Source organism: Abrus precatorius, unplaced genomic scaffold (genome assembly GCF_003935025.1).
Source record: "Abrus precatorius isolate BTA unplaced genomic scaffold, Abrus_2018 Scaffold5, whole genome shotgun sequence".
Taxonomy (NCBI): Eukaryota; Viridiplantae; Streptophyta; class Magnoliopsida; order Fabales; family Fabaceae; genus Abrus; species Abrus precatorius.
This window is the reverse complement of record NW_020874395.1, coordinates 13,724,552-13,796,640: the sequence shown is the minus strand read 5'-3', so window position 1 is coordinate 13,796,640 and position 72,089 is coordinate 13,724,552. Positions and strand designations below refer to the sequence as shown.

The following is a 72,089-nucleotide window of genomic DNA, read 5'->3' as shown; positions in this document are numbered from 1 at the left end:
TTAAAAAAAAAGTTGAATGGGAATATCTTATACGTTTGAGTAATGGAAATGACAAAAGGAAGCAACGAGGGGGAAGGAAGCGTTTACGGTAACTAAGGTGGAAAGCTGAGGTGGCCATAAAGCGCAGGGGAAGCTATGGTGGGGCCCACAACATCTAATCACATTCACATCTCATACCTACTTAGCCGTCTTTCCCTTGTTTTTATCGGTTCTCATATTTCTTCATTTTTAACACTTTTTTAATTTACTCATATCCCTATAATCACCCCTTTGCTATTTAATACTCACCCTTTGTTTCTCACTTACCAACAACAATATTCTTTACAAAATATTTTATATATTTTATTCAAGGTGTACACTTTTTAATATATTTAAGAGTAAATGTTAAAAATTTTAAAATATTTTTTATTAAAGTAAGAACATTTACTATTTTAAAATTATAAAAAATATTTAATACATGGTTTTATTATAATTTAAAGTATTTAATACAGTGTATTTGATATTTCTTATATAATATAAACATTTAGACACATTAAAAATTGTTTAACTAAATATATTTAATAATACTTTTATATAATAACTTATGTTATAAATTTATGCATAGAAATCATTAAAAATAAGTTATAAAATTATTTAAATATAAAATTCATAACCTATTTTTATAAATTATTTTCATAATTTATTCAAAAAAATTCAAATATACCATAAATATTTTATCATTAAAAGTAAAATATATCATTTATATATAATAATTACTTAGAAATTCGTATTTATGATATTTTTAACTAATTATTAGTATATGATTATTTATATTAATAATATATTAAAAATAAAGTATTTGTTTAATAGTGAAATAATTATGGGTAAAGATATCCATATCACGACAAGAACTTTAACTATTTGCTGCCGTGGATATCTTTCTAAATTTAAATTATAACTATATATTATATTAACTATCAATGCTAATATTTATCAAAATTTAACAATTAAAATAATATAAATAAATAATTTTTATTTTTATATAATTTAAAATTAGATATTTTGTTAATTTTAATGTATATAAATAAAATATTAAATAATTTTGTATAGATTTAAAATTTTACAATTAAAACTTGTAGTCTAATAAATTATTTAAAAATCAAATTATTTAATAAAAATATTAAATAGTATAAAAGTTGGTGTAACTTACATCAAAATTGTTTGATGTTCACAAAAATTATAATATTAACCAATCGTAAATTATTATTTTATTAAAATGTGATAATTTCAAATTTTATGATTAAAAATTTAAACATTTAAAAGAAATAATTATTTATTAAAAATACAAAAATATGATGAATACCTTTTTTAAATCACAAGTATCTTAACTAAAATATTATATAATTAATTAACAATACTAATATTATAAAAATAATTGTAGAGTGTGGGTAAATTAAGTTGAAACTCTTAAAATAATGATAAAACGGTATTTATACATTTTAAAATATATGTGATGTTGGTGGCATTGTTTGAACTTTGTGGTGAATGAGTGTTTCTATTTGGAGATTTTTCTTCCGTTGTTTCTTGAAGGGACCAGTTCATGGTGACATGATTTTGGAGCCGTTGGATAGAATGATATATAAGTAAATGGCTAAGATTTCTGCACATGATTCACATCTTCTGTTATAAAATAATAGATTAATATAATGTCAATGTGTTAATTTTATATTTACTTTTATAAACATTATATATTTTAAAATTTTAAAATAAAATATTTATACCAATGGAAACAGTCTAATATTTTTTAAGCAAGATATTAGATTTGAGTTTTTATGGATGTAATAAATTTTCAGTAGTAAATTTATATTAATATTTTATTTTTAATAAAAAAATTTAATTGATAAATTTCTTAGATAAGCATTTCAATAGAAACTAATACTTATTTAAACATTTATTTTATAAAAAAAAAATTATTTGTACGAAAAATTAATACATATCTATGGTAAGAAGTTAAAGGTGATTCAGTTTGATAATTAGGAAGTTATTATAATGGAGTTGAATAAATTTTTAATAAATATTTATAAGAGTAAAAAAATTAAATAAAAATAAATAAATTTTATTATGAATTTAAATTCATTTATATTTTTTATAAATTTTTTAATTTAACTTCTCTAAAATTTGAGGAAATAAATTATTTTTAACTTATAAAAAAACTTAATATCTTTGATTAAGGAGGTAAAATTTTATAAATATGAATTTTGAAATAATTATGAAAATTAATCAATTTTAATAATACAAAATTTTATAATTGAATAACAATATGACAAATTTTTACATTATCAATATAGTTTAATTAAATTTTACACTAATAATAATAATAAGATTTCTTTCTATGTCTGAATTAGCATGTCTGATTTTTTTTTTTAATTTCTCTTCTTTGAGAGGTGATATTTAATTCTGATTCTGGCAATTGGAGAGATTCGATCCACATCTTATAATCACTAAGATCATTATTACGACATGTAAATATGTGTTTTTAGATTTACAATTAAATAATCATAGATTTACGTACAATTTTTGTTAGAAATTGTGATGAATTATTTTAAAAATCATAGAAGAAGGAGTATTCATTATATTTTTTAAAATATTTTTTATTCTATAATAGTATTCTTAGAACACTAGTTAGTATTTATTTTACGATTATTTTAACTATTTTTTTTATTTTTTTTTAAATACACCGATTAAACAATCAAATTATATATATATATATATATATAATCACAGTTAAAGATTACTAAATTTAGGAAGAGATGTGCAACTACAGTGCAAGTCTAAACCTGAGCAGGTCTTTTATTTTCCTTGTTCTTTTCTTGCATCTCTTGCAAGTTGCACAATAACTCTATGTAAGTTAGGATTTATTAATATTATGTTTTTATGTTACTTAATAATTTTTAATATGTATTCTTTAGTTAAAAAATGTAAAATAAAAAATATTAAAATTTAAAAATAAAGTTTTATTTTTTTATATTTTAAAAAAAAATCTTTTTTTTTTTCCTTTTACCGGTCCAAGCCTAAAAAATTAAACATTCGTATCAATTCAATTAGCAAGTTTCAAATGTTAATGTTTAAGAAGGCACTTCGATTTTAACTTATAGGTTTAAATATATTTAGTTTAATATTTTTAGAAATTTTTATTTTGTCTTTTAATTTATTTAAATTTAATATTTTAATATTAAATAATTATTAAAAAAAATGATATGATTAATCAAAATATTATTATATATTATAAATTTTTTATAACTATATTAATGAAAAGAAAAACTTAACTAAAAATTATTCTGAGTAATAAGCGGCTCAATATCACTTAAATAAAATAATCGTTTAAGTCTTTATATATGTAAAAAAAAATTAAAATAATATATTTATCTACCACATTAAATACACATTTTGAATCAAATTCAAATTAAATTAAATAAAAAAACAAAAATTAAAAAATATAAAAAATATTAGTTATTCAACTACTATGAGACAATAATAATAAACATTTATCTCCCATAAAAAGAAAATTCAGTATTTTGACAAGTTTTTAGACTCACTTTAGATTTTGCAGTCTAACCTAAAGGGTATTAGATTAGTGACTGGAAGATAATATATTGTATTACGTTATTTAAATACATATATTATTAGTCTTTGATTTGAACCAATAGAAAGATAACTATAATTAATTTCAAGTAAGACAAGCATGAATAGACTGATGATTCTCATATACAGTTGATCTATTAAATATTAAGTGATGTGATTAAATATATTATCTTTGCCAATAATAAAAGTTATTGTGTGATATATTTATTATTAATTATTTATTTTTAATAAATAGTTTTACGAGAATAATAAAACTTATTTTTTTAGTCAAGAGTAGTGATTAAGGAGAGTAATTTTTATAACACCAATTTTAATATTTAAATCTCTAATATAATATATACAAAATTTTATATTCAATAAATAAATTTTCTCTAAAATATTAATTAAATTTTTATTTTATTTCTCACAATCTATCATTCGAACATTGTATACATCAATAGAGGAATAATATTAAGTTTTTATTTCTATTAAAATTATCACATGATTTATACCTTTTTAATCTAATTCTCTTAAATTATTTGTTTAAGATAATTAAATCTGCTTTAAATAAAAAAATAGATAACAAAATATTTTTAAAAGATGAAAAATATTTTAAGTAATTTTTAATAATGTATAAATTATTTATTTAGTTTCATAAATATTAAAAATTATTACATTATAAATATAAATTTGTGATAAGTAGTTTTTAATTATTTTAGATCAAGTTAATGTTAATATTTTTTTGTTTTATTATGATTAAATTATTAATATTATTTTATTGAAAATTATACAATAATTTATATAATTTTTTTATGCGTTCTATTTTATCATTTTTCTTTGTATATATATAATGTCTCTCATGTTTGTGTACATATTAAAACAGTTCACGTGCAAGAGTCGCGCGTGAAGAAAAATAAACAAAAATGATAATAAGTCAAAAAAGGGACACTAAAAAACAAGCAAAAAAAAATCATATTTTAATAAAAATCTTCTCAATTATCTTCTTAGCATTCATGTCTTCCACAATAAAATCTGAAGCACCACAATTTTCACCAAATATTATTTTTTTGACATCAAAATTAATCGCTAGACATCACAAGCACGCGCCACGTGTCTTGGGTCCCAGACCATTCTCAGCCACAAGTCTCTAATGCCTTCTGGAATCCTCTATGGAAATTTCTTTTTCTTTTAATTTTTCTTCCAAAATATTTCTTCAAGCTGACGTGTCACTCTCTCCTTTTTTTCTTTTTTGTTAATTTTTTTTAATTTTATTTTTTTTAATTTATAATGTTTCTCCCTTTGTGTTCTTCCCCTCCCCTTCTCTGCTCACACCTTCTTCGTTGCTTCATTCTCTCTTTCTCTTCTAATTCTCCATCTGGGTTGCTCTGATTTTCTCGGAAAATTGAGTTTTTCCGAGAAAGTTCACATTTTTACTGCTAAATCGCGAGTTTCCCAATTGGTTGCCTCCATCAAAATTCCAAGGTATCAATTGTTCTCAATTTGTGAGTTTGTGACAAGAACCTTGTTTGGATTCAGTTCCTCGCACGGTTTTGTCTTATTGATCTGATTTGTGCAAGGACACTAAGAGTTTTATTTTTATAAAAAAATAAATAAATAAAAGCAGTGTATTTTGCAGTATCTGTGGGAGAATATAGAAACTGTAGAGAGATTATGAACAATGCTTCGTGATCTTTCTTTTCTCTGTTAAAAAAATTCATTTTTTTTTTTTTTTGGTTTGGCTTGATTGGTGGATGCTTTTATTGTTGTAGGGTGCTGGGGTTGGTGTGTCTGTGAAGCTTTGGGTGTTTGCAGGACTGAGTCTGATTTTTCTTCAATGGAGATGCAGGTATAACAGGAACAGTTCATGTTGAGATTTTTTTGGAATACCCTCTTGATTTTTGTTCCTATTTTTGCATTGACTGGATACTGGAGAGTTGAATGATTTAAAATATGGAATTAAGTTGATTCTTTTTTTTTTTCATTTGGTCTTTTGTTTGTTTGGTCTTAATCTTGTATTTATGAGTAGAGACTATGGTTATATGTGTCAAGAATATTTCAGCTTCAGATGGAAGTTGTATGGAAATTGGATTTGAAAGATTCTTCATTCTTAAATTTATTCAGCAGTTTGCCTCATAAAATAACAATTTGAAACAGTGTTTGAGTGGCAACTTGATCAGCATCTTAGTTGTTCTGCCATTATGGTTGTGTAAAGTGCTTTCCAAGTTTTTGTGCTTCTAGGTTTTAAGAGTATTGCTATGAGATGTTATTCTTTTGTGGGAAAAGGTACCTATCTATATTTCATTGACGCCATCTAAAGATGTAGAGAATGGTACACGTTGGGTAGGCCTTATCATAATGAATTTTCTTTTACAAAAATGGATATGCAACTTGGATATGACTCCAATTGAAGTAGTTGTGGTTTGGGGTATAACTAGGTTTGCTCAATATAGTAACTAGATCATTTTTTCCTTTCAAAGAAATTGATAGTTTTCTATATGTAATTTGAGATTTTTTCCCCTTTCTTTGTTTCACTACTTGATCAATTCACTCTTAGTAGTGAGACGTGATATGTGAATTTTTTAATTTTTTTAATGAAAAATGTTTTAAAAATTGAGAAATATTTTGTTCAACAATTTACAACCTTCTTCACCTTGAAGTTTTGGATGGGAATTACTGAGAGAGAGCTTTGTCAGCATGACAGATGATTTCTTTTTCATGTATGCCATTATTGACATGGTGTTCTTACTAGAATATAAATGTATATTTGCTATGGTTTGGGTATAGCTGCATTGGTTAGTGTTTGAAAGAGATAAGAACTATGCCCTTATAGGCTCTATATAATATGCTGATACTTGGTTGGAAGCAGGTTTCAATTGTCTTACGTTCAGTCTTCTGGAGACTTTTCTCCTCATTTGATAGGAAAAAGAGAATTTGAACTGACTTTATTTCTTAAAAGGAACTGAAATATATTCTAGTGAGCATCATTTTCTTTCATTATGAAATTATCCATTTCTTTTTCTTTTATTTCCATTTCTTTATTGGTGGGAAATTATCAATTCATCTCCTACGATTGAATGTAGGACCAAATAGAAGGCACACGATCAACCATATTTGGCACGGCTAGTAACTGCCTCTCAAATGGGGGCAAACAATCTGAAAATGTTGCCCGTATACCTTCTGTTGGAAACAGCCATACTCCCAAGGTTGCTTTACTTTCCTTTTTGAGATATTCTTTCTGTTTTCATCAAGCAAGATGGCTGGACTACCTTTTGGTTCTACTTTAAGTTTTGGTTTCCGGAACTTATTTCAATTTTCATTAGGTGAGGAAACCATACACCATTACTAAACAAAGGGAAAAGTGGACAGAGGAAGAGCATCAAAAGTTCCTTGAAGCTTTGAAATTATATGGTCGCGGCTGGCGTCAAATTGAAGGTATAAACTCTGCCCTGATTTATTAATCTGAAGAAAATGATTTTTCATTTGTCTTCAAGTCAGATGAGGCCATTTTCTCTTCCTGCAGAGCATATAGGTACCAAAACTGCAGTTCAGATTCGAAGTCATGCTCAAAAGTTTTTCTCTAAGGTTATTATTATTATTATTTTAAAATTTCAGTAGATAATTCCTGCTAGTAACATGGAAGCTATAAACATAGAATCGGATTTTGATTGGTCTATAGACCTATTTCTACTATAACCAAAACATTTTGATCATTTTCAAATTTATAGCATTAAAGTTAGAGATGTATTGGCTCATGTGTTCTTAAGCTTCACTCTACTTGTTTTCAGGTTGTGAGAGAATCTGAGGGCAGTGCTGAGAGTTCTATACAGCCAATTAACATACCTCCTCCTCGGCCTAAGAGGAAACCCCTCCATCCATATCCCCGTAAATCAGTTGACTCTTTCAAAGGTCACACTGTACCAAATGAAACAGAAATATTTCCATCGACAAACATGTTAGTTGCAGAGAAAGACACCCGGTCTCCAACCTCTGTGCTATCTACAGTTGGTTCAGAAGCATTTGGGTCTGCATTTTCAGAGCAGACTACCAGATGTCTTTCACCAAACTCTTGCACCACTGATATTCACTCAGTCAGCTTATCACCTGTTGAAAAGGAAAATGATTGCATGACATCTGAACCATCTGAGGAGGAAGAGAAAGGGCCGCTGGCTTCAGTTCCTTTATCCACCATTTCTAACCCAAACATATGCATGGTATGATAACCTTCATGATATTCTATGATTTAGCTTCTGAAACAAATTGATGGTTCATAGAACTCTCGTGGTTAATGTTTTGCTGATTTTCTATTTCTCTGGTGTTACTGCAGAAGTCCGAGTTTAGTTCCAAGGAGTCTGAATGTTGCAAAGATGCTACTGCCAATATGCCACACATCACTAGTATTAAGCTTTTTGGAAGAACAGTCTCTATGGTAGGTAATCAGAAGCCACTGAACATAGATGATGAGAATGGTGAGCCAATAAAGTCTGATGAAGTAGATGATGTTGAGAATGAAAAGCTTGGCCAATCAGCTGAATCCGAGCAAGTAGAAACAAAATTATCACTAGGTTCGTGTGGTGGTGACTGGCACATAACAGCTGATGCTGATGGAGCTAATTTGACCAACATAGAGCCCCCAAAGGAGAATCTATGCCTGAGTGAATGTGCACTTGATGCGTCTTTTCCAAGGTGGAGTTTGTACCAAGGCCTTCCAGCTTTCTACCTCGGACCATGCAATCAGGTCCTAAATCCCATGTCTCTTCAGCCTTCTTTGAAAGCAAGAACAAGAGAGGAGAGTTCTTGCACTGGTTCTAATACTGAATCAGTTTGTGACATGGAAAATCAAGGCAAGAACTCAGATGCTGTTGATTTCGAGTGTCATAAATATCATGAGGGGGGAGGGGCACCCCAGAAGTGTGCGAGGGGTTTTGTACCATACAAAAGATGTTTAGCTAAAAGAGATGGAAATTCTTTAATTGTTGCCATGGAAGAAAGGGAGGGGCAAAGAGCTCGTGTATGCTCATAGCCTTCCTTCCATTTTTAGATGATTCATGCTGTTAATCTGAAAAAGGAAAAACTGTGGTAAATAAGGAACTGATTTAGGTAGCTGTGATCTAATTGTCTAATTGGCAAGCATCTGATTTCTATTCTTTTTTCCAATACCTCCACCTGATTTTCTTCCTTCTTTCATGTGAAAACACTTCCATGTCCAATAATTCAAGCAGGGGCTAGTGGCACTGTTCTGGCTTGTATCATTTAATAGTTACTACAACCAAATAGAGACATATACCATCAGTATATTGTTACTGTTTTATTTCTACTTTTGGCATGTCTTTTTAATTGCATGATTGCATCAGTGATAGGGGTGTACCAAGGAAGTGTGGACAAGCGCAGTATGTTCATCAAAGATTTGTTGTTGTCATAACAATTGTCTTTGAAATGAAACTGACATGACAATTTATTAATTTCAATGTCGTGTGCTGTAATCACACTAGCATTTTGTACATCTGGATTTTCTTTCTGTATTAATTTTTTTTTTTGAGTATAAACATTGTTTCTTCATTATCAGATTTACTGTATTTGTGTTCCTTTCCCGTGTTGTGTTCTTAGCTGACTGCTGGAGTGAAATTAGGCGCACTTTGCCCAATGGTTGGTCTCAAAACAACGGTATATACATTGTTACCTAATAATAATTTAATAGAGAAAAGTGACAATATCTGAGTTATTTTAGTACACCGAACGCATGTGGCAAGATTAATAGATAAAGTAGTTGTGACAGCTAAAATATTACCTAAAAGATTAAAAGCTGGAAGTTATAAGTTGACAGTCAACGAATTGATTGATTTAGTTTAATTTTTTTTATGAAATTGGTTATTAAATTAACTTACAACTATAAATCAATATAACAGAGATATAAAGAAGGAATTATGATTAATAAAAATGAAAAAAAGTACCAAACTAAAAACATCTAAATTCAACAGTTTTATGGAATATTATTTTGTAAAGAAGTTATAAATAATCAAAATAGGTTTCTTTACTAAATAAGATGTTTATAAGCTTATAAAAATAATTTATAACTTATTAGAAGTTTGTTTTTTCAATTTACTCATCAAGAACTTTATCAAATAACAAAGTGTTGGAAACAAAGAGTTTATATGAAAGTATTTTGTATAACTCCCATATAAAATTTTATCAGTTTATTTCAATAAATTTCTTAATATAGTTTATTAGAATAAGTTATTTTTAATCTATTCCTTAAAATTTTTCAATCAAATTTATTATATAAAATTTCATGTAAAAAGTGCTTATTGAATAATTAATCAATTAACTTTTATTTTCCAAACACACACTAATTTGATCTTCAAGCTAATCAAATAAGAGACAAGATAACTTGCAAAACCTTATAAAACGCACTCTTATCTGAAGTGTAAGCCAAACAAATGCAACTTCCTATAACTTCATTATACCCTATACAACGATGATTCAAATTAATTAAAATCAAGTGATGGAAAGTCAGCAACCGAAATTTTGATTCCTGTTAACAATTACTTCAGTACACGCCATTGGCATTTATATAACATTGTCAATAAGTACATTAGACACGTATGGCACAAGCATGACAAATGCATGCAGAATAATGCAATGGCAGTCATGTTACAGTGCTTGAATGAGTTCCATTGCCGAATGTTGAGGGTGGAACGGGGTGAATGAAAAGAAAGGACCCAAAAGAAAGTTTCATCAAGTAGGGAACCTTGCATATAGTGTCAAACACAATAACTGTAGATGTTTAATCCAATACTAAAATGTGATTATAGCACACCACAATGAACACATGGCTAATGTGTCCTTTGGGCTTTCATTACAATCTAGTGTCTTGCTTAAATCTTTGCCGTAGCTCTGATCTTGGTTTAGCAACTTCCACAAATATGACCCTACCATCCAAGAACTGAAAAAGTGGTTCCTTTCTTGTTAGTATTCAACATAGCTTAAAATTATTTTAACTTAATTAAAAATAGCAAATAGGGGGAAAAAGGAATAGAAATTTAAATTTGAAGCCAAATAATTATTAGTCAATTAGAATTAGAACATCAAGATATAATAGCAAATCTAAAGTCTAAACTGAGTCAGAGGAGGCATAACATTTGAAGATCAAGTTTAAGGAATTGAAAATAAACTGTTTTATAGAAATCCTTTGACAGTGTCACAGTGAATGATATGTTAAGTATTTGACTTAGAGATGTCAAAATGAGCTCCTCAGCCAGATTTCGTGCTTGGAAGTACATCAGGCAAAAAAGATCTGTATTGTATATTTAAATACACCGCCCCACACTAACATGATCAAAGAAAAAGCTCAGATGGATCAGGCAAAAAGATCCAGAATTAGTTTGGACCTAAAATCTAAAGCTCGGACACTATGTTTAACCAGGGAATAATCAAGCCAGTCTATTTTACTAGCTTTAATTTGACTGCCTCAAATTTTAAGAAGTTACAATCCTCCACAATTGAAAATATAGAGAGGCTTCAAAAATAGTGGATTTCATTCAGCTTCATGAATAACACTGTAGTATTTTTTTGACTCACTGCCCGCTTAGAAAGTTGCATCTAGTTTCTTCCGTAGTTAGAAATATAAGTGTAATCATGTATATGCTTATTCCTTCACTTTTCAAAAATCCACTCTTGTTACCAAGATAAGTCTTGAGATTAAGATGGCCATATAAATTTAGTCGAGGAATCAATGCAAAGAACCCAAGTACAATTCTAACAGTGTCAACCAACCTATTGGCAAGCTAAGGATATAAATCCATGCAATGATTTAGCATAAGCTCAACGTCTTCCCTTTTACATCATCGCCCTGTCCCCCCTTCCCCTTTCTTGCTTTCTACAAGATACACAAGTTAATCTTTATGTCTATTGTTCCTGATAAAGTCCACATTATCTGCAAAAGTAGTCTTTTTATTTTCTTCTTTATTATCCCTATGTTTTTGTGCATACAGTAATCAGTTTATTAGAATTTAGAATACTACCCATAGGTGATTATGTTCACTTTGAGTACTGTATATAAGCAAGTTGACTTGTAATTACAAATAGGGAAATTAACCAAAGGATGTCTTTTTAGCACTTGGCAAACACAACAAATTACTCCCCAAATTACTTATAGTTCGCAATCCAGAGGACTCTCTCTCCAAATTACTCTCCTGAACGAGAAGATAAACCACCATTTCCATTTATGTATTTGAGGTTCCTAAAATAATAACACCACGATAAGAAACAACAAAATCATACCTTTCCATGCATTCCCTCAATCGCTTTCCTAGACTCTTCTTCAGCTGCATAACGAAGAAAAGCAAACCCTCTTGGTCTATTTGCAATTTTATCCATCACCAGATTGACTGTTTATAGAGTTAAGAGAATAATTTCAAAGAAAAAAGTGTTACCAACAAATTTCTCAGAACTGGCAAATGAATAATAGATAGTCAAACAGCATAATTGAATAACGGAAACACCATTATTTCCTGTCCCTACCTTCCACAAGTTGACCAAAATTCTTAAATGCATTCCGCAAGCTCTCTTCAGTTGTACGGAATGATAATCCTGAAAGAAACATGAGATACCATATGAAAAGGTATCCTAAAACGTGAATATAAACAATCAAATATAAAAGGGATTCATAACAGACTGCAGGAGTTATCCTAAAACTAAATGCATCAAACAATAATGAGTACAATCTGGGGACTGTAGCAAAGATAGCAAATAGCTATTGAATCAAGAGTAATCAGTAATCACAGCATATAACTGACTGACATCAAAGTTCATTACAGATAAAATGCCTACATCATTTGCGATGAAAGATTCCAAAATATGCTTTGTTTTATGAAGTCGTTAGCTAGACAAGAAAAAAAAATTTTGCTAGACTCTAAATGCTTTTTGGAAACTAATAAATAGACGCCTAAAGAGGTTGACGGCTGAAACCAAAAATACGATTGCAGACTCTCAGATTTCATATAAATAGTTTTTTAACATCACGGGTTAAAAAAAATGATATATGATGTTAATACCTAATAGAAGCTAGAGATACTGGTAAGCTTGTTCTAACGTTCCATTAAATTTTCTGCATAACAGAACATTTTACAGTGCAAAATTTTCTATAAACTGAATTATGCTCAAAATCAAATTCACAATAACCCTAATCAAAATACCAGCCTTTCACTTCTATTCTGTGAATCAACGCACTCCTCTTAGTCTTAGCAAGTAGTTGAACAAGGCAACAGCATTTCACATACTAAATAAAATTCTAAAGGTTTCCGATGCTAAAACTACACAGTGGAACCATGCTCTACAATCAAATTAGTCCTCATCCTAAAAGCAAATGAAAATCTTCCAAACGTCCCCCCACCCCCCACCCACACCAATTCTCATTTACAACAAGAAATAAAATTGTTGATATTTATCAATACAACCACCCAATAGGGGCAAGACCCATAAAAGGAACAAAGAAAAAGTTGAAAACTTTTTGAGTTGTTACCAAATATAGATCAATTTGGATAAGAAAAATGAAAAGGGTAGTAATAAGAAAAGAGACAAAGTTGCTTACCACTAACATAGAGCTTAGTTGAAGAAGAGGGTGTAGTAGAAGAAGATAAGTTTGAGGATTCAGAAGGAGAAGGAAGACACGCCACAACAAAGCAACTACTACCTTTGTTTTTAAGGGGCGAAGATGAGAAGGAACAAGAGGAGGAGGTTGTTGTGTAATTGGTTTGAGAAAAATTCAGATGAAGTCTACGTTTTTGGCTCTTAATCTTATGGCGGAAAGTGAAAGCATTGTGTTTTATGGATAATGAAGGAAGAGGAAGAGTTGCTACCTTAACAACAGCAACAACGTTGTTAGCCATAGCTGATAGCACCTATTTCCTCAGCACTGCATAGATTACAAAACATTGCAGTTTATGTGTGGGCTGGACCGGGTTGGTCGGGTTAAGTTTCATTTGAGAAAAAAAAAACGCAAAGTATCGAAGGTTGGATTATATTTTGATTATGACGAAAAAATTGAATTCGACAAAAAAAAATATTGAATTCTGATAGGATCTATAAATGACTTAAAGTGAGATTTGAAATTTTGATATATAAATAAATTTTAATATAAAATAAACATTTTAAAATTTGGATATTTAAAATATATGAAAATAAACATTGATAATAACAAAGCTATGTGTCAAAAAAAGAAAAAATAATAAATTAATATCAAATTATGTGTCATCGAATAATCAATTAACATTAAAATAATTCTAAAAATAATAAATCTCAACTCACCAAGAATTAACTTAGTATAACTCACAAGTTAAATGACCTGAGTTATGATAACATTAAATTTTTATGAGTTCGATCTTTTGCAAATCAATCCATTGCTGAGCAAAGTTGAGTTGGGTTAATTTATATATTTTGCATTGGATATTTGTATCATCAATAACTTTGCTAGTTTTTTTCTAATTGAGTTATCTTACAATCAATAAAACTGACCCAAAAAAAATCTTACAATAAATAAAAAATTAAACATTGTTATATTAAATATAAAATATTTATTTAAATTCACACACACATGTATGGAAAGCAATTTAATTACTCTAAGAATAAATATTAAATAATTTACTTTGTTAAATAACTTTTATGAAAAAAATTCATTAATCCAACTATTAGATTAGTCATTCTCATTAAGCACGTTAGTGTTTTGTGAGTGATTTTTTTCTCCAGCCATTTTTCTTTTTCTTCAAAATTTTAAACTACCTTGGCAGATTTTAGTAAGGTTTGTAGTTTTGGGGTGTTTTGCTATGTGTATAAGAAAACAAACCCTCCTTTAATTAAGTTGAGATCCATATTTTAGAAGGTCCAAAATATATTTTTTAAATATTCCGATCCAAAATATATTTTAAACAGAGAGAATCTTGATTGATAACAAAAACGTTATCATAATCTAAGTAGTAGTTTAATTTATCAAAGCAATAAGATCTTTCTCTCTCTCTTTCCTATGTTTGGGTGCCGTCTGTTTATTTGTACCTGAATATATCTTATCACAACTCGCATTAAATAGGTACAAATCCTAAATATAGAAACCAACTGCACACAATCCTAAGCATTAAATTACCACAATAATTTTATCATAAATAAAATCACAAAAACCAAAAATATGAAACAAGAACCATAGGATAGAGAAACTGCACAAGTGCAGTTAATCTTAAACTAGTGTAAATCTTTTACTCTCTCAAACAGGTTTGTGAGGTGGCAATTCGTGACGCATGAAATCAATGATGTGACAATCCAACAGAACCTTAACCATGTTGCTGTCACAAGCCAAATTGCACAACGTCTCCAATGCTATCATCAAAATGAACCTGAAGAATAATAATAATGGCAATCATTGTTCACCTGCTATACTCTACCATTATCCTTGTCCTGATGGTGCTTTTGCTGCTCTCGCTGCACATCTTTACTTTAAGGCCACTTCCTTGTTCCCTCCTCTCTTCTTTCCCAACACCGTTTACAACCCTCTCAGGTTTTGTTCACTTTTATGGCCACCCTTTATTCTGCTCTTAATCATTGATATGCTATCGTTGCTTTGGTTCTTGTTTTTGTTGATTTTTGGTCTTTGCTTGCAATTTTCAGAGCTGAAGATCTTCCTCTGAATGAAATTAGTGATCTTTACCTACTAGATTTTGTGGGGCCCACTGGTTTTGTTCGGGAAATCTCCACCAAAGTTCCAAGGTACTTTCTTGTGTATTTTCCTAGGAAATGTTATTGGGGTGTCTTAGCCCTGAAATAGATAGGAATAAAAGAGATAAAATGGTAGATGTAATGCAAAGTGGAGAGAGATAAAGAGAGATGTGGAATATTAAGTGGTTAGTCTCAAATTTGGGTTTGGCCTAACTCAGTTCCAAAAACTAACCTAGAAGGTGAGGATTGTTTTAGAAGTTATATTTGTAGTTGATTTGAGACGACTAGTAACGTTATTGGGGTGTTTAAGAATCAAATTTGTATTTGTCTTATTTCGGATGCATTTTTTTTATTGCAAGTGTTGTGAAATTGAGTTATCTTTGTTTGTGTTGTTTTCTTCGGGTGTAGAGTGATTGTTTTGGACCATCACAAAACTGCGCTTGACAAGCTGGGAAGTGAGGCTTCACTTGGGGGGAATGTGGATAAGATTGTTGACATGGAGAGGAGTGGAGCCACTATTGCTTTTGATTATTTCAAAGAGAAGCTTGTGAGTGCTGATGTTGTGGTTAAGCACCCCTCAGTGCTTAATGAAATTGAGCGTGTAAGGCAACTTTTTCAGTACATTGAAGATGGGGACCTTTGGAGGTGGAGACTTCAGAACAGCAAAGCTTTTAGCAGTGGTTTGAAGGATTTGAACATTGAATTTGATGCCAAGAAAAACCCTTCCTTGTTTGACCAGGTGCATTGCCTTGCTCCCTTTGTGCTACATGGTTTTTCCAAAATTTCTGTTTTTTTGTTATAATTTGAGTTTGGGGTTGTCTAATTTTAGCATGTGCATTATTAAGTTGCAATTGCATGAAGATATTTTGCTCCCTTATTTTCTCCTGTGAACTTGCTCATGAGTTCATTGGGTGCTGATTCTACTTAATTCTAAGGTTGAGGAGTGTGGACACTTTAGTCTTGATTTTGCATAAGTTTTTCCATTAATTTTCGTTGCCTCAATAGGAATGATAGTTCCTTTTTTTTTTCCTTGCCCTTTAATGTTGCTGAAGTAAGTGAAATCAGAATAGAAGCCACCATGATAATATGAGCTGAAATTATTTTGTCCTTCCTTTATTTAGATATTTGAAATAACTGACATTTTTGTGAATTATGGCAGTTACTTTCATTAGACTTGGATACTGTTATTAGTAAAGGCATGCGCAGCTTATCACACAAGCAAAAATTAATTGATGATTGTCTCGGCAAGTCCTATAAAATCGCCCTAGGGAATGGTGCATATGGTCATTGCCTGGTATGGTTGATGTTTCCTTCTTTCAAAATCTCTCTGTTTCCTCCCCTCCTTCCCTTGTGCCTTGCTTTTGCAGTCAAATTTCTTGAACCCATCCATCTTCATTTTTGGTTATGCATGCATTGATGCTAATTTTCAATACGTATATTGAGAGTCTTTGTTGTGTTTTTTTGACACCTTCTTTTGATTAGAAGGAGAGAACAAATGAAAATCTTGTTCCTTTCAACTATTTCTCCTTGTAGGCTGTCAATGCAGATACTGCTCTTTCAGAGTTAAGGAGTGAATTGGGACATCAATTAGCTACTAAAAGCCAGAAAATGAAGTTGAGGTTTGTTCATTTTACTTTCTTGTCACTGTTAGTTCAATCATGTTGCTGATTCTCCATTTGAGTGCTTGGAAAATCCCTTGAGATGTCCTAGTTTTACTATTATAGAGGTTATATGGTAGAAATTGAAAGCTTTCAATCTTTCCCTTCAAAGTACTAATTTGCTTGAATTCAGGAATTATATGATTGGGTATGTATTTTGTCATTAAATTTTTTATCAACGCTGCTTCATGGAACTTAACTGTATCAGCAAAAGGATTTTCAAATTCTGAAGTTGGGTTTTTTGTAGAAGAAGGGATTTTATGGAACTTTTTCCTATATTATCTACGAGATGAGAGAATAAGAAGGGAAAGGAAAGTGAAGCTAAAAGAGGAGGTAGGAAAATGAATTAAGAAATAGTAATTAGCATATGCAGTAAAAAGCATTGTGGTAAAGTTAGAGGCTGTGTGGGATATAAGGGAAAAGGGGGGAAATGAGAGATGTCGGCAATCATTTGGGTAGTTTTGGGATGCCTGCCTGTTGCCACAGGGCAGAGAAGTTTTCCTTCTTTGATTTGTTGAATTTTCATTCTCAGTTTCTATACTTTCTGCATATTACCCTTGTAATCAGATCACTGTTCTTTGAGTATTTTCTCTATTAATCCACAGTAAATTCAGTTCCTATCACATAGCCACAGCCTAATTTGTTTTTAAGTGAATATCCATTGCTTTGTTCAAATATTTTCTGATTATAGAATGATTTAGTTAGAATTAACTTGATAAATAAACTTCAAGGATAGATATCTAGAATTTTTAAAGGGGTAGATAAATAAGGAAGAACAGAGCTGCTTGCAGGATTTGTAAGGGACTCTTGTTGATGGAACTCAAACATGAAATTTCCTGTCCATTCTACTACTAATTTGGTGGTTTGAAACCTGTTTTACATGTTTATATCTCTTGTGACCTTGCAATTGCATTGACCAAGAATCTATATAATCAGTTTGTTGAAATTGTACTGTCTTTTCATTCCGAAACCCTTAATACATGAAGCTGTTTAAACAATGTGTATGGAAAATTAAAGAAAGAACCTTTAACTATGATACAAAAGAAATAGGATAAGATGATTGGAGTCCCATAATTAGTGGAAAATCAAAACAGAATGTTTGTAATATCTCCACCAAATCATCTATTACATCTTAGGCCGACACAATTTACTGTTTTCTCATTGATATCTCACATTTGTTTTGAACTTATTTTTACTTCTAGGGGTATTGGTGCTGTTGTATATAAAGTACAAGAGCTTGAAAATGACCAAAGGCTAAAAATAAGTCTGAGGAGTGTAGAAAATGAAGATACAACGCCCATCTCTCAGGTTGTTCCTTTGTCAAATTGCTAATTTCATCTTGTATTTGACTCTTCTTAGCTGGATTTGTACGTAATGTCTTTTTCTCTCATGTTAGGAATTTGGAGGTGGTGGACATCGAAATGCCAGCTCTTTCATGTTAATAGCTGATGAATTTGAACAATGGAAAGTATGATTGAAAATTTTCACTTGACATGGAGAGATGAAAGAGTTTACACATGGTGTTCTGTATGCTGCTCACATTGCAAAGCCTTGTGAAATGTTTAGATAGCTCTATCAGTTACTGCATTATGCAATTCTCTTAACTATTTGTTGAGTATCAATGAAGAAGCTCATTTTTTTTATGTAATTTAAACTCTTGTTTGAATAGTCGCTTTAATAATCTAAAGATTCCATTGGATTAAAAGTTTTCTTAATGTTAGTCTTGTCCTTTGTAGCATTTAGAAATCAATTGTTTTCCAAATTATTTGACCAAACACTGTATGTCTAAAGTTTTGGCAAACAAGCTTAACATGGTCATTCACTTAATTGCCTTTCACTGCTATAACTCCTTCCCTCAAAGAAAATATAATGAAACTAATTAACACTTGAGTTGTGATTTATCTTTATTCCACAAATAACACCCATATCACCTCGAGATAGAGGTTAGTACAAAAATGTATAAAATCAATGCCATAATATGACCCTAATTAACAAGCCCACCAAACCAAAACAAACCAAACCATCCTCACCAATTAAGTATAATAATCAGAAAAGTAAAAGTTAAATCTCTTAATAACAGTTATGGAAAAGGTATATATATTTTATTATATGATGAAATGTATATATATTTATATTATTTTTTATATCCAGCTCTCAAGTTATTCACCACCAATCTGGCCTCCCATTTTAGGTCTTCAAAATATTAGTTTGTAAACGTAACATGTGAGACTTCTTCACCACCACCAATAGCTGCATTAGAAGAATACCATGCATCGTCTGTAATGAACTGCATCCATGAATCATCTTTGTCTTCCTCTTCCAAGCACGAAGATGATGCCCCTGGTATGTCTGGAGACATTGTTTCACACTCATTAATTATGGTATGGGAGCTCTCAATTAGTGACATACTACATTGCCCTTGCTCTTCAATATCAGAGCAGATTCCATTTTTCTTGAACACACGGCACAATGCATAAGTATCCTGCAAGTTAGTTAACCAAACTCTTTAACTAGCACGCTAAAGGAACTTCATTTGAACTTTTGTTGGTGACACTTTTTTTTCTTTTGGGTTTATATAAACTATTGCAATCTAAAGTAACACAGAATGATATTGTGTAGGATTTACCTAAACCATTTTTTTTTCTCAAATTGCTTTTGATCTTTTAGCCTACATTTGAAATGATCAATTAAAGCAGTGTAGTCAAAAATTAAGGCCTATAACAGATCTACACAATGTGTTAGTTAAAACCGTAAAGTGCAATCTCTGAACAAATCCGTGACATAAAGATGCAGAGAGTACTAAATGTTTGGTCCATGTTTCTTATTAAGAGTACTAATAATGCTACGACTAAACATCCTAATCAAGTGAACACTTTTAGGTTACTAAAAGGGTGAAACATATATTATATATGTTAATTTCATTGTTTAATTCCATGCAATAATTAAAGCATCTGGACATAGGGACATCCTGCTTATTGACTGGTACCAACCTTCTTCTTTTTTTATTTTAATTATTAAATAAAATTTATAGGGTATAGTGTAGTATATCTATTGGTCTGTTTTGGTGTTTAGGAATAAAGTAAAAAGTAACCGACACAAAATGAAAGTGACGGGAGAATTGCAGCTGCTTTATGAGCTGCACAAGCCTAGTAGCTTATAGAATCTAATAATTCTAGATCAGGAATAGGAAGGTTGAACAGATAATAATGACAATTGACAAAGACCAATAAATAAAGAATTTTAATCAATAAGGGATAGGATCATTAGGATAGTACTTTTGTCTCATTACATTACATTATAGTTTACATGCATTAATAAAAAGAAAAGACAAGGTGCAGTAGAACTTTGTCATTTTAGAGGTATCAGATAACGCAAGTAAAGAATATGTCAGCCATACGTTTATAGAGTACCTATAATAAACAAACATAAAGTAACATATGAGAGAGAGGGAGAGAGAGGGAGAATAAAACTACTAGAAAAGTTCATGCTTTCCATGCACGCCATGCAGTTTTCACGTTCTTGATCCACAAACTTACACACTCGTCAGTACTCCATTAATTTTCTACAGTTTCAAGTTCTACTCACATTGTTTCTAGTGTGTGAGTATGTGATCATATAAATAGGAATATGGAACTAAAGCTTATGTGTCTTTTTTTCTTCTTCTTGTCTTTGGTGTAAAAGAGGAAGGGAAAATAATCAATGAAAAATGCTTTTGTCACTGCCTTAAGCATGGAACTTCATGCTTTTCAGGTCAAATATGTGATGACAAGTGTGCACATTAGACACAAACAAAAGAGAGTTCTGAAAGTAAGTAAAGGGTCAGGCGGGCACCAGTGACTAGTTCTAAAGACAAACAAAACATTCACTTTTCTAAGATGTGACTTGTAAAGCTTTTGGAAGCTGAAACTTATTTGCCATGCTCATGTACCACCTTCAACTTTCATACCCTCTCCAAGGCCTAAGAATCATCTCCAATTCTTAACATACTGCACTTCATTGATTGCACCAATTAGAAGCCAGAAAATTTGAAGTGGTTAATTATTGATTTTATAATAAAAGGAGTTTTGACAGCCTTGTGAATATGCACAACAACATGGCAGATTAATTGTACAATTTGCACGTTTGGTAATGCATTTCTTTAAGCACTTTCAAGATGCTCACAAAATTAAATTCATTATTTCTTCAAAAAAAAGTTGAAGCAAATACGCGCATCTAAAGCTTGATTATGAGAACTGATAGAATGAGTTATAAAAGTAAAGGTACTAATACACCTAAAAAGCCAACAAGCAATCCTAACATGAGCCCAATGCCAATTAAGCATAACCAATTAAAAACTCAAGATAACATTATCATAAGTTCAATAAGGACTTTACTAACTTTTTCAATTATTATTTTAATGTATCTTGGAATTTTCATTGGTCTTGTACAGTACATATGTGTCGATGCAAGAATTGCCACAAGGTGACTGTATTGTTTTATCGCCTTTTTTTTTTTTTGTCATTTTTTAATCATTTTGGTTAACTTACTAACATTAACCGCTTTACTTTATAATGCTATCATATTATATATTATTCATATTGCTTCAATGTACCTGCAATCCAGTTGTGTCCTCACACTCTTTGTCATCAAGGCGATACTCATGCATTACCCAATCAGTTCTGATCCCTTGAGGGGCTCTGCCTCTATAGTACACCAAAGTCTTCTTCATACCAATAGGTCTGCTTTGGCATGAAACTCTTCTGTCTTTTCCAGTGGATTTCCAGTACCCTGCACGAGTTGCTCTATTTGTTCTGAACCCATTTGGGTATTTCCTATCCCGGGGTCCAAAAAAGTACCATTCTGGGTCTCTACTTGGTAAAAATGATTTCTCTAACCATGCAAAACAAAAATTACATGTTCCAACAAAATCAGCCAATAAGTTAAAGGACTTTGCCTAATTGAAAACGTATGATTTATATAGTGCATCAAATTAATATTCATTGCCTAAGACAAAGCTACCTTAAGAAAATTTCTATAGAAAATAAAACACTTGCAGGATCTACCAAAGATATAGCTAATTAGAACATATTTTGAGGAGGTGGAATTTTTCTTTCTCTTTTTTTAATATTGATTAAATATCCAACTTTGAAACTTAATTTGTTATGACTAGATTAATGGAAAACACAATTTCTTGCATGATATTGAAAATTGAAAGTTATTTTGTTTGAATGTGTTTCTGTGAGTTAAAAATGTGAATGTGAAAGACAAGTGGAAATTATAGGTAAATGGATAAATGAATGACAAATAGGAGAAGCAAAGCATTTGGAATAATTGAAGGGTAGTTATAGAGAATAACCTGCTAATTCCCATGGCTCACATTTGTAGAGATCAACCTCAGGAATGATATCAAGTTCAATTTCTTGGCCATTGATCTTCCTCTTAAGATAATAGTTGACGAGCTCTTCATCTGTTGGATGGAACCTAAAACCAGGTGGTAATCCAACCGGTGACATTTTTTTTCTTCTCCCCTTCTTCCTCTTCTTTTAGCTTCTGCCAAAGTGTTTTCACTCATCGCAACCATCATTGCTTATAAATAGAGTAAAAGGAACCAAAGTTCCTTATCTTTGAGTTTTTTTCTCTTTCTCTCTCTCTTTCTTTTACAGATTTTACAGATTCTGGCATAACGTTTGATACAAGCCTTTTCCCTATCACTAATAAATAATACTTCCTTGTATTTAGGTACATTCTTGTAAATCATACAAATCCTCCATAATCCTTGCTTTCCTTAAATACTTTATTTGATGACCCTTTTTCTTTCTTTTGTGAGAACATTTTGAGACAAAAGAAGATAAGCCATTGGCCTGCAGAGTGAGATCTTTGGAGTTCAAATATCTACTAATTAAATGTATCTTGATCAACCAATCAGTAAGCAGACATGCAGCACACTTTTTAGATGCAGAAGATAAGTTGATATATAATATAATTTATGTAACAATTTAATTAATCCTACTATACTAGCTACCTCACTAAGATAACCTATCCCATTAATTGTTTATTTAATTATTTAATAATGTGTCTTAACTAAGTTGTGCTTTTCTTAATCACTACTAGAAAAGCGCTTCATATAGACGGATTTTATAGACGGGGTAAAATCCGTCTGTATTACAGACGGATTTGTGAAATAATTTTTTTTTTTATTTTCTGAAAAATCTGTCTGTAATACAGACGGATTTTACCCCGTCTGTAAAATCCGTCTGTATTTAGCCTGCCTTTTGGCGCCAAACGTTATAGACAGCAATTACAGATGGATTTTTTCGTCTATAATTTGAAAATAAGACGAAATATTATAGCGAAAAATTACAGACGGATTTTTCCGTCTGTAAATATGGCGGTTTTAGCCGACCTTTCAGGTGGCACATTACAGACGGAAAAATCCGTCTGTAATGTGCCTCCTGAAACGCACCGTTTCATTAAACCCATTACAGACGGATTTTCCCGTCTGTAATGACTGAAACTCATTAAAACCGCGTCTCCTCTTCCCCTCCCCCATTATCAGAACCCTCTTTCTCGCTCCCCCCTCTCTCTCTCTCTCTAAGAGCTCAGCTCAGTGTTTTGGCCATTGCGAGTTATTGGAGCAACCATTTGAAAGTTTTTTTGCATCATTGTATTCCTGATACGATACTCTAACTTTTAATCGGTTTAGTTTTTTCATTTTTTATGTTTTTTAGAGACTTAAAATTTCTAAGATAGAGTTGTAGGATTGGAGATTGTATGACTGGGGGGAAGGGCGTAGAGGTCCTTCTCCGAACCTGATTATTGTGTGCTGTGGGATTATTTGTGTTTGTGGAGTTTGTAGAATATGCATGTTGTGGAGTTACAAGGGGATGTGCTCTAGAACGGTTTAGGATTGTGATGTGTTTGTGTTTGATGTATCGAATAATTTATTGTTATATAATTTATTAGTTGATTTTAGGTGAAATTTTCATTTTTGTAAAAAAATAGTAAACAAATGTAAGGAAATTAACATGTATTAGGGGAGATTCTGCCAAAATTTATATTAAAATTTTCTGTAATGTATTTTAGAAGGTTGATACCACATTATATATTTGTATTAGGTTTATATAGTTCTTGAGGAAGATGTTTCTCAGAAATCGTCAGTGGATGTATGATAAGTTGCACTCAAGTCGGGGGGGAATAAAACCTGAATTTTTTGAGGGTGTAGAAGAATTTATACGCGTCTGTTGTAATTCGCAGCAATTCATCACCAATCAGGTCGTTAGGTGTCCATGTTCTAAGTGCAAGTGTAGAAAGTTTTTGGATATTGATTCAATTAGATATGATTTGTATAAGTTTGGATTTAAACATGATTATTGGATATGGACTGAGCATGGGGAAGAAGTTAATTTAGAAAATCAAGTAGGTAATTCAAATATATTACAATCAGGTGGTCATGTAGGTAATGTGGAAGAAAGCAATAGTTGTTATCAAGAAAGGTTTATGATGCTGTTGGTCCTGAATTTGGAATTTTTCATGATTTTGAAGCTGAACAAGAACCTAATGGAGAGGCTGCAAAGTTTTATAATATTTTAGAAGCAGCAAACAAGCCTTTATGGGATGGGTGTGTGCATTCAGAGTTATCTTTAGCAATAAGAATGTTAAGCATAAAGTCAGAAGGCAATCAAAGTCAGAGTTCATTTGATCAATGGGCTACATTAATTAGTGAGCTTAGTCCCGAACCTGACTCCATCCCAAAGGACTTTTACCAAGCCAAAAAATTAGTTTCCAAACTTGGATTAAAAGAAGTCAAAATTGATTGTTGTTTGAAAGGCTGCATGCTGTATTACAAAGATGATGTTGTTTTGACCAATTGCAAATTCTGTGGAGAGCCTAGGTTTAAACCAAGAAGAGGTGGTAGAAGTGGTAAACATAAAGATGTACCGCAAAGTAGAATGCATTATTTGCCTTTGATTCCTATGGCATGGGGGGCCGCTTTGCAGACTCCATATCCCCTGCATCTGTCACTGGAGATGCCCCTTCTCTTGCACCTGAGGATGTGGAGGACATGGTCCGCACTCAGGTCCATGCCCTCAATGAAGAACTCCAGAAGCAGAATGAGGAGATGTGGAAGAGCAAAGAAAGTGCATGGAAGAAGAAGTGGGCAAAGAAAATGGAGAAGAAGATAGAGAAGAAGGTGGCGTCGAGAATGCAAAGGGAGGTCCAGCAGCAGATGACGCAGCAGCATATGCAAATGCAGCAGATGCATGCTTATTTTGAGCTCATGAGAGCAAGCAGCTCCACACCTCTTCCTCCTCCTCCACCAGCTCCAGCACCACCGGTTTTCACCTCCATGACTCCTCTTCTACTGATAATGATGCTCCTTCGGATTCTGACCATATAGATTATTCCTGATGAAGACTTGTATTTTATTTTTAAATGTATTTATTTAGATACTTTTTTTTTCTTCCTTTGTAACAACATTTAAATTTTATATTTTATAAATCATTTTGGAATGTTTAGATGTCGAATCTATAGTTTCTATTTTGTTTATAAATTGTGATAATCAAGAACAGTAGGAAATAACTATCTATACAAATAGAAAAATATCAATTATAGTAAAATATATCACCGACAAATTACAGACGGATTTTTTCGTCTTTAATTTACAGACGGATTTTTCCGTCTGTGATTTACAGACGGATTTTACCGTCTATAACTTATAGACAAATTCTACCGTCTGTAACTTACAGACAGATTTTTCCGTCTGTAACTTACAGACGGATTTGAAAATCCGTCTGTAATTATTTACCGACGAGGATATTACAGACGGTTTATATCCGTCTGTAATAGAAAAAACCGTCTGTAATGCTCTAAAATTCCGTCTGTAAATTCGTCTGTATAAACAGACTTTTTAGTAGTGAATTTGATGGTGCTTGAATAGTTGAATTAATTTTGAAATCCATGATGCTAAAGCTGCAAGCAGCTTATTAAATTTGTGTTATTTTCTCGGAGATGATCCATATGCTGATGATGGTATCCTTCTATTTCAAAGTTCAACACAGATCTTTGTTATATAGAATACAATTTTCTTTGAGATTAAACTTTTAGGATGCTATGCTAGATGTTAAATAATTTGCTAGTACCTCATGCATAGGCTGGCAAACTTCACATAAGACATGCACGCTTTCTCCATATACATACATATATAAGGTGGAGATCAAGTTACTTTTAGAGTAACTCTAGTCAAAGTTATTTTGCTCAATAATTCTTTATAAAATATAAATTTAATAAATCCAACTCTTAAATAATATGATAGTTATTATGTATATCAAATTTTATGTATGTCAAATATCTAGAAGTCTAGACTCTAAAACCTGTTTCCCAAGAATCTAGTAATGACTACTTTTCCATTTTTAGGTGCAAAATTAATTTGCAAGGGGTGAATGTTTTCTAGGTATTTTACACACGTAGATCAGTGATTTGTGTTTGTTCTGATGATGTTTTGAGATTATGTATACATCAATGACTAAAAAAAAAATAGTTGCAGAGTTGCATCATTGAACAAATTAGGACAATTGCCTCAACCAAAGATTTCCAATACAGCAAACTTAACTTTAATATTGTAATGTATATATAAGTTTCCACTAATTACAATCTAACCCAAAGGTATACTAATTAATAGATCTGATAAGAATACCATCTTTATGACTTTCTATCAATTGTTATAACATTTGTTAAGGATGTGAATGTATATTGTTAACTAGAATCTTTGGGCGAATATCTCAATAGCTTCTATATGAGAAGGACTGTCCTCACTGATAGAACAAAAGGATTGAATTTCACATTGGTAATTTACCACTTCATTCAAGTCTATAGCATATTATCTTTCTCATTCAAGAATATGTATTTTTTGTGGAACAAAATATTAATTATTTCACTAATAGCATGTTTAGATTCATGTATGCTTCAATACCACAAATTAAAGTTTCTGCCTTGGATTCACCTTTATAAAATTTTTAACATATTTCTGAAACACACATTAAGTTTATGCATTAAATGCATATCAACAAGTGTTATACTTAATTTTTTTTCTGTTTTAAAAATTTACTAAAAAATTTTAAAATATAAATTACAAGATTCATGTGTGTGTATTCAAATATGGTAAAACTCTATACATGAACTAATTAATTATTTTATACAAGATATACATTGCAATATATCTAAAGTACAACTCACTTTAGTCTTTATTCACGTGATATCATTTGCCAAATTTGGCAGAGATTCCAAACATTGATCCATATACAATATATCTAAAGTAGAAATTGCTGATGTAAATTTCCGGATTTAAAAAATGACGTGTTCTAAGGACCAGTGTGATTCACGATTTTTTTTTCCCTCAGTATCCAAAGAAAACTGAATTACAGAATTTCATTTTCTTATTTTGTTTCTTAGTCAACTGTTATATTATAAATTTAAGTCCTTATATTTGTATTGTTGGAGTACTTTTTATTTGAGTAAAATTTTGAAGAGTAATGATTTTTTTTTGGTTGAATTATATTTATAGTTATGTGTAGGGACACTAATATATTTTTCATGGGAGCAAATAAAAAATATATGTTTGGTGTAGGAATTAAAAGTATAATTTTTATGTAGAAGAACTAGAATAAAGTGTAAATATAGTGATCAAAACGAAAATTGAAGTCAAGTATATGAATATCGTTCTACCTTCAATAAATGACCATTGATCCTTAAATTAATTTATATATAAGAACCAAAATATAGAATTTTTTATATATAAAAACTAAAACTAAAAATTATGCATGTAAGTGTAGGAACCAAATTTATATTTAAACATTTATTTTTATCTGTAAAGTGGTGTCTTCAGTTTTCTAAGACAATTAATTATTATTATTAATCACATATTAAAAGTAAAATATAACTAAACTAATACGCTTAATGCCTATTATAGGGGTAATTTTAAATTTAAGTAATTGTAAATAACAATAAAATATTGATAAACTATAATTTATGATTCAGTAGTAGTGTTTAAAATTAATAAAAGGTTAATATAAAAATAAAATAAATATTCAATAAAAGAGAAGTCATGTAGCCCAATATATATTTAAAAAAATCTCCTCAAATATAATGCAACTCGGCAAAACAAAAATTAATGTATGTCACTGTGACTTGGCAAAACATAAGTACTAAAATATAATCTTTATTCATTTAAGTTTAAAACAAAAAATGATGTGTAGCTTATGGTAACCAAATATTTGGCCCTATTTGAAATAGTTATCAATTTTAAATTTTTTATATTTTCAAAATTAAAATTAATTTCAATTTTATAATATTTAGTTTCAATTTTTTGTAATTTTTAAATTTTAATATAAAATCTTTAATTCAAATTATATAAAAAAAATATTTTTTGAAGTTTGATAAGGCTAAGAAGAACACAACAATAATATTAATGAACTTTTGACATTTCAACATTGAAAATAATGACAATAACAGTGATAGAAACGATAATTAATTAATATTATTAATAAAAAAATGATAATTATAATTATTAATCAAATGACAACGATACATAATAATTATAAAAATACTAACAATTGACTAATAATAATACTAATAATTATAGTAATAATAGTGGTAATAATGATAATTATTGTAAATGTTTTGAAAGGAAATAGAAAAGTTAAATTATTTATTTTTATAATAAAATTAAATATTTTTTATTTTAAAGTAAACTAAAAGCATTTTAAAAATAAGTTAAAATTAATTTAACTCCATTAACTTATTTTATTTTGAAAAATAAAAAATGAAAACTTACAAGTGCATTTGAACTATAATAAAATTTAGGCACAAGAACTCCTTGAAATAAGATGGATGGTAAAAGGAAAATGTAGAAGATAAAGTCAAGCGGCAGAACTATTCATTCATTCAGTTAGTTCAGTTACTTTTCTTTTGTTTCACTCTTCTTTTCCTTTCTCTTTTTTTGGCCTTTTTTTTTTTTAATTTTCACCTTGAATGATTGAGCTTTTGCTTTATAACCTAACTTTCTACGTAATTATTACTCAGCAATAATCCCCATATATCTTATGAGAGTTTACTTTTGTCACTCCCATTGTCCCTTTTCTATTCGGATGATTCTAACCCTTCTTTTATGTTTTCTCATTGCTTTAATGTTGTCTTTGATCAAGATCTCTACCTAGCACATTATATCTTTCTTATCACATCTCAACTTTTTCAGATTTTGCATATGTTACAAAAGAAGAATGTACCCATTCTTTAGACTTGTTTAGTGTCATGTCAAACAATAACTTGCTCTAAGCTTCAAGTACAAGGTCAAAGTATAACTAGTTTAACATTTTTTTTATTTATATATCATTATTGATAGTTTGGCACCACTACATGTCTACGATTATGGCCAACTATCATACAACACATGATAGTTTCTGTCTAATAATTTTCAATATCTAAACTCTTCAAATTTCACAGGGTATAGCGTTTAGGTTTTAACTGGTAGCTTTTAGAACTCCTCTTCTTTCTTTCTTTCTTTCTTTCTTTCTTTCTTTCTTTCTTTCTTTCTTTCTTTATCTTCAATTTATTCTTAAATATTGCATGTCTTACTCTCTATATGACATGTACTAACAGATTCATTCATAAGATCATATCTAAATTATTGAGAATACTAATATCAGCAAAGCCTATGTGATTTAGTGAATAAGAATTAGATCTTCAATATCCTTTGTTTGAGAATAATAACTAAATTTAGTACAAAATAAAAATGAGACAATGCATAGTATACTCTTCAAACCTCAAACACGCATGAGGGGATATATTAAGTGTATACCTGTATCTTTGAAAATGTTGTGACTGTTTGATTTTTAGAAAGCTTTTTTTTTTTCATTTTTAATTATGAAATGATCACCTTGTTTTTATTTTATTTTATTTTCTTTTTTAAAATTTTTATATAAAAGATAGTAAAAAGTTATTTTCACTTATTTTTATTATTTTTATACAAATTTTAAAATAATAATATTACAATTAATAAAACATAAAAATAAAAAAAAAATTATAAAGCCTAATAGCTGCTTAGTTCTTGACACTTCTGGATATGCATTACTTGTCTAATTATTCTCTTTTAGCAATTTTCATGCACTGCTACAACCGATAAGGAAAACCATGCCCAACTGAAACATAGGCCAATGTCAACCTGGGTTAACGGGCTTGAACTGTGGATTGGAAAAGGCCATCTTTATAGACGACAGTGCCTCTTGGGCTTTTCGAAACATCTGGAGCAATCTTAACTTCAAAAACAATACCTTTCAAAGACTACGATCATAAAATAACAACATTTTTTAATTTATTTTATAAATACTTGAACAGGGTCAATGTTCATTTAACATCTTTTTTTATTTTTTCTTACCTTTTTGTTTCTATCACATCATATCATCTATCACATCTTTTGACACATAATTCTAATTTTTCAATAGTTCGTGATAGATGTGTCCAAGTTGATCAATCTATCTCCATGCACTATAAATCCATTGAAAAAAACACAGGAGGGTGAGGTTGGGTTGTTTTCAAAATTTGAGTTGGAAAGGTCAACTTATGATGAGTTGACGAAACCTCTAAATGATAAGAATAAGAAAATAAAAAAATAGGGAAAAATCAAAATATTTATGAAATGAGAGAGTGGGTAAAAGTAGAAATTGAGAAATAATGGGAAACAAGTTTAAGTTTGAATCTTTGAATACTTGAAGTTAAGAATTCAAAAATAGAAGGGAAAGAAAAAAAAAATTGGCCCCACTAGTCAACCTACCCTTATCTGCCCACAACTTACTAAGTAGTAAATATAAAGTGTGCCCATTCATTAAGAAGTCAAAAATAAAAGATAAAGAAACAAATGAAAATTACCAACTATAGAGTAAATGAGAAGGTGAAGTCTTAAAAGAGTTGAAAAGTTTTTCAAAAGAAAGAGAAATTATTGACTTTGCATAAAGTAAAGAATAGTTAAAATAAAATGATCAGTGGTTTTAGTTTAACTTCTTGAAAATGTCACTGTTCACATCACAATCTTTGAAACGTATTGTGGTTTTTTATTTTTTGGAACTTCTTGTAGTTTGAAATCCAAGTGGTTTATTATGTGTTTTTGCTTTCTCATCTTCATTTACTTAAATTTATAGACATAAAACAAAGAAAATTTAAATGTAATGCGCATTAGGAAAACACTTCCAATTATGGACTAATCATGTCTTTAACTCCTTCTGGAAATGCTCTGTTTGTTTCCATCAAAGTGTTTCTTTCGTGATCGACCAATTTAACACTTTTCTGTTTTCTTTGTACTTTTTTAAGGCTGTTTTCTTTGTACTTAGTTATGAACTTTCATACAGGTGTACATTACTCATCAGAAAATAAGCCTATCGTGATCAGCATAAGCTATATTTGACAGCCTAAATTTATTGTATGCACCATATTATTAGCATAGGGTTCTAGGCCTATTGACATCAACAATGATTGAATTGTTTAGTATTTTATTCTCCATATTCTAATGTGAATGTGTTTCATGCACATGTCCAAGTCAATCTTTTCTTTTTTTTCTTTGTTTCCTATTGAAATAGTAGGACTGAAACAGACCCTTTGGGGCTTTGGTTTTGAGACTTGTTTATAATCATGATTTCACAATGTTTTTATCATCTTTATACTTGTGTGTGTCAACACATGCTAAAGTAATTTTAATTTTTACTAAAAATTACAAAATTCAACACAATAATACTATTGAATATTATAATTTTTTATAAAAATTTATCATTTATTATTTTCTTATCACAGGTTATAACAGGCAATTATCCGTTAAATTCTGAATTTCTCAAAGGTAACATTCTCAAAATCAAGATTGAACCATGCTCCCATAGATACATGGGCTAAAGGTGTAATTTTCAAAAAATTTGAGAATTTATTTAAAGTATATTGTGTCTATAAGTAGGGGGCATGACCAAGAAGCAGCCAACTGACTACCCCTTATCACTCAGCCTTTTTTACATCTGTTTGATTGTGAATAAGGACAAAGACTTTTGACTTCTTTTGAGTCTTGTTGCTACCTAAAACGACAAATATTGGAGATTTGTCTGAACTGCAAATATATTCTGGATTCATCCTTCTATAGAATAAGGCTTGGTTTGGTTTATCATGAGGTATAATTTGTATGTTAGATGCAAATACAGATGAATGTGTCATATATGTTGGTGCATGTTTTGAGGAAAATGAGAAATAATCATATTTTTAGTTCTTTTTAAAGTTGATGAAAAAATAATCTTAAAATAAGTTAATCCAAAGGCTTGTTTATATCATCTCAATTGGTTTTCTTCCATCTTGGTTTGGCTGAATATGGAGCATTGCACATTATTTTGACCCATTGATTATATTTTTCATCGCCTTGACTTTGTTTTTGTTCATGATGTAATCATCATTGACATTTCCTTCCAATATTTAGATATGAAATTTTAAATCACATACGAGAGAAAGTGCAATAACTCTATCTCTTTGTGATTATCCATCGGTGCTTGATCATATTGAATATAAACTATGATAACAAACAAACCTTACTTTATAGTGTCAAGTGTTCAAATTTTGGAATCGCTATTTTAAGGATTGTTAGAGGATAATTTTTTTAAAGATAGAGAGGATAATTTTTTATCTTTAAATTAATCAAATTAATTATACTAATTCATTGTGTCTATACTAATCTATCATTTATATCTTAAATTTTAAAAAATTGTCAAATTAAAACATGTTTATTTAAAATTGAAGGTTTGTCTTTTCCTCCTCTTCTCCTAAAACTCTTGTTCCCAAACAATCCATAAAGACAAGGTTTTATCTAAACATTACGTGTTTCATAGCTTTGAAAGATCCCTGGTCAAAGACCCAAAAAAAATGCCTCTTTATGACTAATATAATGCTTTTTCTTTCCTAGGAAATATTTGTAGGGTAAAATTGTGAGAAAGTTGAAATGAAATCAATAAATCATCAACTGAAACCCCAATTTAAATATTCAAAGTAACCTAACTTTGGAATTCATGCTCAAGCAATGCACAGGTCTGAAAAATAATTCTCTGAATGAACCAATCTATGCAAGTTCTATGATTTGATCTGGAATTGTAAGCAAGTTCAGGTGCTTTTCTAAAAGATGGCTGATTAAATAATACCAAGGGCCTGTCAACCTGTCATGATGTTGATCTTTAAATTGTCAAAAAAAGCATGACATTAAAGAAAGAAATTCATAAAAAATAAAATAAATATAAGAGAGAGAGCTTCCAGCTATATATAATCTACATATCTTTATTTGGTTTCTTTGTTAGTATTTCTATTGGTGAGAAACAAAATCTCACACTGTGATCCATTGAATTACTAATGTCATAACCTTTGAATATGAATAAAGTCCCAACGACCTACGCCTGAAAAATGCATTTGATTTTGGATTTTCCATATGGCACTTCACAGACACACTTTCAGAGAAAAGAGGGACCACTATAAAGGAAATTAGTAAGCAAATCGATTATTATTATGGAAATAATTTAATAATTTGGGTTCACCATGATAAACTTTTCAAGTTTGTTCTAATTGCAAATAATTGGATGCTTGGAACATGTGGTGCATTATTACTATTATTAGGTTAGCCAGTGCAATATCACACATAATAAAATTTTATATATAACAATTTTTATTAAAAATTATATAATTTAATATATGTATTAAATATTATAATTTTCATAGAAAATACGTTATATATGTAGATAGTCTTATTATATCTAATATTACATGTATTAGACAAATTTATTATTATTATTATTACTACTATTTTCGCATACTGTTTTTCAGTCACTATCTAATAAAATATATGTGGGGCTTGATGAAATGGAATGGTAGTGAGTGTAGTGTAGTGAGTGACACTCATTTTCTTGATCAACGTTATAGTTAGTGTCACTTCCTTTGTTGCTTTGATCTTTTTTTCTCAAAGGGTGTATAGTTTTCTGGCACTTTCTGTCCAAAGGGTAAATGGACTCGCCAGAAGGCAACATTCAGGTTTCTGATTGAGACTTCTGTATGGAAGGGTTTGTGTTTGCTTTATTGTGCCATTGCTGTTACTGTTTCCTTCAACTCCTTCAGAAAGATGTGAGGGATTTGATACTTCACTTCATCATTATCCCTTCATGTGTTGTAAAATCACCAAAAACTATATTTAGACACTTACACACTTCATTCACCTGTTTCAACTTCATTTTCTGATGTTGCATTTTCATTATACTGATTAAGAAAATAAAACTTATTTTTTATTTGAAAACACACAAACAAAACATTTTTTTTAATAAAATAATACCATTTATTAACTTTTTAGCTAATTAATATCACAGTATCATAGGTAAAAAATAAAAGGGTACCTTTGGTAAGAGGGGACACTCTACTTTAAATGGTAAAGATATGCATACTATTAAATAGGTACGGATAATTGACAACGTGACATGACCCTGTTGGCTTATCAAGTGGACTTGGCCAATAAAATAGGTTGCAAACACTATACTCACCTAACCACTCACATTATACATATTAGATAACCTTGTTGTAGTATTTTACTTAAGAGTCTATGGCATTCAGTATTGACCCAACTATTTTATGCGTTATATAACGGTGAAAAATTGATTTTTTTCCTATTAAATAAAAGAACACCTTTAATGTGTTAAATAAACTTATAAATAAAAAAAGAGGAAGAAAAAATGATATGGACAAGTCCATTAAGTATGGGTAATCTTTTGCACCCCAATGGAGATGAAGCATTATATCAATTATATGGGTATATTCCATGGTCATAATCCACTAAACAGCTAATCTATTGGTAGGGCATTCACCATTTACATCTCATGAGAAGCCAACCACTGTTTAGTCCCTTCAGTGATTAATTACAAGCATTAGAGCCATAAAGTTATAAGAATGTAAATTTAGTTTCTAATTAGCAAATATAACTAAAATTTGGCAAAAACTCATGTTTTTGTGTTGGAAACATTAGCAACTATATAATTCTCTCTCTCTCTCTCTCTCTCTCTCTCTCTCTCTCTCTCTCTATATATATATATATATATATATATATATAATATATCCAAAATATATAACTAGCTTTTTGATGATATGGTACCACTCCAGCATTAAGTAGGAACAGAAAGAGTGGGTGTGGGTGCATGCCATCTTGATTTACATCCATTGGTGATTAATAAGCTAAGCTTAGAGGACCCTCATCTAAATGGGATATTTTGCTCCATTCATTCCGATTCACTGTTACTTCTTTTGAAATTAATATGCTTAAGTGGGATGACAAGGACCTTGATCACCAAGCAGAGAGAAAACGCTTCTTTTCTTTTTATGATGTGAACTCAATTCGGCTACATAAAAGGCCACAAATTAATGTTAACATGTCACCATTACCATTTATCGTAATCAAATAGTTCTACCCCCAATTAAAAAAAAATACAATTTTTTAAAATTATTTCGTCATACTATACAATTTTTTTATTAACTTGTATATGTGTGTGTGTGAAATTTTTAACATGCAAAATAAAATATATTAATATTTCAACATTCAAAAGTTAACTTTTAAAAATACTGTTCAAATATGTTTTATTAAAACTTAACAAAATTGAAGACGATAAAACATAAGAATATTGTATTGTAATAAAAGTTATGTCAACTACTTTAAAAATGCTATAATTTAATAAAAAATGCATTCAACACGAATGCATATACTTTTCATTGTTCTATTGTTTGACTTGAGATTTTTTTAAAATATTGCTAAAAACAGTGGAAAAGCCAATATATCTAATTTATGTTTTTAATAAAAATAAATATTAATATATTTTACATGGTCAATATTTACTCTTAAGTAAAAAAATATCTTATAAAAACCTTAAATTATCATTTTAATCATTTAACATTAACTTACAGCTATTTTATAAATCAATAAATACGATTATCAATAGTTGATTGTTGAAATAAAAAAATAAATTTAATTTGGGAAAAGAAATACTTATTGAAGTGCATATATTTTGCGAGAGAATAAAAATATATGAAATGAAAAATAATAATAATGATTTTGAAAACTTAAAGGACGCACGAAAATTGATACGGTAAAAAATTAAATTTTACATGACAAAATTACTAGATAATCTTATTTTATAATGCGAATTATTCTTCTAAAAAATAGGTACTTAATTGATTATAATATTAATGAACTTTAAACAATTTCAATATTTAGTGTTAAGTTAAATTATATTTCTTGTCTTTAAAATTTTAGGTAAAAATTTGATTTAGTCTTCTGACTTTTTTATTTAATTTTTTATTTTAATTTAACTTTTATTTTTTTCATTTAAATTTTTATTCAATTTCATTTTTTTAAGTTATTTAAAATAATCCAATTTTATTCATTAACTTTTTTATTTACATTTTATATGGAGTTTGCTATTAAATCATCATCCATATTTTTAAATATCACTAAAAAATTTTAATTATCCACAAATTATTTTTATTCTCACATAATCCTTCAACTGATGATTCGTTATATATGTACGTAATATCTATGCATTCATCCACTTTGCATCCATAAATGTTATTTTTTAAAATTATTTTTATAATCTTAATTTTTATTAAAAAATATAAAATATCATTAAGGGTATATCTCATTTTCGCAATGTTTATATTACATGAATTAATTATATGTTATGTGGGAAAATGATATGCCAAGTTAGCATATCACTAACCGAAAATTCAGATTAAAAATATAAAATAACTTTTTGGTGACTACATTTAAAAAATAAAAATAAAAAAATTACGATGAATTTTTAAATTTATTATATAACTAAATTAGTAAATTTATCAAATACTATTTTATTAATTGAATAAACTTTCTGTATAATAAAATATTTTTCTATTCAATTAAAAAATCTTTCCAAATACACTTTAAACTAAAAAATATTCAGCAAACATTTGGGTGCCCAAGTAGTGCTCACAGGTCTCTTGGCAATATTGATTCTTGTTCCTTCACTTGATGGGTAAATTCTCAGAATTGTTCCAAAGAAAACAAAAATCACTTATTCTATGTTCTATGAATTCAAAATAAGGTGAAAAATCTAGCTTATCAAATTTATTCTCTTATTCTATGTTCCTCTTTTATGGTTGTTGTAATTTACATATCTAATTACTCATCATTCATCAACACGGCTTAATGGGACAAAGGGTATATTCATGTGCAATTGTCAATAAGGAAAGGTGGGCCTTGAAAGGAAGATGTAGACAAGTAGTTCAGAGAAAATAATTTATTTCTTGCAGAGCATATCCAAAGAAAATGATTTGAGAGAATCCATGCCTTTTGTAATTTGTTACCAAATGACCAAACATTAAATATAAAACTTCAAATTACAATATGATAAATGAATTTCCCTAGTTGAATAACAAAATCTACCATCTTTGATTTTTATTTATTTTTTAATCATCAAACATTTAGATGGGAAACAGCAATCATGAGATTTGAGAAATCTTAAGGCATGATGACTCACTTCTCTTGGAGTTTCTTAGCAAACTTTTTTGTTGTTGTTGCTAATTTTGTGTGCTTGATTTCTCTTTGTATGGTGCTTTGTTGTAGCTGTCATCTTAAGTTTTGGCTAAGAATTTATGGGTTGGGTAAGGGACATTTTCCAGCATTTGGGAGATTGATTGGACCACCCAATCAATCAAGTTGAGGAATAACCAATGAAGAAAGAGGCAATGAAATGTTTCTTCTAGAGCTCTGACAGTGTTGATAAAGACTCATTGATAAGCTTCTCACTGACCTTGTCCCATTGGTTTAATTCAGAGTGTCATATATCCACTAATAGTTTGGAACTTATGAAGGGATTCACAAAATAATAATAATAATAATAATGAGGTAAGGGAAGATGAAGATTCACAAAAAAAAGAATTGGATAAAATATATGAAGATTTCGTTTTGGATTAATTGGATTCTGTGTTTGTCCAAAAGCATCAACCAGTGATGATAACTTGGTATTCAAGTTTTTGCTATAATTAGTAATGAAGATGAATAATATAAGTTCCTTTTGGGATTACTAAAAAAGCATTCTCTAGATTGGATTTTTATATTTATTCTGGGAAGCAATTGAGAATGACCAAGACACAAGGGAAATGTTGGATGCTGCTTTATATAAAATTAATTATAAGTTTATTTATCCTGCATATATTATTAAAATAAAATAATTTTTATACAAAAAAAATGCATTATATAAATTTTTTAATAATTTTAAAAAAATAAGTATTTTAATTATTAATACTAAATATGTTATTATATTAAATAAAGCTAAATTAACTAACTTAATTACCTTTTATGGAAGTGACTTGTAGTTTAGATTAAAAATAACTAAATTAAAATATAAATTTAAAAATAAAAAATTGTAAATAATTTAATATTTAAATTATAATTAAATTAAAAAAATGTTCAATACAAAAAAAATAATTTAAAATGCTTCATTTAAATAACTCTTATTTAAAAAATTAGAACTCACACTTTATATATAAATATAAATTGAGCCTAAGTCTGGTATGTGATCAAAATTAAATTTGAGATTTGATTGTATCAACAGCAGTGTAATTAAAACCAATTCGACCAAATAAACCAGCACAAGAAAATTTTTGGATTGCATTGAATTAAGACTTAACATGTTTGTTTTAAACATCACTGATTTATGTTATAACTATTTTTCTAGTAATACTTTTTATTATATTACATATGTTTATAACTAGTTTAGTCGGTTTCACATTAAAAAATAATAAAAACTAAGTTAATTAATGATTTATTAATTCAATCAATGATTTAACATTGCAAAAACTAAGTTGACAATTCGAATTGAACTTAATAATAACAGTTTAATATTATGTGCATTGTACATGTATTTTATTTTAAAAATAATATAATAATTAAAAAATGAAATTTTATAAATTTCTATTAAGAATTTTATATTATCATAAAACTAATCAAATATAATATAACATAATAAAAAAATTTACAAACAATTTTAACTTTTGATGCAGTGACAAGAATTTTTTTTTTCTATTTTATAATTTTAGGAATAATTTAGTATGTTACTTGATACTAAATTAGTTAAATATAATATCAGAAACAATATCATAGAGAAAAATATTGATAAGATAATTTCATTAAAGTTTACTTATACAATTATAATTATATAATATCACAATTTTATAAACTATATTATATTTGAAAATTAGATTTGACAGTTTAACAAAGCTTTCTTTTTCCTTTCCAATTTTTATTTGGGTTAAAGATTTTCAATACTCAGTCTTATCTTTCATTGTTAATGATGTAATAAAAAAAATTCATTTTAGTTTAATTTTTAGAGCTTGTATAACTTGGTATCAATTTAGCAATAAATTTAGATCATGTCAAATTGTTAATTAAAATGATATAGTTGTGTTGGAAAGAGAAAATATAATATTTATTAAATAAATATATTATAATTAGTTATAAATTTATTAATTTATCTAATTAAAATTATTTTAAATTTATTCACATAATATCTATTGTTATTTGCATCAACAAAAATCACATGTTATAATTTTTTTTAGAATTGTTAATTGTTGATAACGTGATGTAATTAATTGTAGGCTGCGTTGTCACTAAATAAAATATATAGATTATTTTTAGAGTTTTTAATATTTATGAAAATAAAAAATAACGTTTTCAAAATTTCTAAAACAAAATCCATTGATATATGATTGAATTGAAAATAGAATTAAATCAAACACATTTATATTGAATTTTGGTTTATTTAATGCACCGAGGAATGGGAGCCACATTTGGCATGCTAAAAATGAATGGAGAAAAACAAAAACAAGAAAGTAACATTTACATAAAGTAAAGAGTGGAAAAGGAAAGGGAGAGATGGTGGCCATACAAGAAGGAGAGTGAGATGAGGAGAGTGGCAATCCATGTTGGAACTTAAAAAGCAAATGGCGTGGTGAAGAGAGAGAGAGTTGAAAGAATTCAATGTATATTATAAGTTTTGAACATTTAGATTTAGTGTAAGGTTAATATAAATATTTTTGCATCATTAATTAATTACAACATATTGTGTATATAATTTTTACATTAGGTATTACAAAATTTAATCATTTTATTAAAAAGATTGGTTTGAATGACAAGCATTTCAATATCATTTAAATAAAGTCTTGAGTTTGAACTATAAAAAAAATAAAAAAAATTAATCATTTTATTTAACATAATATTTTATTTTATTTTTTAATCAAAATAATCATATTTAAATTAAATTATAGAAATTTAAATTTGAAATATATGTTAAATTATAGTGACTATTTTTAATTATTTTTATGTTGGATGATATATAATACTCTGATATTAAAAAATTAAGTAATTTTTACTTTATAATTTTAATATCTTTAAATTAAGTCTTATTTTTATTATATTTTATTATAAATAGTAGTAAGATAAACTATATGAATTGTAATAATGTTAAACAAAATTGTGATATTAAATGGTTAACGATATTTATTTCATTTGATGATTAAATTTGAATTGAAAGTAATATTTTAAAATATTTATTTAGTAATGTTAAAAAGTTATTAAAAAGTAATTTTAAAATTTAATTAAATAAAAATAGTAAATTTTATTTAAAAAAATCAAAATTAACTTTTTTAGAGAAATTTCTTCACTTAAGTTTTTTTTTAAATGTAGTTTTTAAACTTTTATTTACATTTAAAAATTAATTTCTGTACATTAATTGTTACATTGTCAAATAATGAAATTATAATATAAATAAAATTTCTTTATATAACAATTATAATCATGTGTTAATATAAAAATATTTATGTTATTAGTATAATTAAATTAAATTTATATTATTAATATAATTATAAAAACTATTTTAAATAAAAGTAAAAGTAATTACTTAAAATAAAAAGAAGGGGGGGAAAAAAGAATATAAGATGGTATGATAATAGATGAAGAATGAGGTGGGTTGAATGAAAATAAATGATGAATTGGGTGTGAAGTTCGAGGAAGATAAAAAGGACCAACTGAAAGGCTGGCAATGCCAAAACGATACATGAATATACGTTCATCCACTCACTTCCTCCCTGTGGGACCACTCCACCCTCCCTCTTTTTACCTCCCAACCATTCTTTTTTATACGGTTTTCTTTATTATCCCTATTATTCTACCACTTTTTAATTATATCATATATTCTTATTCAACATTTTCCATTTTTATTCATTTTTTACTATGTTCAAATATTAGTGATAAATTGCTCAAATTTTAAAAATTACTTTGAAAATGCAATAAATATGCATTGATCCTTGTAACAGTAAAAGTTCATCAACTTTGGATTTTTATTTTCCACGGAGGAACCAATTTTGGTCAAACGAGTCAAACGGTGGAGAGAGAGAGGGCACTCTTTGGATTTTGCAACGGTTAGTTGTCAGCGTCACCTTGATCCCCACCCACACCTCTTGGCATCACCATCTCTCTCTTTGGGTCTAACCCTTTTTTTTTCCTTTTTGTTTTCTCACAAAGTTATTGTGAAGATGAAAAAACATGATACACTTGTGAGGAGGCATAATGTTTTGTTTAATAATTTGTTATTTAAAATCTGAAATACCATAAATCAAACTATTCAATATAAACAAAAATTGGTCAAAATTATAATGCTATTTCATAATTTTGAAAAGTTCTATGCTATTACGTTAAAAAAGAAAAAAAAAAAAGTTTCACCCCTTTCCCTTTCAGTACTTACATCGCATTCCAGAATAATCAACCCATTAATGTCTATGCAGTATGCAAGTTCGCCATCAAAGAACCAGACATGCCGAAAGTAACAACATTCAAGAAATGTACGGATATAATTATTATCACCATAAATATTTAAATTATTTTATTAATCATTCTATCTTTAAATTAATTAACTTATTTTTAATGTATTTGTAATAATTAATTATTTATATACCGAATTAACTACTGCACATCGTTTTTAAATTTGTTTGTAATTTTATTCTAAAAAATAACTGTTTCATATTATCCAAACGTAAAAAAGTAAGGTGAAATAATTTCTCAAATAATATATTTAAACATGAAACTTAATTTATATAAACAATTATCATAATAATTCATTATAAACACGACTGACTATTAAAATAAACATTGCTTTTAACTAGTCTAAATACAATCTAGGTATAATTTAGCTTAACCTCAAAAACTATAAATATAATATACCTTTTAAAGTATTTATTTATGAGATTGTTACTCTTTTTATGGTATTTAAAACTTAGGGTGCATGTATTTAGAGAGAAATTTGCTTTTGACAAGATAAAATATAACGCGTGTTGATGTAATTCATGCTATTAATCGCTAATAAAAAAATTTTAAATATTACTCAAGGTTTGTTAAGTATTTATTTTTATAAATTTGTTATATATTTTTTAATGAAAATTTTAAGTAATGAAACAGTTGAAAAGTGTTTTATTACATTTACTGTGTGAATTGAAGATAGTGATTGCCATAATTAAGTATAATTTGTTTCATGGAGTGATTAAAATATTTTTTTTAATTAATTTTTGCTCTTACGGTTATATTTAAACAATTATTCTCACTTTGTTTTTTCCTAATTTATTTGTCACTTTGAAATATTAAAGTAAAATTAATTTTTTTATTCAATTTTATTTTCCTTACTTAATTAATTAACTCGTGAATTACAAAAATGTGTTTATTTTTTTAACAGTCACTCTCTCTACGTTAATGAAGCGACATTTTGATTGTATTAAATTTTCTTTATTCCATATATTTTATTAGCTAGAAAATATTATAAGTTAAATTCATTTCAATATATTCTATTGACATTTTTATACATTCATCCCCTGTAAAGAGGATTTTTCCCTCTATAATATGTTTTAAGTATAACAAAAAAAAAAGGATAAAATGGTTATTTGGTATATTAATATTAAGCAAATTAAAGAAAAATCTATTGTTTAGATACATAGTAACCCAAGAACTGTAGTTCTAGATAACGTTGTTCATTCGGGATTAGTTAATATATATAATTTAATACACATTAAACAAAATATCCAATTTAATTTCCTTTTTATAGAAACATTGAAATTAAATTAAATTTTGAATTGAATAAAATTTATATTAATGTGTTAAAATATAATAAATAAAAAGACACTTTACCAATCTTATAATAATGAAACTGTTATTATTTTACAACAAAATTAATATAAGAGTAATTTTCTGTAATTTACCGTGGGATAAACTTAGCTCTTTTGTTATGTTTTTAAATTATTGCTTTTGTGGTCAAATAATAATAGTTTACCATTCTTACGTCGTTCTACTATTAAATTATTATTTAAAACTCATAAATTACTTTTACAAATATTAAATATCCTTTTTTTAAAAATTTTATTGATTATTAAACAGTAAATATTATTTTATTTTATTTTAGTTCACACCATTTCATTATACTACTCTGTTTGTACCGATACAACGTAGATTCATCCTTTTCTATTTTGGAAATTTTTTATCACTAAAATAGGATATTTAAGTTTTTTAAAAAATAAGATGCATTCTTGGAATACACAGCAGCGCATTAAAATAATAATAATAATATATTGAAATCAAATGAATATTAAAAATAAACAAATAAAAATGCATAAAAATATGTTAATTAATAGTATAACTTTTTTTTATTTTAAATAATATCTTATGAATTTAATTTTAATAATAATGACAATTTAAGAAAATGTTTATTAATATTTTATGTAATTATTATTTATTTAAAGTAAATATATTATTGAGTTTTAAAAAAATTTAAATATTAAAATATGTTATCATATCTGAAACTAATCTCTTTGATTTTATAGGATAATAAATGCCAAATTATCAATTCCTAGCAATAATTTATTGAACAGGTATAAAATTACATTGTTTTTAAAAAATATTATAAATTAAAATTTAGTTTTATTTAGTTGAATTATACTGAAATTGTCAATAGATTGTTTAATTAATTCAATATTCAATAACATAAATTTAGATTTAATCAAATTAGGTTATTAAATTGATATATAATTATATTTTTGACACATAAAAATAAATATTTATAAAAAATTCAAATCAGCGTTAAAAAAAAAACTTAATGGCATAACTATATTAATATGAAATTTAAGGAATTTAAACACACTGATGATTAATAAAATATAAATAAAAAAAAAAATACGACATTATTAAGTTTTGATGGAGTTTATTGCATTTAAGATTTTACAGTCACATGTATTCAATCTACACTTGTCACATGTAATTATTAATTAAGTAAATATATTTTTTACATGCATGATTTCTAATAAATCTGTTTTTTATGTTTTGCTTTTATTTTGTTGAGAAATGTTGATGTTGGATTGTGTTGAGTATATGTTCATGTACAACTCATCTTCAAATATATTGCATTAGTCACCTAAATTTTTTCTGTGGTTTAAGTTTCTTAATTATCAAAGGTGTATTTAAAAATATAACCTGATCTAATAATAACTCAGTAGATACAATAATTTTATTCATTTTATTGTAATCGTAAATCAAATAAATTCCTTCAAATATAATATATTTTACTAACCTTAATTTTGACAGCATTCTATTAAATAAATATTTTAAAATAAATAAATTCAGATTACAATTCCAACATTACATAAATAAATAATAAAATATCATTTACGGGCAACAAATTAGAAAAATAAAAAAAAAACTTATATATCTTCCATGACACTTATTTAAATTATACATAAAACAATCCATATATTTTTTAAAATTATCTTAATATAATATCATAATAACAATATCTATATAATTATATTACATATTGATTATTATATTCAGCAGAGTTATAATAAAATTAAAATATCTAAATTTTAAATATTAAATAATTTGATTTCTTATTTATTTCTCACATTTATTGCTCTAATTAACGTAAATAACGGTCATCAAAAAGGTTGGATAAATCTATGCTAATTTTGATGTTGATAATATTGATAATTTTTATTACAATTTTTAATAATTTTATACTAGTAAAAATATATGAAGAGTCATAAATAAATAAAAGACCATACAAATAATAAAATCTGTTTAACAATTCTTAAATTTTCAATTTTATACATTTTACCATAATTTATACTGCGTATATAATAAAAGTTTACCACAAGTGTGCACACGTAATACCATTGTGTATATTTTAAACGTTACTACTTATTGTCTTTGAAAATATACCATTAGTAAACATGGTCTGCGTTACACCGATTTCCATTAATATATTTATATTTTTATTATTTAATTTAGTTTTAAAATAATTATAATTTAAATATAAAAAAATTAGTTTTAATATGATAGAAAGATAAAAATATTAAATGAAAATTTTAATTATTTTTAAAATAAATTATATATATAAAAATAAATATAACAGTTAAAATATTTATTTTAAATAAAATAAATATTTTAAAATAAAATAAATATTTTAAAATAAAATAAATATTTTTAAATTATATTTATGTATTACACAAATTTATTTATATTTTTTATTAAATTATATTATTTTAAAATAAATAAAAATTATAATTTAAATATAAAAATATATAATAATAAAATTTTATTATATTAAATAATATCAAATATAATTACATTAAATATATGATAAATATATTTTTATATATTTGATATATTTAAAATTTTTAATTTAAATTTAAATAAAAACTAAAAGAGAAGAATGATTTTATTGAATACAAAAATTAATTCTTATATCAATTAAAATTATAAATGTTGATATAATATAAAATATATGAGTTATATTTTTATATATATAATTCAAGTATTATAGCATTAACCTTAGCTTGAGCAGTTACTTTTTTTTTTTTCAATAGAATTTGTATGCATCCAATCACATCTATTCATAAAATAAATAAAAATTAAGAAACTAATTGATAAATTAAATATAATTTATATAACAAATTTTAGTAAATTTTTACAACAAAATATCTGTTAAGACGTTATTTTCACGACGACTTTTTAAATCGACTTTTCAAATAATCAAATTATACAAACACAAAATTATGACAAGAAATTATGTTATCGTCATAGTTTAATTCTTTAATAATAGTTGTGACAAAATTACAACATAAAATGATTGTTTTTGACTACAATAAATTTATCTTTATTCTTTATCATTAAAAATTTTGTATGAAATATATTTTTTCTTCTTTTAATATACCATTGAACCCATAAAAAAAATGCTATATCCTATTGAAGTATGTATGTAATTACTCTATAAAAAAATAAAAAAATGAAAAATAAATCAAATTAATTAGTATAAAATTACATGTAAATGATAACATAATTATAATTTATTACAGATAATAAATTTTTTATAAGAAAAATACAAATACTAATATATTTTCATTAATTAATATTATATCAGTATTAATTACCTCTTTTTTACAATATATATTTAGAGTATCGCACAATCGTGATTTTTTTTTTTTATTTTTTAATCATTTTGAAATCATAATGTTAAGGAAATTTCATTTATCTTTATTAGAAGTTGTTATTTTTTTATAAAAGTATGAAAAACATAAAAGCAAATAGTTATTTATGATGAATATAAATTGAATCTACGTATAAATATATTAATTTGCATTGGTGGAAAAAAATAGATTAGATATCTGAATTAAAATATATTATGAGTGGTATAAAAATAATTAAATATTTATAATTTTTTATTTACAAATTTTAAAATATAAAATTATATGATACATTAACTCCATAACATAATTTTAGAGAATTTAAATTTATACTATTGTAAGTTAGATTAGTTAAAAATAATAATAATAGATTTAATATAAATTAATAAGTTAAAAATAATACAGTTTTATACTAAAAAATTTAAAATAAAATATATGAACATAATTTACTGAAATTTAAAATTTTATTGTCAAATGAAATTGTAACTAATAAGCAAAGATATCTTCGCAAGAATGTAATAAAGTTTTCAACTTACCTTTTAATTAAAAATAAAATTGTATTTGTTAAATAAAATTGTATCTAATGAATGAAAATATTTTTTCAAAAATCTAATAAACTTCTCAAGTTATCTATTATTTAAAAATAAAATTATATTTTTACTTTAAGTTCTATTTAAATTTGAGTAGTATTATTTTAAATTATTTTATTAATTAGTTTAGTATATTATATATTTAAATATATACTTTTAACCCTAAAATGTACTTTAAATTGATAACAAAACTACACTTACATAGTTAAAAAATTATTAAAAAATTATTATCAAATGTTAAAAATAGGAAAATAAAAATTTAATAAACTTCTTGAGTTACTCTTTAATTAAAAAATATTTTTTTATTTTAAATTATATTTAAATTTAAATGGTATTAATTTAAATTATTTTATTAATTAATTTAATATAATTTATATTTTAATATGTATTAAAAATTCTAAAATGTACTTTGAATTAATAACAAAACTACACTCTGTCGATCAAAAATTTAGAAAAAAAATTATTATCAACTGTGGAAAATAGAAAAATAAGTCTAATAAATATATACTTTAAGTTGTATTTATATTGGAATGATATTAATTTAAATCAATTTATTAATCATTTTAATATAATTTATATTTCAATATTTAAATTATAATAAGGTACTGTATATAAAATTAAAATTTATTGAAATTAATTATAATATTTTTATAACTAAAGAATTAAAATTATAATTTATTCAAATCTATTATCTTTAAATTGTAGTTATAAAAAATTTATTAAAATTAATAGTTATATAATATTAAAAATGACAGTAATAAAATTACTATGAATGACATTTAATAAAAAATTTATTAAAATTTTTTATAAATAAAAAATTATAGAAAAGTTCAATGTCAAATGTTAAAAATAGAAAAAGAAATATTGAATAAATTGTATAAAAATAATTTTGCAAAAATATGATGAGGTTTTATTCAACATTTGAATGTTATTGATTTAAATTATTTTATTAATTACTTTACTATATTATATATTTAAATATACATTTAAAATATTAAAATATGCCTTGAATTAAAAAAAATACATTTACAAAATTATTATTTTATATTATATATTATTATATTTAAATTTTCAATGAAAAAACAAATAAATTATAATACAGATAAAAATATATTTTTTATTGTATTTTTTTTATTTCCTAATTTTTCATATATTCTGTAATTTTGTCTCCACTTATATAAATCATATGTATATAACTTTTGAAAATGTTCTTTCTATTATTTTTCTTTTTTTTATTAGATTTTTGTATCATGTCAACTGTACAGAACGACCTAATTACATGTATTTTTAAAGTTTATATCTTTTATATAAATTTTCATTTACAACAATTTTGTTATTGTCATTTTTAATATTATATAATTATCAATTTTAATAAACTTTCTTTAAATATAAGATTATAATTTAATAATCAATTTTAATAAGTATGAATTAAATATAAATTTAATTTATAAATTATAAAAAAGATTATAATTAATTTTAATACAGTTTTAAATCAATGTTATTTAACTCTTAATATAATTTAAAATAAAATATAATTTTTTTTTGCAATTGAAAGATCATATGAGAATTTTATTAGATTTTTTACAAACATATTTTATTCAATCATATGAAATTTTCATTCAGTTGAATTAATATTTTTTTTTATATTTTTAACAATTGATAATATTTTTTAAAAAAATTTTAATGTTTGTTTTATAAGTTATCATTTGTAATAAAATATTTTAAAATACAATTCAAAGACAATAAATATGAATTAAATATAATTTTAATTTATAAATTATAAAAATTTTATGATTAATTTTAATTAATTTTTATTTAATGTAACTTATCATAGATTTATTTATAAATTTTGTTATAAATATATAAAATAACATATAAATTTATTATTAATAAATAAAAAATGACTAAATATTTTAAATTTTAATTAACATAAATTTTATTATAAATATACAGAGTACTGAGCATGTGTAACTTATAGAGTAATAAATATGTGTAAAATATACCTTCTAAATTTTATAAATTTTATTATAAATATAAATAGTAATAATATATATATATATATATATATATATGGACAGATAACAGGAAATAAATAATATATAAATAGCAAATTAAAATATAAAAATATATTAAATAAATAAAAATATAATATTTACTTTTTGTTGCTATTCATGGAATATTTACCTTAAATGACATGGATAACATGACTCGTACATTACTCTTCTTACCAGACACTCATTTCCAATTAAAAATGATTTTTCGTTTACTTTATTTATAATAATCCTAATAATATGTTACGTTATACGTTAGGTAGAACAAAAAAAAATAAAGACAGAAAAGGCAATAATATTATAATAATAAAAAAAATAGGAAATTAAGTAAAAAATCTAATAAGATACATAATAATATTAAATATAAAAGAATAGAGTGCTTAGGGAAGAAGCAGTAGTAGGCATATTAAATATAAAAGAATAAGGTGCTTAGGGAAGAAGGAGTAGTAGAAGAGAGAGAAGGGTAGAGGAGGGAGTGGTCATTTTCAAAGACCTACCCCATCTTTATAACATGTCCAATTCTTAGCTTTCATGTGGTTTCTCTCTTTCTTTCTCTTCACTAACATCTCTTCGTTTCATTTCTCTTCAACTATATCTTTTTCTTCATTTTAGTGAGAGAAACTTACTCTTCTCTCTTTTTCACTCCACTGCCCCAGCTTCACCCTTCCCTCGTCTAAAATCGCACTTGTTTTTCTTATTCAGGTACAAATTCATGCTTCTATTTTTTCTAGGGTTTTGGCACATGATATTTTCCTTTTTTTTCTCGCTGTTTTCGTTCCTGGGTCTCTTCAGCTTCTTCTGCGCTGTGTCGTGGGTGTTTTTCAAAATTTTTTCTTTCTGGGTTTTATTCCCTTAGATCTAGCGTTTCTGGGCTCTGTGGTGGGTGCTGATGTGAGTGGTTCTGGGTCTGATCTGTTTTTTGTTTGATTTTGAAGATGCTTTGTTGTGTTTTCTCTCCATTTTTTGTTTTCTAGGTTCGGCTTGGGTTTCAGATCGCATGTTTTTTGTCCTCTTACGGATGTTTTTTGGTTCCCGGTTTGGTGCTTTTGTTTTTGGTGATTTTTGTGATGGTTTTGTTGCAATGTATGTTGAGCTTCTGTGTGGTTTTGTTTTTATGTTTCTTTTTCTTTCGCTTTTCTTGTTTCGTTTATATATGTGTTAAGTAAAGAAAATATACTTGTGTTTTGCTTGGTGCTATATTTGAAGTGTTGTATTCATATTCTGGTTTTGTTGGTGTTTTTGAACTTGTAGGCTGTTTCATATTGTTTATTGATATGAGTTTTGTTGCAAGAAATTTTATTGCATCTGTTTTCATCTTGGGTGGGGCCTTTGGAATATTTAGTTTCATTAATAAGCTGTGGCCTCTGGAATATTTTGTCCCATTAATACGCAGTGAGTAGATGTTACTTGTGTTAATTACTTTACTTTTATTTCAGAAAGTTATTATGGTAAGTGCAACATTTCATTTAATTAGTGTGTGCTCTGTCTTGGGGATCCTTTGAATAATGTCTTGGCTAGAAATGTTGATGTTGGATTGTGTTGTGTTTGTGTTCATGTTCATGTACTACTCATCTTTGAATATATTGGATTATTCACTTAATTTTTCTTTGTTGTGTCATCTGAGTGCAGTGTTCATCATGGTCAGAAAGAAGAGAACTGAGGGACCTAGTGGGGGTGAAAGCTCTGATACCCAACGCCCAGCTGAAAGAAGTGCTCCACCCCAACAACAAGCTGCTGCTGCAGGAGGGGCTGGATCCCAGGGAGGTAGAGGTTGGAGTTCTCAAGGAGGACGCGCAGGTTATGGTGGCGGCCGAGGTCGTGGGATGCCCCAACAGCAATATGGTGCCCAACCTGAATATCAAGGTAGGGGAAGGGGAGGGCCTTCTCAACAAGGAGGACGAGGAGGATATGGTGGTGGTCGAGGTGGTGGTGGTGTGGGCAGTGGACGTGGCGTAGGTCCTTCATACGGTGGTCCATCCAGGCCACCGGCACCCGAGCTGCACCAAGCAACCTCAGTTCCATATCAGGCTGGGGTGACTCCTCAGGCCATGTCATCTGAGGCAAGTTCTTCCCAGAAGCTGGAAATTTCAGAATTGGAACAGCAAACGGGGCAGATGTCAATTCATTCTGAAACTAATCCTGCTCCTCCTCCCTCGAGTAAATCATCAATGAGGTTTCCTCTTCGACCAGGAAAGGGTAGCTATGGCACCAGATGTATTGTTAAGGCCAATCATTTCTTTGCTGAGCTACCTAATAAAGATCTGCATCAGTATGATGTAAGTTCCAACTATAATGATTGGTGAAAATTTCTTATGCTTTTGTTTAACATGCTTGTTTTGCTGCTACTGGTTGTTTAGGTAACAATTACTCCTGAAGTGCCATCGAGAGGTGTGAACCGTGCTGTTATGGAGCAGTTGGTGAGGCTGTACCGAGAATCTCACCTGGGTAAGAGACTTCCTGCTTATGATGGGCGCAAGAGCCTCTATACTGCTGGTCCACTTCCCTTTATATCGAAGGAGTTTAGAATCACCCTCATTGATGATGATGAAGGAGCAGGAGGACAGAGGTGTGCATTATGTTTATGACTGATTGTTTCTTCGTTCAATTTTATCCTCATTTAATTTGTTAATCTTTGGTTTATGTTTCAATGCAGGAGGGACAGAGAGTTCAAAGTGGTGATAAAATTTGCTGCACGAGCAGACCTTCACCATTTAGGGCTCTTTTTACAGGGAAGACAAACTGATGCTCCTCAGGAAGCCCTGCAAGTCCTTGACATTGTTCTGCGGGAACTTCCTACTACCAGGTTGCTGAGATAGCTATTTTATCCCCACTCTGTACATTTTGATCCACCCTGTTGTAGTTGACTTTGTTAACTGGATATTTGGCATTCTAGGTATTGTCCTGTAGGGAGATCATTTTATTCACCTGATCTGGGTAGAAGACAGCCTTTAGGTGAGGGATTGGAAAGCTGGCGTGGTTTCTATCAAAGTATTCGTCCCACTCAGATGGGACTATCATTGAACATTGGTATGTAATAATATCGTAGTATTAGTTTGTACACCTTTTTTCCTTAGATTCTGTGTTCATTTTTCTTAACCTGTTCTCCAAATTAATTTACAATTTAAATGTTCACTAATGGATGTGCAGACATGTCCTCCACTGCATTTATTGAGCCATTGCCAGTAATTGACTTTGTAACTCAATTGCTGAATAGAGATGTATCCTCCCGACCCCTGTCTGATGCTGACCGGGTGAAGGTCAGATTTTGTTAAACCTTATTTCTTGATATTGTTATTTTTGTATCATAGATTTTTTTTTCCAATTTATATATTGTCAGTGAAATAATATAATTGGTACACCATTGTTTGCACATGCTTGTGTTTTAATTTTGTCACTACATGTGCAAAGTTCACCTACTTTTGGCTGCATTGATAATTTTTCTTTTCTTTTATTTGATCTATTGAAGGTGTTTTGCTTTCAGCATTGCTTTTAAAGAAATGGAGATTGGGGTTCTCCCCTAAACTCATGTATTAACTTCCTTCTTTTGTTTCCAAATGACAGATAAAGAAAGCGCTCCGTGGTATCAAAGTTGAAGTAACACATCGTGGAAATATGAGAAGAAAATACCGAATCTCTGGCCTGACTTCACAGGCAACTAGAGAATTGACGTGAGTATTTGTAGTTGTTTTTATTTTAATGTAATGCAGTAATCTTTCTGCTAATTTACCTTTTGGGTTTTGGCTTTTAGATTCCCTGTAGATGAAAGGGGGACGATGAAATCTGTTGTGGAGTATTTCTATGATACATATGGTTTTGTTATTCAACACACTCAGTGGCCCTGTCTGCAAGTAGGCAATACACAGAGGCCAAACTATTTACCAATGGAGGTAATAAGCATACTCAAACATTAGGATTGGCTATTTTGTGCATGTGCTTGTTTTTGCTAATAACATGTCCGAATGAAGGTTTGCAAGATTGTAGAGGGTCAAAGATACTCAAAGAGGTTGAATGAGAGACAGATTACTGCTCTGCTAAAAGTCACATGCCAGCGTCCTGTTGAGAGGGAGCGTGACATCATGCAGGTCAGCAGAATGTTGTCTATTTATTATGTAATTTTCCATTGGTGATATAAATAATTTAATATGTTTTAGCCTTGTGACATTTTGTGTATGATTGTGTTTATATTATTAATCTGTTGTCAGTTCTTGTTTGGGCTGAAAGGTTTATGATGCCATCTGTATGTGTGTACAAGTTATTTTTTCCCTGGGATAATGGATCATGTGTGTATATTGTTCAGACAGTACATCACAATGCCTACCATGAGGATCCTTATGCCAAAGAATTTGGAATCAAAATTAGTGAGAAGCTTGCTCAAGTTGAAGCTCGCATCCTTCCTGCACCTTGGGTATCTTTGTCATGATTTGTTTATTGACTTTTAAACTTGTTAATATTTTTTGTACGACAATTGACATTGTGTTTCCTTCAGCTCAAATATCATGATACGGGTAGAGAAAAAGATTGTCTTCCTCAAGTTGGGCAATGGAATATGATGAACAAGGTATATTCTGGTAGCTGTACATAGACAATAAATATTTCTGTTCATTTTGTACCTTTTCATTTTCACCGTTATGTTCATTTGCATATTGTATTTGTGTAAGATGCTTTTCATTATATTTTTGACACGGATTTTTTCCCCTTCTTTTATGGTCTGAGGTGTAATGAATAGTGCAGTTATATATCTTTGAGGGTTTTTTTCCCAATTGGAAGGGGTTGTGAATAAAGTTATTCTGCAGTTATACTGATTTTATTCTTTCTTTGTCTCTAAATAAAATAAATTGAATATGGTATGGTGGGTTTAATAATCATATAGGTTTATTTGGAGTTTTATAATTCAAGTAGAAGTAGAATCAAAGGAAGCTTGTGCAAGAGCATGTGTTCATTAGGATCTTTTGAATGATTTAACAAGGACATAGAATATTGTGTCAATTTTTTATGCAGATAGTGCCTTGTAAATTTTTGGGTCTGTTAAAGGTTTTCTTTTTTCTTTTTTGGTGGAGTTTGAAATAATCTTGTCTCTGATTTTTTCAGAAAATGGTCAATGGTGGGACAGTCAACAACTGGTTCTGCATAAATTTTTCAAGGAATGTTCAAGATAGTGTTGCCCGGGGTTTTTGTTATGAACTTGCTCAGATGTGTTACATTTCTGGCATGGTATGGATATTCCCTTTACTCAAACTTGTTCTTGTCCACAGTTTACTTGTTTACTTGATCTTTTGTTGCATGTTTGCAGGCATTTAATCCAGAGCCAGTAGTTCCCCCACTTAGTGCACGCCCTGATCAAGTGGAAAAGGTTCTAAAAACTCGATATCATGATGCCAAGAATAAACTGCAGGGAAGGGAGCTTGATTTGCTTATTGTTATTTTGCCTGATAATAATGGCTCTCTTTATGGTAATGGTCCATTGACTTATCTTTGTTACTTCTGTTTACCTCTGATACTGATCAGACCCGTGAACATAACATGTATTGTATGTTATGCAGGTGACCTCAAACGAATATGCGAGACAGACCTTGGGCTTGTTTCACAGTGTTGCTTAACTAAGCATGTTTTTAAAATGAGCAAGCAGTACCTTGCAAATGTTGCTTTGAAAATTAATGTTAAGGTTGGAGGTAGGAATACTGTACTTGTCGATGCAATCTCACGACGCATTCCCTTAGTCAGCGACAGGCCCACAATTATTTTTGGAGCTGATGTGACTCATCCGCATCCTGGAGAGGATTCAAGCCCATCAATTGCAGCAGTATGGTTTTTGCTTTTTAGGTCCAAGCAGCTCAAGTTTGTAGATATTTTTGTGATTAGCTGTGTTTAAAATCATGGATGTTATGACTGTAGGTTGTGGCTTCTCAAGATTGGCCCGAGATTACAAAGTATGCTGGTTTGGTTTGTGCCCAAGCACATAGACAGGAACTCATTCAAGATCTTTTCAAACAATGGCAGGATCCCGTCAGAGGAACATTAACTGGCGGAATGATCAAGTACTCTCTTTCCCTCCTCTCATATGTGAGCTCATTAATGCACATTGGGGGTCGCTAGATTTTAGTTAGTTATAAACTATCATTAATCTCAAGTTTTATAGATTATTTTCTTATATTATTTATTTATTTGGCAGGGAACTTCTTATATCTTTCCGGCGGGCTACAGGACAGAAGCCACAGCGCATCATATTTTACAGGTAGTTTATGATTTTAGGCCTTGGTTGCAGTCGTCATGTTTAATTTTATTGTATATATGGTGATGATGATTTGTTCAATAATATTTGCAGGGATGGTGTGAGTGAGGGGCAGTTTTATCAAGTTTTATTGTTTGAGCTTGATGCTATTCGAAAGGTAATAGTATTATGCTAGGGTCAGCATCTATGAATAATCTAAATGTTTGCTTGTATGCTAACTTTTTCAACTTTACCTTTGCTCACTGCCAGGCTTGTGCATCCCTTGAACCCAACTATCAGCCACCTGTAACTTTTGTGGTGGTTCAAAAGCGTCATCACACAAGGCTCTTTGCTAGCAACCATCATGATAAGAGTTCTGTTGACCGGAGTGGCAATATATTACCCGGTATTAAATTTTTCTATTTGTGCACACGGTACCTATATAATATCTTGTTTATTAACTCTTAACGCAAAATAACACTACTACCCTGGAATTATTGCAGGCACGGTTGTAGACTCCAAAATTTGCCATCCAACCGAATTTGACTTTTATCTCTGTAGCCATGCTGGAATACAGGTGAGTTTTTGCTTCTCTTTTGTTACCTATAATTAGATTTGCTGTTGGAAAATGTTCTTATGTTATTGATAATTTGATTTTACAGGGTACAAGCCGTCCTGCTCATTACCATGTCTTGTGGGACGAGAACAATTTTACTGCTGATGCTTTGCAAACCCTAACCAACAACCTTTGCTACACGTAAGTAATAAACTAGTAACGCGTTACATGAATTTTCCAGTGTTAAAGAAGACATTAAATCTAATGTTCTTTATATTTTATTTTTTTTTTAGTTATGCTAGATGCACCCGTTCTGTTTCAATCGGTTAGTTTTCTCTCAATAACTTGTTTGGTGGATTCATGAGGATTTATGTTGTGTATGGTTATTAACTAATTCTGGTGTTTTCTTTTGTGTATGTTACAATTGCAGTGCCCCCTGCATATTATGCCCATTTGGCTGCATTTCGGGCAAGGTTTTACATGGAACCCGAGACCTCAGATAGTGGGTCTATGACAAGCGGCGCTGTTGCTGGCCGCGGAATGGGTGGTGGTGGTGCAGGACGAAGCACTCGAGCCCCTGGTGCTAGTGCTGCTGTGAGGCCATTACCTGCTCTTAAGGAGAATGTCAAGAGGGTTATGTTCTATTGCTAATCTAAGATCAATGAATGTTGTTATTATTGAAGCACTATCTCAAGTTATTTTGTTGTGGTTATTGCTTTGAAAGCATCTTAGGATATTGCTCCAGTGTGTTGTCTTACATGCTCTTGTTTGTCTCAAAATAGCTGTCATTGGGGGTTTGGCTTTGATCCAAACTATGTTAACATTGCAAGTCATTTATGACTTTGTTGTCACCGTAAAGAAATCTATAATTTAGATGAGTAATGGAATGGAGAAGTTGAAATTAAGTTCTTAATCTTTCAAAATCTTTCTGGATTAATTGGGAATTTGGACATGGATAATGTTGTAATTTCAGTTCCGGTTTTTATTGTAGTTGTGTTTACACAATCGTTTTAATTATGTTAGAAATTTGGAGCTTTATCAAGAAGTCTTTGTCAGATGTTTATTATTCATTATTTGCTTCGTCAGGTATGCAGTATAGGATCTAAGATTAGATATAAAATGAATTGCCAACGTAAACAACTTTTGCATTAAATAAATTATCATCATCCTTCATTTCATATTATATTTTCTTAGGTGGTATTTTTTTTAGCATAAATAATTAAAAAGGTTTTACTAAGTATTTACAAATAATTTTTTTTAATAAAAAAATATAGTTATTGTATTGAAGTTATAAAAATATAATAAATATTTATTTTAATAAAATTTTATTATTATTTGAATTTAACAAAATTTATAATTAAAATACGTTAATTTCAAGTTTTGCATGGCTTATTTTTCGTTCTTTTTCCTTTTTACTTTGAATTTTGGGTTAATAATACTTCACACGAGTTTAACAATCGTGTAACTTCTATTTTGTTTGCGTCTTCGAAATTTTTAATTACAAGTTAAAAAGATTTAGATGATTTTGTAAGTTGAGATTTGGACTTGATATGCTCAATCATGAGACTATTTAGGTCAACTATGATAGATTTAGTGGCTGATCGAATTGGTTGAAAAATTAAATTATTTGAATAATTAGTCATATCTAATTATATAAATTGTTTCAATATGTTAAATAAAAAATAGTTTTGAAACAATCTCTTGTTTTGATAGAATAAAATAGCTATGTTGAAATTATTGAAAAAATGAGGTTACGTGTAATAGTTAGTTTTGTATTAATAATTATTAAAAACTGACATTTTAAAGTTAATTTGAAATTAAGTATCTTAAATAAGTTATTACTTCTGCAAAAATATTAATTAAAGATTATAAACTGATTAATTAAATTTGCTAACAAAGAATGAATAATATTTACAGTTCTTTTTATACTTAACAAAAATAATCTGTGTGTAAAAAAAAAAGTTAAGAAAAGCTAAGTTTATGTTTGAATTTTTTCATATTTTTAATGCACGCTGTATGTGTATATTTTAGTTCAAAGCAGAGATAGGTTAAGCCAACTTTGAATAAATGAAGTTCCCGTAAGAGAAAAAGTTAGTATAAAAAATAAATAAATCTTCTTTTAAAGAACTCATGCTTTTCTATTTTTTAAGAATTTTTTTATTTAATTTCTTTAAAATTTTAAGAAATAAGTTATTTTTAACCTAAAAGAAAATTTTATTTATTTATTTATTCTCAAATAAAGACTTGAATAAAAGTTTATCCAAATATGAATGGAGATTTGTAATTTATTTAGAGTATACCTGTTTGGATTAATCATAGAATTGTTCTAATCTGATCTTAACTGAATGTATATAGATTTAATTGGATTAGATACTGGTATTTTATTCTTAAAGTTGTAAACAAATTGTAAGTTCTGCAACTAATTTGTATAAATTTGCATGTTTTGTAGTATAATACAAATTGTTATGCATATGTTACCTATAAAAATAAACTGAGTTATATTCTTTATACAACAAATTCATATAATATATTTTATAATATAATTTTCTACCTCTTTATTGTATCAATCGTTATATCTCAAATTTTTATCTCTTTTTTTAATGTAGTTTTTTTTAATTGATTCTCAATATTATAAAAATTGACTACGTATACATGAACAATTAATTAAAGATACTTTCTACCGTGCTCTTAAATTTGAGAATATATTAAATACTTTTTTTAATTATATTACGATATTAAAAGATATTTATATTTTTTTTAAATATACCACTAATTATGTTAGTAAAATCAACTGTTATGATTGTTTCATTTCATGTCTATAAGAATATAAAATACTTCTTCATTTTTCAGATTATTATAAAATTCACCTCATGTTTTGTTAATATCGTAGTAATAATTTTTTGTTATTGAACAAGTTATTGGATATGCCACAATCATTATACATACTAATTTTATTCATAAAATTATTTAATAAAGTTCACAATTTTCTTGAAGGATTTAATTCTTTTAGGAAAAAGACATATATTGTACCTGCCAATGACTACGTTGATTATTTGTGCACATTTCGATGCCAAAACACATACAACAAGTTAGTATATTTTTTAATTCTTTGATAAACTTGTGTTTGATACGATATTGAAGTTTTTTTCCCTCTAAAATAAATAAAGGAGTTAAAAATATGAACCAACGCAATCGATTTTGTGCTATAATTTGCATTATAGAAAGATTAGCTTTTAGTTAAAAAACTGCTCAAGAACAACGTGTGCATTTGAGGTGGAATAAAGAAAAGAACAACCTCAGAGAAAAACTTCATTTTCCTTAAACATTCTTTGCCTCCACTTTTAAATCAAATGACACAAAGCGCAATCTATATTTTGCTTTCTCCACCATTCTCATATTTCATATATTCTTTCCTTCCTATCACCCTTTCTTTCAGACAAATGATAACAAACATTCATTTTTATATCCAATATAAATACCATTTCCATGCCATCCAAAACAACATGCAGAAAACTACCCTTTCTTAATTTCATTTAGTTTTTGCCACTAAGTAATTGTTTTGTTTCCATCAAATGGCTTCTACCTTGAAAAGATCAGATTCAATCACAGATAGCATGCCTGATGCCTTGAGGCAAAGCCGTTTCCATATGAAGAAATGCTTTGCTAGGTACTATATATTATGTCATGTCATACTCAAAATGAGTTTCATATTTCAACACTTTGGCTCTTTCATTTCCTTAAGGTTTTTCATGTGAGGAAAATATGAAACAGGTTTGTTGCAAGTGGGAAAAGGTTAATGAAACATCAACATATAATGGAGGATGTGGAGAGAACAGTTGAAGACAAAGTTGAGATGAAAAAGCTTTTAGAGGGCATGTTGGGTTACATCCTCAGTAGCACTCAGGTATAATTTCATAGCTAATAATAATTTGACTCTTTCCAGAAAAGACAAAACTTAAGTGCACTTTCTCAAATGCATACATTTACCAATCAAAATTAGAGTTTTATTTCGACAATAAGTGATAACATTAAATATGAATATTTTATTAAAAAATATTAATTTTAATTGGTAAACAATTCTAATAGCACTTAAAAAATAGCCCATCAGTTTTGTCCTTGCTAAACTCACAGGAGCATAACTTTTGGAACAAATTGGTTTTGTGTTCAGGAAGCAGCTGTTGTGCCACCATATGTTGCTTTTGCAGTGAGGCCTAATCCTGGCTTTTGGGAATTTGTGAAAGTGAATGCAGACGATTTGCAAGTAGAAGGCATTGAGGTTGTGGAATACTTGAAGTACAAAGAAATGATATTTGATGAGAAATGGTAAATGGTACTTTTTGATAACCATTTTGGCTAGCCATGTTGCTTAGTTTGTGCCAACGGTAAGTGCAAATGCTGAATAGACTTGAATGTGCAGGGCTAGTGATGCAAATGCTTTGGAGCTAGATTTTGAAGCTATTGATTTCACCACCCCTCGCATGGCTCTTTCTTCTTCTATTGGCAATGGTCTAAACTTCACCACTAAGATCTTGACCTCAAGATTGAGTGAAAGCACTCACTCAAATCCATTGCTTGATTACTTGTTGAGCCTTAACCATCAAGGAGAGGTAAGGAAAGGCATGAGAGTATCAAATATTGAAATTTATACAAATGAAAAAGTCCATAAAAATGATCTTGTATTTTGTAATAATGGAAAAATAGTGTTTGACAACAGTGACTTCATATTTCTTTTTATCAATGTGCAGAGTTTTATGATCAATGACACCTTGAATACCATGCCAAAGCTTCAGCAAGCATTGAAAATAGCTGAAGCGTATGTATCTGCACTCCACAAAGACACACCATACCAGAAATTTGAAGACAGGTCAGCATCTAACTCTTTTACTTTATGCCTCCATTTTAATAATAATGAATGAGCATGCATGAAAAGATTGGGAAAAGGTTAAGAAAATTCAATCTGATGTCATTAGAGTACCAACTTATATCTCCTTAGAAGATTTCTATTGGGCCTGTGAGATGCTTTATTTGATTTATGTTAAAAAGTATTTTGAAGATGATAACGAATTAGCATTATTATTATTTTCTTTATTTTATCTTCCTAAGATATGATCCAAGTATTTTAGCTTTCTATTTCTGACTCGCTTACTTTCTTCTAAGAGTAATACATCAATTTAGTTCTTAAAATATTTGATAATTTTAAAGATTAAAAGTGGTCCATGCTTACAATTTTAAAGACTAATCTGGTGATTACTCTTCTTTTTAAGTTTTCTTGGGGAACCCATATGAAGAAGGAAAGAACTACTTACATGATTGACAATTTCTATCTATTACTTTCAACAGGTTCAAGGAATGGGGATTCGATAAAGGGTGGGGAAACACTGCAGGAAGGGTTAAAGAGACAATGAGAATGCTTTCTGAGGTACTAGAAGCAGCAGACCCAGTGAAATTGGAATCACTTTTCAGTAGGGTTCCAAATATGTTCAACATTGTTATTTTCTCTGTTCATGGATACTTTGGCCAAGCAGATGTCCTTGGATTGCCAGATACTGGAGGCCAGGTGTGAATTCCTCCGCTTCAATGATTCAATATTGAAAAATCAAAATGCTAAATAGTCTAAACTTTGTTCCTGAATTTTTTAATGAATGAATTGGCATGCTAAGCTCAATAACTCCAAAGTGTGAGTTTCAAAACTAAACAAAATAATGTTTAACCATGAATCAATATAGAAGTTATAACTTGTAGCGTTGAATGAATGAACACTTGAGTAGATTTGACGTCAATCAAAACACACATGTATGACTGGTCTTTACCATATTATTATCTAATGACCACCCTTGAATCTAGCTGAATTTTGTTACGATTATGTTTTTCTAAGATTGTGTAACATTACACCAACATATAAAATTGGGATTTTCTGAACTGAAAAATCCTTTCCTTTCTTTTTATGGGGTTGCTTTTTCTGATAGGTGGTATATATTCTTGATCAAGTAAAAGCCTTTGAGGAGGAGTTACTCCAAAAGATTGAGCTGCAAGGCCTTAATGTGAAGCCTCAGATTCTTGTGGTAAGCTACTAACTACTAATGACATGTTTGGTCCAACTTAATTTTAGAGAAATACTTGCTTATATTTCAAAAATTCTTTCAGGATATTCAAAGAAATAAGTGATTATTTCTACAAAAATAAGTTGAACTAAACATGCACTTAAATACTAATACAAAAATACAAATTCAGCTTGAAAATATTTCAAAAGTAAAAGGCCAAAAGCCTTCACAATGATCACTTATCTTGTTTTCATCATTCTTGTTCCCTTTTCTTTTGCTTCCTCTATCTTTCAAGGCTTTATAATCATTTTCCATGCACAGGTAACTCGTCTTATACCGGATGCAAGAGGGACCACATGTAACCAAGAAATGGAACCTATCATCAATACTAAGCACTCTCACATTCTTAGAGTCCCTTTCTGGACAGAGAATGGAATTCTTCGCCAATGGGTCTCCCGTTTTGATATCTACCCTTATTTAGAAAGATTTGCTCAGGCATGTATCATCTTATCTACATTTCATTACCCTCTCCTCCATCTTTCATATAAGAGAGGAAGGAGAAGAATAAAGAATGAAACATATAACATGCTTATGTTACTCTCTTTTTTTATGAAAAATGTTGACTTCAATCCATAACCGTGAGTTTAAGCAATTAATAATAATAAAAAGTTTATTAAAAACAAAACATTTATTATACTTTTAAACCTTGAATGTAATAAATGTGTTTTTTCTCGATAAAAATGTTACATTTAGATGCTTAAACTTAAAAACTGAGGTTAAGAATATCCATTTTTTTTATTCATGTATCTTTATCATCAACAGGATGCTACTGCCAAGATTCTTGAACTCATGGAAGAGAAGCCTAACCTCATTATTGGAAATTACACTGATGGAAACTTGGTGTCATCCTTGATGGCTTCTAAACTTGGAGTAACTCAGGTTCATTCAATCTCCTAGCTTGATTTAGCCATAGTAAAAGACTCAGAAATAGACTCATTATTTTCCTATTAACACTACGAACTAAAACTTCTATCCTTAATAATAAATGAAGGCAACCATTGCTCATGCTTTGGAGAAAACCAAATACGAAGATTCAGATGCCAAATGGAAGGAGTTCGATGAGAAGTACCACTTTTCAAGTCAGTTCACTGCTGACATGATTTCAATGAATGCAGCTGATTTTATCATAACTAGCACATACCAAGAGATTGCAGGAAGGTATGCATGTTCTTCTGAATCATACTCGTACATTATTTATAGACTATCTTATGCTTAATAATAATATTATCACCAAGGTAACATTTTCACCATATTGTAATGATCAGCAAGAGCAAGCCAGGACAGTATGAATCCCACACTACATTTACAATGCCTGGACTTTGTCGCGTAGTTTCAGGCATCAATGTGTTTGATCCAAAGCTCAACATTGCTGCCCCTGGAGCTGATCAATCTGTTTACTTCCCTTTCGCCGAGAAAGGGAAGCGATTGATCACATTTCATCCTGCCATTGAAGAACTACTTTATAGTAAGGATGACAGTGAAGAACATATGTAAGTATCATCCCATTCGATTTTATAGCATTGGCAATGTCTCAACAATGGCCTAAATTCAAACTACAATGTGTTTGAACAGAGGATTTTTGGAAGACATGAAGAAACCAATCATTTTCTCAATGGCCAGGCTTGACAAAGTGAAAAACCTTAGTGGCCTAGTTGAGTGGTATGCAAAGAACAAAAGGCTTAGGAGTTTGGTGAACCTTGTGGTTGTTGGAGGATTCTTCAATCCATCCAAATCCAAAGATAGAGAAGAAACTGAAGAGATCAAGAAGATGCATTTCTTGATGAAGGAGTACAATCTTAAGGGTCAGTTCAGGTGGATTGCAGCACAAACCGATCGCCATCGAAACGGAGAGTTGTACCGTTGCATTGCAGATTCAAAGGGAGCTTTTGTGCAACCCGCATTGTATGAAGCATTTGGTCTCACAGTCATTGAGGCAATGAACTGTGGATTGCCTACTTTTGCAACAAATCAAGGAGGACCAGCTGAAATCATAGTTGATGGAGTCTCAGGTTTTCATATTGATCCTTATAATGGAGATGAATCAAGCAACAAGATTGCTGACTTCTTTGAAAAGTGCAAGAATGATTCTGAATATTGGAACAGAATGTCAAAAGCTGGTCTTCAGAGAATCAATGAATGGTAATTCTTAACTAACAAGTGTACTTTTGCAACACTCATGGTTGGATTTCTTAGTATAATTTTTGTGTTCTCCTTGCAGCTATACATGGAAGATATATGCTAACAAAGTATTGAATATGGGATCAGTTTATGGATTTTGGAGAAGGTTGAACAAGGAGCAAAAATTGGCAAAGGAAAGATACATCCATATGTTCTATAATCTTCAATTCAGGAACTTGGTAAGTTTGGGAACTAGTGTTCCTTCAATGTTATAAATTCAAGGTCAATACTTGCATCAACACAATGTCTACAGGCACAACCAATCAAAAGTGCAAGATAATATGAAAATAAAATTTCAATGTAAACTCTATTATTATTATTATTTTAATACATCTTGAGCTATTGATTAGTTGTACTTAAATTCAATAATTATTGAAAATTATGGAAATTTTTCATTTTATTGCAGGCAAGAAAGGTACCCATTCCTAGTGAGCCACCCCAAGAACCTTCACAAATGCCAAAATCTCTTGTTCTAGCCAAAAGATCAGCACCAAAAGCACGTCCTAGTAAAGTTCCAGAGCCTGCAAAATTTGAAGCTCCTCTACCCCGATTAACAGCACTACTACCACCAAAAATTGAAGATCACCCAACACCAAGGCAAGCGTTTATTAATATACTTTCACTAAAAAATTTAATGCACTTCTAACGTGAATTCTAATAAAAATTTTGTAATCAGTGTTTTTAGAGTCCTAGTTAGTAGTTTATACATATATTTAAACCAGCTTTACAAATAAATCAAAGAAAAATGAGCATAAATGAATATTTGCATGAAGTTTTAATATATGGTAAACTACTAAGGATCCGTTTGGAAACACAACTTAATTAAATCTATTTTCAACAAGCTCTTTTTACATAAATGCTTTAGATCATAACTTTGACCATAATTAAAACTTCTTAAAATAACCGAAAAAGAGCTTAATATAATAAGTTATACCAAAAAAAATCATTGAAATAAATTTAAAATTATTTATAAAAAATAAAATTTATTTCTATGAGTTCTTTCAAACGTCTCCCAAATACATTGATATGATCTCAATGAAATTTGTCTAAAGCTATTGCATAATCATCTTGTTATTATGAGCTTCATTTTTTTTTCTTCATTTACAGTGATAAAGATGTGAACAAGGGAACGTCCATTGCAGAAGAAAGTGGTGGATTCTTTGGATTACGTTGGCTGGTTTCCATAATTGCTTTTGTGTTCATCATCCATTACTTCTTTAAGTATTTGGACCATCTGTTCTCATGGGAGCAATAATCGAATCATAATCAAATTTGGATGTAATTTTAGTCTTACCCATTTCTATATTTTTACCTTTGCATTTCAATCTTATTGTAAATCATTTCAGTAGCAAATAAGACATGTCATTTCAACGATGCACGTTGGAATTAGTAAATACAAATTCTATTTCACATGGATTATTCGTCATGTTATGGTGTGTCTTGTATTCTTTTTCTTATCCCAAAATTGCAAATTATACAAAATAATACATACAGATAGGTAGAGATTTCCTTAGAGATGTTAAAAAATTCATTGCTATGGATATGAGAGTAAACTTTTTTTTTTTCCCACAAGGAACAAACATTTACATTACAAGTAAATTTATCTTTACCTTTATCTAAAACTAGATATAGACTTGCAGATTTCAGAAATATATTAAAACAATTTAAAGAAAAATTTAATGGTAATTGAAGATATTGAAAAAAAAATTAAAAAAATACATATATATAACTATCTTTATACTTTAATTCTGTAGTAATATTATGACGATTAAGAATAAAGTTAATGTTCAATTATGTAAAAATAACTTAGATGAATACTGTTCTGTGGAAATTTTGAAGAAATTATCTCTTTAAATAATTAAATTTAGGGTAAATTATATTCACATCTCGTACGTTTTTAGCAACATTTTATTTAATATTTTCTTACATTACTTTGAGTTTTCCTAATTCACATAATTACATAAAAAGTTATAATTTTTATAATTAAGAAAGATATGTGATGTTATCGGTGAATTGTTGAGTGAAATTTTATTTATACCATGAATGTAATCTACTTTTAGTATATGTTTGGTGGACATAATAAAATGATATAAGATAAGCTATCCTATCCTATCTTCTTTTTTATGCTTGTTGATTAATATGATATGATAGTTTTATCTGGTTGAATTATTCTATGCTGTTACCATAGTTCAAGTTTTTATGAGAGGTGTAGGGTTAGGAATCATAAAAATATGATTTTTTTTTCTATTGCATTCTTACTCATACTTCTTACCCTTTTAAAATGTTTTATAAGAAATGATTGTTTTTAAAAATATTAATTTTAATATTTTAAAAAACTATATATATTTTTAAAAATCTATAATTTTTTTAAGAAAAGCATATTAATATTAAAAATATTTGTAAAAATTATTTCAATCATTTTATAAAATACATTTTTATTTTTGGTTCTAATTATAATTTATTTCCTAAAAATAAATTTTAATTGTAAAAAAATTGAATAAAACTACTATAATTTAATATCGAATTTAATATTTTATGTACATAATTTTTTAATTTTAATATATATTAGAAACTAAAATATTTAATTAAAAATTATTTTAAAAAAGTATATTAATTTTAATAAAATAATAATTTTATATTTAAATATAATTTATATTATGTTATATTATTTTTTATTTAACAAAAATATTAAAAGTAATGACATAATGCTATCTATTTTACTATTATGATTTACACAAAATATAGAATAAAAAAACTTATTTTTCTCTTGTTATATCTTATTTTTATCCATTTTTTGTTTTATAATTTTCTTATGCTATCTTATTCACTAAAAGAGCCCTTAAATTTATTAGTTTAACTCATTAATAATTTCTTTAATGTCTAAAAATATTAAAAAAAAACACTGATCCCCAAGATTTCTCTGACTAGTTTGTGGAGAATAAAGAGAGCTAATAGATAACTAAAATTGTTTAAATTATTGAATATTATTAAAAAATTAAAAGAAAGAACATTTATAATTTTATTAGATGCTTACTTATAAAATGTTTCAAAAGAGTAATGTGATAAATTTGTGAGGAAAAAAAAAGTCAGTAAATAATAAATAATCGCATGAAGAAATGTGTAAAAAAAGGAAAATGATGGATAGATTAAGTGAAGAAGAGAGAAAATTAAAGATTCAACAAATAAATAAATAAATAATTTAACACTATTAATAAATGATTGATGTAACAAAAGGTAGCAACATCATAACCCTCTAAACATGCTATTCTCAATTGTCCCTTTCTATTCCTCCCCTTTCATTAAATAATAATAATAATAATAATAATAACAAATATTAAATGTGACTCACAAGGGTTGACTTTCTAAATTTATAGCTAGCTTTGAGTTAGAATAAAATACAATTTATTTTATAAATTATATAAAAATTATCAAAATTAGTTTTAAAGTATATATAAATTGTATTTTTAATAATTTTTTCTTAATACCCTATCAATACTGATTGGTTGAATAAAGAGAAAAATTTTATATCCTATTTAACGTGAAGTTCAGGCTATACTTCATCATGGAAAAAAATTTTAAAATACATTTTTACTAAAAAAAATAATTAATTGACACTGAAATTATAAATTTCCCTGAGATGACTCTAACAATAACAAACAATAAATTTCCGAAAATTTAAAATGCCAAAACGTTAGACACTCTCTGTCAAATTATTGAAACATTTCAACAATCAAAGTATTAATTATCTATGCTCCACTTCTCACGTAATATACTGTCCTTCATAATGCAAAAGTTGATTAATATTTAACTATTTTTTTATATTATATGATAAAAATATTATTTTAAAATAAATTATATTTTAAAATTATTTTATTTTATTAAATTTTTATCATTATGATATATATCATTTGTAATTATATAATTAAGTTAAAATAATTTTTTTAAAATTATTATCTAAAATAATTTTACTATATATAATTATATATAAATTTTAACTTTAATTGTTTAATTTTTATATCATATATATTTATTTCAAAATAAAATACAATCCATTTCACGTGCTACTAATTATAATTATTAAAGAAAGATTTGAGTTCATAATTGTTACATTAAAGAATAACCTAATACACACCAAAGGCTCCAACTGAGACTGGGCTTTACTGGGTCAGACCCAATGCTTTGAAAAGACACTTTTCTATGACATAACTTCTGTTGACCAGAAAAAAAGAATGAATAACTAACTTTTAGAATAAAAGATATATATATCCTTTAGAAAAACTATAAATTATCACTTTAAAATTTGTATCATATGTAACTTAATTTTAAAAAATATTCAGTTTTTAATTTTTTATACTGTATAATAATTTATTTTGGTTAAATATTTCTAAAATATCTTTTTTTTAAAATAAATTATCTTTTTAAAGTTTAAATTATATGAATTTAGCTTTTAAATCGTGTACGAACATTCCTATATATATATTAACTGGTTTTATTGAATATAACTGTTTTAAAGAGAAAAATTTGTTGCTTGACTTAAATATATTGCTTCTAACAAAAAATACTTATGATTACAAAAAAATTACAAATCTTATATTGTAATTATTTATTCTGTAACATTATATTGTTAAGTATTTTAGTGATAAGATTTTATAATTTTTTTTTGTTATCTATAGTTTTTTATTATTTTAGTATTTTAAATCGTATAACATTACTTTATTATTTTAATTTATGAATTATTATTATTTGTAATTTTTGTAATATTATATTGTTAGTATTTTTAAAACTATTTTTATAGCACTTTTCATTTTTATTTTAAAATTCTTATTATCATTATAACATATAATATATGTTTTTTTTAAGGTAATACATTTATTATGATATATCGATAAAAAAATTTTATTGATTTTATTATTGTATAATGTCATCTTACAATAATTGATTTACTTTTACAATATTTTAATGGTATTATTTTAGATTTCTTACATTAATCAGATTATATAATTATTAATCATATTTCAAACTATATAGAAATTGTATTATCATTTTTTACTGTAATAAAATATCGCAATCATTTCTTAACTTTATGATATTATTTTAGTATTATTTCAAAAAAATTATTATTTTGATGCAATATCACTATAAATATTTTTATTCTATTAATTAGTTAAAATCAATAATAAATATTTTTTTTAAATTAATTGTTGCTAAAATTAATTATTTATGCTGATACGACAAATCTTGATTGATAACATTTTTTTTACATTCAGGATATTGTAATTTAAATTTATTTTAATATTGTATTGTAACTCTTATATATAATATTACTTTATCATTTTAAGATATTATTGATTATTGCTTGTATTATTTTAAGAGTTTTATTTTGACAAATTATTAGTATAAAAATCAACTAAATAAAAAATGTTGTGAATATAATTTCATATTAATTATTATAAAAATTAACGATATTTGTCAATCTACAATTGAATGAAAGTATAAAAGTTTTATATTGTTGCATTTAAATTAATTTTATTTTGCTAGTATTTTTAAAACTATTATAACACTCATTGTTTTTATTTTTAAAATATCATATTATTGTTTTATATTTATAACATATTCATATAATATTTTATTAAATTTGTATTATTATCTTTTTCGTTTTACTTATTTTGGACCATTTAATATATATTATTACAATCTTTTTATAATATTTCTTTGTTTACTTTTATTTATTTTTTATGATATTATGTTGTTGGGATTGACGTAACACACACACACACAGAGAGAAGAGCCTTATTATATTGGAAGAGTGAAGATATTGGAAAATTTTTACAAAGTGCATTGTTTGACTGATTTTAAAAATTAATATAAATACAGAAGGAAGAGTAAAAATAACTTCTTCTACCCTACTTTTCCGTATATTATTTCGAGGTCAAATGTGAATTTCGTCGTTTCAGAGATTAATTGCTAACTAAGTTTTGAATCGATCATAATGACTCATTAACATTTATAAATTGTCACATGCAAAATATTACAATAATCATTTTGTAATTATATTAACCCTTCCAAGTGTGTTTGCAGTCCACTAGCTGTGTCAAAATTATAATTTATACCAATTGATTATATTTTTTCCAATCTTTCTTGTCAAAACCAATTGGAAAATTATACACATTCTAAGTTGTGCTAGATACCTTTATCTAGCTATAAATTAAAATATATGTTAAGGTACCAACACAATTTTAATATAATTATTAGATAATTAAGTCTTTTAAATATATTAAGGTTTACGCAATAATAGAATCCAATGATGTCAAAATATTTAATGTTAAATTTTGGAATTTGACAATTTTTTATTTTAAAAATATCTGAAACAATAGTATCAACTAATATAAAAAATAAATAAATTATTAGTGGAGAAAAATAGATAAATAAATACAAGTAAAAAAATTATAATATCATAAGATATTTTTTTAATATCAACTTAAAGAAATAATTTCAAGTCTGAGATTCAATTTTAAAATCATAACTTTAAAAAGTTTTTCTAAAAGGTATATATGTATTGCGTTTATATGTGATGAGTTTAACATTGATTTATCAATTTTTTTCAATTTTCAAATGAGATTAATATATTTATGAAAAAAATAAATTATTAAATGTGTATTATACAATATACTTAGTAAAAAGATACTAATATTAAAACAAAACAAATCTTTATATATAAAATATTATAATTAAGATTATGTAATAATATCTTGCCTTTATTTTATGTATTTTATTGAACAAAGAAGCTAACACAAAGTTATTCCGTCAGTGCCAAGTTGTCGTCGTCTTTTGCGTTGGCCTTCAGTGTATGTCGTGAAGACTATAAATTGTTTTTTAAACGTGTTTTAAAACATGCAATGAGTTTTTATTAAAAATTATAAAATTATTACTAATTAATTTTTTCTGTATATTAATAAATATGCTAAAAAATAATAATAAATACAAATTCGAATGACGATGCTTCCTTGACTCGTTCCAGAAACTAACCAGGAGTGGCTTCATTGGTTTGTATTTGCCGTGTGAAGCCAAAATTTAATTTTATATATATGTGTCTTAATATTTTTATTTATTAGCAGTGTCATTTTGTTTGATTTAGGTATCATATGAATATATTAATATATAAACAAATGAATCTATTTTTCCATTAAGAGTGACGCTACATCTATAACTATTATTGTTTGAAAATAGAAAAGAGAAAGTAACGTGTTCTAAGTAATTGTCATTGTCTTAAAATAAAATTTTCGAAGATTTTAATTCAAAAGCTATATTTATATTTATCAGATAATTATATTAACTAATAGTATAAAAATTTGATAACGATAATATATAAAAATTGTTGACTTGGATAAAAGACTTAGAACGTTGTAGGGAATCCCAATTCCAAGCCAATCGTAAAATTAGGGCAAGTGCGTAATGCACAGAACGTAGTTTTCTTGGTGGGCGTAGACGATGACCACCCCGAATATGACTGGTTCAGATGGAGATCAAACACATTGCAGAAGGAACTCAAATAAAACTCAAAGTGTCATCTAATGAGCTGTCCCTACATGCACCACCATCATATTTATTAAAATATATGTATTATTTATTTAACACGTATTTTATAAGATAATAACATCTTACAAACAAAATAAGCAAGGTTCAAATATATATATATCATAGAGAATCTCATTCATTGGAGAATATTCCTCTTACCAAGCTACATTGAATGGACTCATCTCCACCACAATTCTTTGCCTTCTCTTTCCTATGATTTATGAAAGAATTCGTCAATTCTATGAGGTATCTCACGCGAAAACTTGTGGGCACCCCACGA

General features: G+C 28.0%; 6 protein-coding genes across 18 annotated transcripts; 4 read left to right on the top strand and 2 right to left on the bottom strand.

The window, feature by feature from the left end:
• Positions 1 to 4,900: 4,900 nt before the first annotated feature.
• LOC113868173 (protein REVEILLE 7-like) lies at positions 4,901 to 9,187 on the top strand. 9 transcript variants are annotated; one of them, XM_027503763.1, is made up of 7 exons: positions 4,901 to 5,082; positions 5,370 to 5,446; positions 6,681 to 6,779; positions 6,921 to 7,032; positions 7,121 to 7,182; positions 7,386 to 7,811; positions 7,925 to 9,175. In XM_027503763.1, the coding sequence occupies exons 2-7, from the start codon at positions 5,435 to 5,437 to the stop codon at positions 8,618 to 8,620; spliced, it is 1,407 nt and encodes a 468-aa protein (XP_027359564.1). In that variant the 5' UTR covers positions 4,901 to 5,082; positions 5,370 to 5,434; the 3' UTR covers positions 8,621 to 9,175. The 9 variants fall into 9 exon arrangements, with proteins under 9 accessions (XP_027359564.1, XP_027359562.1, XP_027359568.1 ...); XM_027503761.1 differs by having other exon boundaries at positions 4,902 to 5,082; positions 6,681 to 6,803; positions 7,925 to 9,187; XM_027503767.1 differs by lacking the exon at positions 7,121 to 7,182 and adding an exon at positions 6,499 to 6,574 and having other exon boundaries at positions 4,902 to 5,082; positions 6,681 to 6,803.
• Positions 9,188 to 10,131: 944 nt separating this feature from the next.
• LOC113868174 (organelle RRM domain-containing protein 6, chloroplastic) lies at positions 10,132 to 13,533 on the bottom strand. 2 transcript variants are annotated; one of them, XM_027503771.1, is made up of 4 exons: positions 13,187 to 13,533; positions 12,118 to 12,186; positions 11,878 to 11,984; positions 10,132 to 10,540 (listed from the first exon to the last, which is right to left on the bottom strand). In XM_027503771.1, exons 1-4 carry the CDS (start codon positions 13,482 to 13,484, stop codon positions 10,454 to 10,456), a joined length of 561 nt encoding a protein of 186 aa, XP_027359572.1. In that variant the 5' UTR covers positions 13,485 to 13,533; the 3' UTR covers positions 10,132 to 10,453. The 2 variants fall into 2 exon arrangements, with proteins under 2 accessions (XP_027359572.1, XP_027359571.1); XM_027503770.1 differs by having other exon boundaries at positions 10,204 to 10,540; positions 11,878 to 11,987.
• Positions 13,534 to 14,921: 1,388 nt separating this feature from the next.
• LOC113866734 lies at positions 14,922 to 18,544 on the top strand. The gene is made up of 7 exons (XM_027501537.1): positions 14,922 to 15,139; positions 15,250 to 15,348; positions 15,706 to 16,036; positions 16,457 to 16,591; positions 16,831 to 16,916; positions 18,158 to 18,263; positions 18,352 to 18,544. The coding sequence occupies exons 1-7, from the start codon at positions 14,922 to 14,924 to the stop codon at positions 18,427 to 18,429; spliced, it is 1,053 nt and encodes a 350-aa protein (XP_027357338.1). The 3' UTR covers positions 18,430 to 18,544.
• Positions 18,545 to 19,158: 614 nt separating this feature from the next.
• LOC113868008 (NAC domain-containing protein 86) lies at positions 19,159 to 22,447 on the bottom strand. The gene is made up of 3 exons (XM_027503557.1): positions 22,291 to 22,447; positions 21,547 to 21,824; positions 19,159 to 19,437 (listed from the first exon to the last, which is right to left on the bottom strand). Exons 1-3 carry the CDS (start codon positions 22,445 to 22,447, stop codon positions 19,159 to 19,161), a joined length of 714 nt encoding a protein of 237 aa, XP_027359358.1.
• Positions 22,448 to 49,629: 27,182 nt separating this feature from the next.
• LOC113868159 (protein argonaute 1) lies at positions 49,630 to 56,994 on the top strand. Of its 4 annotated transcripts, none has more exons than XM_027503733.1 (22): positions 49,630 to 49,893; positions 50,821 to 51,467; positions 51,549 to 51,757; positions 51,845 to 51,994; positions 52,085 to 52,218; positions 52,339 to 52,448; positions 52,753 to 52,859; positions 52,940 to 53,078; positions 53,157 to 53,273; positions 53,489 to 53,596; positions 53,678 to 53,749; positions 54,280 to 54,402; positions 54,482 to 54,641; positions 54,732 to 54,991; positions 55,084 to 55,226; positions 55,361 to 55,423; positions 55,514 to 55,577; positions 55,670 to 55,805; positions 55,903 to 55,976; positions 56,062 to 56,156; positions 56,249 to 56,280; positions 56,386 to 56,993. In XM_027503733.1, the coding sequence occupies exons 2-22, from the start codon at positions 50,829 to 50,831 to the stop codon at positions 56,604 to 56,606; spliced, it is 3,156 nt and encodes a 1,051-aa protein (XP_027359534.1). In that variant the 5' UTR covers positions 49,630 to 49,893; positions 50,821 to 50,828; the 3' UTR covers positions 56,607 to 56,993. The 4 variants fall into 4 exon arrangements, 1 of the variants encoding a protein (XP_027359534.1); XR_003505218.1 differs by having other exon boundaries at positions 49,631 to 49,893; positions 55,084 to 55,251; positions 56,386 to 56,994; XR_003505217.1 differs by having other exon boundaries at positions 49,631 to 49,893; positions 53,157 to 53,300; positions 55,084 to 55,251; positions 56,386 to 56,855.
• A 2,489-nt stretch (positions 56,995 to 59,483) lies between these two features.
• LOC113866733 (sucrose synthase 7-like) lies at positions 59,484 to 65,489 on the top strand. Its single transcript, XM_027501536.1, has 15 exons — positions 59,484 to 59,622; positions 59,727 to 59,859; positions 60,124 to 60,278; positions 60,373 to 60,562; positions 60,701 to 60,819; positions 61,296 to 61,512; positions 61,922 to 62,017; positions 62,318 to 62,491; positions 62,819 to 62,935; positions 63,048 to 63,214; positions 63,322 to 63,546; positions 63,629 to 64,195; positions 64,275 to 64,413; positions 64,641 to 64,831; positions 65,342 to 65,489. Exons 1-15 carry the CDS (start codon positions 59,528 to 59,530, stop codon positions 65,487 to 65,489), a joined length of 2,733 nt encoding a protein of 910 aa, XP_027357337.1. The 5' UTR covers positions 59,484 to 59,527.
• Positions 65,490 to 72,089: the final 6,600 nt, after the last annotated feature.

Bases quoted from the DNA above. Each gene is read 5' to 3' on its own strand.
- LOC113868173 (XM_027503761.1), top strand. The intron at 6,804-6,920 runs GTTGCTTTACTT...AATTTTCATTAG, and splicing joins GAAACAGCCATACTCCCAAG to GTGAGGAAACCATACACCAT. The intron at 7,033-7,120 runs GTATAAACTCTG...CTCTTCCTGCAG, and splicing joins CGGCTGGCGTCAAATTGAAG to AGCATATAGGTACCAAAACT.
- LOC113866733 (XM_027501536.1), top strand. From the start codon at position 59,528: ATGGCTTCTACCTTGAAAAGATCAGATTCAATCACAGATAGCATGCCT. The intron at 59,623-59,726 runs GTACTATATATT...AATATGAAACAG, and splicing joins ATGAAGAAATGCTTTGCTAG to GTTTGTTGCAAGTGGGAAAA. The intron at 60,820-61,295 runs GTCAGCATCTAA...TACTTTCAACAG, and splicing joins TACCAGAAATTTGAAGACAG to GTTCAAGGAATGGGGATTCG.
- LOC113868174 (XM_027503770.1), bottom strand. From the start codon at position 13,484: ATGGCTAACAACGTTGTTGCTGTTGTTAAGGTAGCAACTCTTCCTCTT. The intron at 12,187-13,186 runs GTAAGCAACTTT...TGTTTCTTTCAG, and splicing joins AACTAAGCTCTATGTTAGTG to GATTATCATTCCGTACAACT. The intron at 11,988-12,117 runs GTAGGGACAGGA...TAACTCTATAAA, and splicing joins TTTTGGTCAACTTGTGGAAG to CAGTCAATCTGGTGATGGAT.
- LOC113866734 (XM_027501537.1), top strand. From the start codon at position 14,922: ATGTTGCTGTCACAAGCCAAATTGCACAACGTCTCCAATGCTATCATC. The intron at 15,140-15,249 runs GTTTTGTTCACT...TGCAATTTTCAG, and splicing joins ACCGTTTACAACCCTCTCAG to AGCTGAAGATCTTCCTCTGA. The intron at 15,349-15,705 runs GTACTTTCTTGT...CTTCGGGTGTAG, and splicing joins ATCTCCACCAAAGTTCCAAG to AGTGATTGTTTTGGACCATC.
- LOC113868159 (XM_027503733.1), top strand. From the start codon at position 50,829: ATGGTCAGAAAGAAGAGAACTGAGGGACCTAGTGGGGGTGAAAGCTCT. The intron at 51,758-51,844 runs GTGTGCATTATG...GTTTCAATGCAG, and splicing joins GAAGGAGCAGGAGGACAGAG to GAGGGACAGAGAGTTCAAAG. The intron at 55,806-55,902 runs GTATTAAATTTT...GAATTATTGCAG, and splicing joins GAGTGGCAATATATTACCCG to GCACGGTTGTAGACTCCAAA.
- LOC113868008 (XM_027503557.1), bottom strand. From the start codon at position 22,447: ATGTCACCGGTTGGATTACCACCTGGTTTTAGGTTCCATCCAACAGAT. The intron at 21,825-22,290 runs GTTATTCTCTAT...TTGCATGGTTAG, and splicing joins TGAGCCATGGGAATTAGCAG to AGAAATCATTTTTACCAAGT. The intron at 19,438-21,546 runs GTACATTGAAGC...ACTAACTTGCAG, and splicing joins AGGACACAACTGGATTGCAG to GATACTTATGCATTGTGCCG.